This window comes from Amborella trichopoda, chromosome 1, assembly GCF_054954075.1.
Source record: "Amborella trichopoda isolate Santa Cruz 75 chromosome 1, AtrichopodaSantaCruz75HAP2 v2.0, whole genome shotgun sequence".
NCBI classification, from domain to species: domain Eukaryota; kingdom Viridiplantae; phylum Streptophyta; class Magnoliopsida; order Amborellales; family Amborellaceae; genus Amborella; species Amborella trichopoda.
Window position 1 is genome coordinate 46,296,066 of NC_142336.1, and position 72,089 is coordinate 46,368,154.

General features: G+C 35.6%; 3 protein-coding genes across 8 annotated transcripts; 1 reads left to right on the forward strand and 2 right to left on the reverse strand.

Annotated features, from left to right (window-relative positions):
* Positions 1 to 2,013: 2,013 nt before the first annotated feature.
* LOC18442267 (uncharacterized) lies at positions 2,014 to 25,599 on the forward strand. The gene is made up of 14 exons (XM_020672277.2): positions 2,014 to 2,053; positions 2,549 to 2,579; positions 2,670 to 2,702; positions 3,075 to 3,157; positions 3,579 to 3,737; positions 4,342 to 4,400; positions 13,093 to 13,199; positions 13,299 to 13,377; positions 18,416 to 18,500; positions 20,663 to 20,771; positions 20,935 to 21,023; positions 21,106 to 21,170; positions 21,286 to 21,364; positions 24,960 to 25,599. Exons 2-14 carry the CDS (start codon positions 2,552 to 2,554, stop codon positions 25,203 to 25,205), a joined length of 1,221 nt encoding a protein of 406 aa, XP_020527936.2. The 5' UTR covers positions 2,014 to 2,053; positions 2,549 to 2,551; the 3' UTR covers positions 25,206 to 25,599.
* On the reverse strand, positions 24,685 to 35,387 carry LOC18442268 (deneddylase). 5 transcript variants are annotated; one of them, XM_088868323.1, is made up of 11 exons: positions 34,986 to 35,387; positions 34,774 to 34,905; positions 32,492 to 32,689; positions 32,116 to 32,343; positions 31,282 to 31,773; positions 30,693 to 30,803; positions 30,286 to 30,456; positions 28,937 to 29,263; positions 25,812 to 25,932; positions 25,401 to 25,530; positions 24,685 to 24,975 (listed from the first exon to the last, which is right to left on the reverse strand). In XM_088868323.1, exons 4-10 carry the CDS (start codon positions 32,218 to 32,220, stop codon positions 25,403 to 25,405), a joined length of 1,455 nt encoding a protein of 484 aa, XP_088724449.1. In that variant the 5' UTR covers positions 32,221 to 32,343; positions 32,492 to 32,689; positions 34,774 to 34,905; positions 34,986 to 35,387; the 3' UTR covers positions 24,685 to 24,975; positions 25,401 to 25,402. The 5 variants fall into 5 exon arrangements, with proteins under 5 accessions (XP_088724449.1, XP_020527935.2, XP_088724453.1 ...); XM_020672276.2 differs by lacking the exon at positions 32,492 to 32,689 and having other exon boundaries at positions 32,116 to 32,319; XM_088868327.1 differs by lacking the exon at positions 32,492 to 32,689.
* A 12,703-nt stretch (positions 35,388 to 48,090) lies between these two features.
* Positions 48,091 to 53,527, reverse strand: VOZ1 (vascular plant one zinc finger protein). 2 transcript variants are annotated; one of them, XM_011627987.3, is made up of 5 exons: positions 52,805 to 53,527; positions 52,363 to 52,644; positions 50,852 to 51,013; positions 50,166 to 50,694; positions 48,091 to 49,509 (listed from the first exon to the last, which is right to left on the reverse strand). In XM_011627987.3, exons 2-5 carry the CDS (start codon positions 52,588 to 52,590, stop codon positions 48,956 to 48,958), a joined length of 1,473 nt encoding a protein of 490 aa, XP_011626289.2. In that variant the 5' UTR covers positions 52,591 to 52,644; positions 52,805 to 53,527; the 3' UTR covers positions 48,091 to 48,955. The 2 variants fall into 2 exon arrangements, with proteins under 2 accessions (XP_011626289.2, XP_011626288.2); XM_011627986.3 differs by having other exon boundaries at positions 52,363 to 52,664.
* Positions 53,528 to 72,089: the final 18,562 nt, after the last annotated feature.

Sequence of the window (72,089 nt, forward strand, 5' to 3'; positions counted from 1 at the left end):
AACTTCGTAACGGTTAATCCTCAAGGGGCTTTCTATCCGGTCAATGTCGTCCATATGCCGCTCGATTTTTTATTCATGCTCATCTTGTACGCCTATGACAGCAGCACATTCATTGTGACCTACTTGCTCTAGTCGGGATGTGTTGTAGAAAAAAAATCAAGACAAGTTAGAATTATCCTAACCCATAATAAGAAATTGACAAATAAGAAAATTAATGATTTCTATTGCAAACTTCTTACATGACCAATCTTGATGGATCATTATCGGGCATTGTTGGTGGTCGATATTCAGTGCAGTCAGACAGACCAATATCGGGTGTTGTTGATGGTTGATATTCAGTGCACTCAGACTCAATAGGTCTGTTTGATACGTATATAGCAATGAGAGAATCCCCTTACATCATATTAGTCATGTCATCATCATCATCAATACGTATCATATTACTTAATAACCCTAGGTCAATATACCTAATAGTCATGACACTTGGGGCATAATTTGATACTTTTGACAAGTGATCCTTGACTTGTTCAAATGATGGGATCCCCTTAAAAAATAAAACCTTTACGTCTCCACCGTCATAAAAAATATTGTCTTCATTTGTTTTCCTACTAAAAAATCCACCAAAGTGTAAAACGATTTTCACTCTGTTCTCACCCATTATTGATGCGTACAAGCTGAATCACTGCATAAGAATTTCAAATGGAAACATGAAAAATACTTAGAAGAAGTTCAAAATGCTTCCAAATAGTGAGGAGGTTGCATGAGAGACATTAGATTGCAATACAATTGTCATAATATAAAAACAAATTTACAATGGTCATCCAAACTACATAAGCTATTATTTGATGGCCAACCATTAAATAAATTGTCATAATAATAAAATAATTGTCATCCAAACTACAATTGTCATAATATAAAAAAAATTGGAAAACATATTTTGATGGCCAACCATTAAATAAATCTAAGCTTATTTATGCAACAATATAAATAAATCTAAAACTTATTTATGCAACATAATATTTTTTGAGTAATGATCATATGAGACCCTCCTACACCCATGTGTGATCATTTGGGGTCCTACACATATAGGTGTGGGAGGGTATCACAAGGTCATTTCCCATATTTATTTTAGATGTTAAAAACAACAAAATATTTTGATGACATACCTAAAAATCAGTTGGTGTGTAAATTTGATCCTCTGATAGACCTCCTTCAAAGATCGATAAATAATATATGATATGATCGAAAATAGATGAGAGAGATAAAAAAAGGATGAAAGTGCTAAACAATCTGTCAAAATAGGGTTTTATGAAAAATTGGTAAAAAAAAAAAGCGAGAAATAATTACAGTAACTCTATTACCGTAACAAATTCTTGAAAAATTACGGTACTACGAGTATCATAATTGTTTATTAAAACAATACGGTAACCATATTACCGTAAAACTGTTTTATATTAATACGGTACTCTTATTACCGTATAAGGGCGACTAAACATTACGGTATTAAAAACTACCGTAATTCTTTTTATGGTACAAAGACTACGGTAAATGATAGTTTCGTCAAAAAAATCACGAAAATGGGAAAAAAAATGTGTGGGCGAGGTTTTGGGAAGTTGGAGGTTTTTTTAAAATTTCTTAAAAATATGGGTATATTAGTGATAATTTTCCAAAATGTTCTTAGGATTATCTTAAAATCTATTTTTATATTGAATTATAAAATTTTAAATTTCAAAAATGGTTAAAATCAAGTAGGTCTATAAACATATGAAAATTTTGAAATGGACGGTGTAGATAATATATTATAAAATGTACTATTTTTTATATTTAAAATCTTTTTATTTATCATAATCCTGTATATGAATGTGGAGATGATCAATCAAAAGGTTTTTCAACATTAAAAACTACCTTTTACGATGGATTTTTTTAGGGGCATCCGTAGTTCTACATTATAAGGCAGCATTCTTGTATAAACTTTTTCCTCGTAATAATAATTGACCAACTTGAGTGGAAATTTTGGGGGACGTGTTTGCGTGAGGTCGCTCTGTTGCTTTCGGTAAGCAGCTCTCTCTCTCTCTTGCGTTCAGTAAGCACCCTTCTCTCTCTGGTATGCTTCTCACATTTACTTGCAAATAGCTTGTCAGAGGCCACTTGACACGATTAGGAGGTTATTATGCATTGTATCATCTACTCATAGAAAACCACTTCATTCTGTAAAATAATTTATCCATCATAGATAACCATTCATTTTGGTGTTTGTCACAAAACCAGAAAGAAAGAAAGAAAGAGCGCAAACAAAATAAGTATTGTGGTTCTGGCTTTCTCTACAATGTTACTTTCTTTATATCTTCTCGAAATCCTTGTTGTTCTTATGTTTTATTAAATTAGGATCTGTTTTTACCTCACTTCTTCTACGTATAACTTGTCAAGAAGGTTGACTTCCCATTTTAATGTCATTCTTTTTCATAGCTTATATACATGTCTGTTATTTCTCAAATTGCTTAAATGTTTTTTTGTGTTTTATCTCATTTGCAACTGTGCTTTGATGCAGGAAATGATGCTTATAAGGATGATAAGGAGAGGTTGGAATCTTAGACCACTCCTCTTGATAACTTTGCTATTCTATCATATCTAGTCATAAATTAATATACCTTACTTTTTACCTCAAATAGGTAATTGTTGTCAACAAGAAACTGCTAATCAGGGTATTTATTTACTGGGCCATCATTTTTTTCATTTTTCAGAATAATTTATTCAAGCAATTACCCTTACTGCTAGTAGATCTATGAAGGTGCACTTAATTTTTTAACACACTAATGGAATATTTCAATTCACTACTCTATTCAAGCAATTATCCGATATGATGTCTGGATATTTCTATGAAATCTTGGTCTCCTCATCTATAATTGTGACTATAACTGGTGATTCTTCGTATACTTGTGGATGTGTTTTGACATTGAACCTTTTTATGACCTTTGGAATCACTTTCTGTATGAGTTTATTAGTTGTGGACCTTGTGGTGGATGATGGTCACATGTCACATTCTTTCACATATACACGAGTTCTGCATTTTGCAGGTCATCTTTTGTCTTTTTCAAGATCATGGGATTTGCTCTCAGAAAGCATTCAAGGATCTCTCAATTTCCATTTGCGTCCTCTGGTGAGCATCTGTTATCAGGTCATGCATTTATAAAAACTGTCTGAACGGACTTTTGTATTTAGTCATTGTGGCCATTCCTCTTTTATGAATATCTGCTCAATGCTATTGTCCTCTCTATTTGTGAAAGATCCAACTAGCTTAGTGTTGTTATCTATAATTCTATATTCCAATGACTCTCCTAAGCTAATAGATATGGACTGCTAACTGTGGACAATTTTATTGACCACCAGTAATAAATGCCTCTAGTCTTTGTGGTGTTCTTTAGGTAATAAATTTGCCACTTCTGTTTAATAATTCACATGTTGATTTTTAGTCTTTAAATGGCATCCTTTGGTAAAACATATAGTAGTATTTTGGCAGTATTTTCTACGAGATATCTGGGATGCTATCTTATTCAATTTGTTTGAATATGTCATTATAGGGAATTTCCGGAAGAGGTGTATATTTTTCCAAAGCCTACTTTTGTAATAACCAAGGATGGAACCCTTATCTCTTGACACAGGGTCCAGCCTTCAAGAGTGGCAAAGCAGAGCTCCAATATTCAGCTCAAAGATTTTCTATGCTGTTGGGGGTTTTAAAGGTTGTGAAAACAAAATGTGCTTTAGCTAGCCACTTACTCCTTATTTTTTGTGGTTCGTGTGCTAGATCATATTTGGTTGTTAACACCAAATATCATTTCAATTCATCCTACAGTTGTGTTTTTACTTAGTTTACTTGCTTTCTGCTCATTGACAATGCATGATGTTCTAGGAATACTTATACCATAGGCTCTAAAGGAAATAAAGCTTATATTATCAAGTTCCCATCACAAATGGTGTTGTCCTGTTTTTCTTTCGTCGCTTAATTTATCATATGATCAGGAAGTTAAATTGCGAAAAGATAGGTCACTTTGTGATTTCTTTAAAATTTTATGAATCATTTAGATTTTTCCATGCTAGTTGCTGTTCTTTTTTGGTTTAAACAAAAGAGCATTTCATTAATACCACCGTGGTGTTATATTATAGATACTATTTTTATCATTTGACATTACATGGACATTTGTGTCTATATGAACAACAACTACACACAGAGACATGTATATTTGGAATGCATAGGGAGTGGATCTTTTCTGAAAATGTTTTTTCTTTTGGCAAAGTTTTCTTAAAACTTTTTAGCTGAAATGATCTTATGTAGTTTTTCTGCAGAGACATCATTTTTCAACATCTGCAGCTGGCGCTGGTGATGAAATGAATGAAAAGGAAAAGTGAGTCTCTGACTTAATCTTTCCAATGTTGTGAATGGCTATAAATGAATTGAGATCATCTTTTTCTTACATGAAGAAACCATGGTTATGTAATCATAAAAAGCATCTTGTGGCTTTGTTAAAGGCCAGGTATTTGTGGACAAATTGGTACCCATTTATTATAACTATTATTTGAAGTGGTTGGAAAAAGATGGTCTTATCTCCCTGGATATTGACTGTTATACTTTTGCGATCTATTCTTCTTGATTTTGTCTTTAAAACCTTTACATACCCTATTAGCCAGTGATTCTGATTTACCATGCATTAGGAAACTCTACTCCTTTTCTTCTTTGTGATGGACATCTTAGGTTCTTTTCCATTTTGATGTGTTCATAGTTCATTCACATGTGTGCTGAACAAATTGCGTATTATATAGAACGAAATGATATGTAACCAATAACAATCACATTTATTTGAGAGGATAACAACATTGTGGACAGTCTTTCCAAGGAGGGGACCAGTCTAGAGGCCTGATGTTACTCTTAAATATGATATCCCCATTGTCTACTGATGTCTGTGCGTCCGTTTCTTTTGTTTAACTAGATTTTAGTCTTCTTATAGTTATTTAAATCATCACCTCTCTCAAAAAAAAAAATCACTTGAGGGTGCATGGTTGAAGTCAACCACCCCATTATGTTGAGAGGATTGAATCCCCAAGCCACCAGATTGAGCCTATTGGTACCCTTCTTAGCAAGGAGTCAATTAAGTTATTGGCTTCTCAACCAATAGGTAAGAAAGATATGCATATGCTGAACTTTTAAATTTTGGGATCTCTATCTGCATTGTTAGGGATCTTGGTCCCCATCTTAAAGATCAAGATAACAATCAAGTTGATGATTTCTTTATTTACACCTCACTGTTAATGCAGCTATACTTTTAATATAATTGAATTGCTTGTTGGCTATAAATAAAGAGGTCCCTGCTTTATATAGTATACGTAGTTTTAGACTATATAATTCTTTAAGGTTGGGAGCGAGATATCCAAAATGTTGGGATTGAGATCCCCAAAAGGTTAGGATCAAGATCCCTGTCATTTGTAGATTTCAATCCCCAAGTGTAAGGATCAAGATCGTCACAGGTTGGGATTGACATCCTTAACTTTGGGGATCTCGATCCCTGCTCCCAACTGTAGGAATTTTCTAGCCTTTCGTGAACCCCTGCTCCTGATTCTGATCCCGCCCTTGATCCTGTTCTTGATGCCAATGATTGTAGAATTGTGGGACTGAGTACATGTAAATGCCAGGAATAGAGGATGAATTATTCAGTCCTACAATTCTCAAGTGGGCTGAACTAGGCTCTAAAAGTTCTCTCAATGCATCCCTGCAAAAGAACACCTCAATCAGTGGGCATGGGGTTGTGATCAAGTTTCACTAAAGTGGAACTTGATAGAGCCCTCAGGTAGGAAGCACATTTTACTAAGTCATAGGGTTCAGAAAAATGTTGGGATGTAGCTTAGATTGGAGAATATATGTTCCTAGAGGTTATGTACATACTTTGAGGATGCCTTTTATCATTAGTTAGGGTCCTAGAATAGTTGGGTGGGACTGGGCATTTAGATGCAGTAACAAATCAGCTAGTAGGAAACCTGGTTTACATGGATGATGTTATGAGTTAAATCTTAAAAGATCTATTGTTGAAGTTTTTAAAGATTCTAGTGAATATTTTCAGATGGTAATGCATTACTTCTTTATAGGATCATTTAATTTTTTAAGAAAAAAAATGTTGTTGACATTTGCAAGAAAAGGGCCAGCCAACACTACGAAACTAATAGATGAGTAGTGAGAAAGGTTTTCAGATAAAAAGATCTTGTATATGATTTGATTCTTCAAACGAAAAGCCTAGTGTGATATTGATTAGAGCCAAAGCTACACGGGATACCTCGTGTTGTGACCGACAAAAGGAGGTTGGAGAAGTCGTGGAGAGGGGGAGGAGTTGTACCGGTGAATCTTACCAAGAAAAGGTTGGTTTTTCCATTTCTTCTACTTCAATTTCCAAAAGGAGGGAGAGTTTTTGTGTGAACATTGAGGGACCATTGAAGTTGGGCCTACATATTGGTATTTTTGGAGTTCTTTTAGCCATTGGGATGTCTGTGAATGGTGGCTCACCCTTGAAAACCTCCCCTTAGATTGAAAAGGTCATTTTTGGGTTTCACAATGTGGACTTTTAAACTCTGGGAAGTCGCAAGGAGAATGTCTGCTACTAGTATGTCAATAAAATGAATTGATGGTTTCTCATACGTTGTTCTGAGTTATGTTGCATATATGATATTGCTACAAATTGAACAATTCATAGGTTTTAAGTATTGTTTGGCATTATATTTAGTATTGTTGCATCACTATGTTTAAGCATAGTGTGAACAATTGTGTTTGCATATAACAGAGTTGTTGAGAAAGGAAACAAAGATGGGTAGATGACGTGAACTGTCCAAGTTGGAAGAATCATTACCAAATTTGAGAAAGACAAAGGCATTTTTTTTTTTTTTTTAATAATTAACCTTCTATAAAACTAAAAATTTACGTATGTGGTATTTTTTCTGAGGGTTGTCGAAAATCGGATGTGTGAAAAATGAAATTTGGAGAGAGAGAGAGAGCAACCCATTCTACAACTTTTAAAATTGGAGGGATTCTATTTATCTCACTTTATACAATCCTTTACAATTCAAAAATTATAACGCTGCTCCTGCACTTCAAAATTACAACCCTGCCCCTACAATGCTCCTGCAATTCGCTTTCTATTAGCCCCTCTCAAGTTGTATGCTTGTTTGAAACATGGACAGCTTGGCCTTAAGAAACCAATGTCTGATCTTCATCAATGCCTTAGTCAAGATATAAACAATCTAATTTTCGGTCCCAAGAAACTCAGCTTCAATTTCTTGGTCTTTTCTCTCAAACAAAATGTTGATCTATTTCTATAAGTTTTGTCATCCCATGATGCACTGGATTCAATGACATGTGTATTGCGCTTTGGTTGTCACAACATGATATTGACGTTGAGAAGTTTTGGTCAAGTGAAGTAAGATGGCAAATCGATACAATTTTCAATGTAACAACAGCCATTGATCTATATTTTGCTTTAGTACTTGAGCATACAGCAGTCCTTTCTTTCTAGTGCTTGAAGAGCTAAGATTCCTACCATGAAATACATAGTATCCAGTTATGGGCCTCCTTTTATCATGATCTCCTTCCGAATCTGCATTCGAATAAGCTAGTACAACTAGAGTATCTGTCTTTGATAACATACCTAAGGTGTATACCAGTCCCTCACTGGCCGTAACTTTTATTTAGCTAACTATTCATTTGGCTACCCCTCTTAGTTCATGCATAATGCAATACATGATTTACGGCAAATACAATATCTGGCCATGAGGTATTGCAAAAATCCAACAATGCTGCGATTTCGTCTTGAATTGCCATAAAGTTCACCCTCTTCTTCCTTTAGTTTCTGAGTTATAGGAATTAGGAGCAAAAATTGGAGCTTTACATTCTTTCATCCCAGTTCTATTAATACCAGGTCCAGTGCAAACTTTGGTATGTCACATCAATCAGTCTGCTCTTCTGTCCACTTCTACGCCCTGGAAATACTTTAATTCTCCAAAATCTTTCACCTGAAATTTCTGCTGGAGTAGACCTTTAACTTCTCTTTTGTGTTTCTCTGAATTTCTCATTATCACAATGTCATCAACACATATAAGTACTATTCTTGTTCCATATTTCCTAATGTTAATGAAAACTGACTATTCAATATGACTTCTTTGAAAACCACATAACGCGATCTCCTTTAACAATCCTTACAGCCATGTTGTGATGCTTGTTTCATTCCATATATTGCTTATTTCAACTTACACACCTTCAACTGTGGTTCTCCCTCACTATAACCAGGCAGCTGCTCCATGTATACTTCTTCCTTCAGGCCACAATGGAGAATACCATTCTGCACATCTACTTGATGTAATCGCCAACTATGTGTTAGGACAAGGGAAAGAAGGAGTCTAGTCTGACTGCAGGTCTAAAGGTCTTGTCATTGTCTAATCCATGCTTCTTCACATATCCTTCCGCTAAAAGACAAGCTTTGAACTTTTAATACTTCCATATGCTTTTTGCTTCATTTTAAATGCTCATTTGAAACCATCCACATTTTCAAGGATTGGTCTGTTCACTCTCTCCATGTATGGACACACATGAAGAGCCCATGTCTCCTAATTCATAGCTTTTATGCACCTATAATGTTTTCTTGCCTCTAAATAACTGGTAGGGTTGTATCTTTATCATAATCACGTAATGTTGAAGGGTGAATGCTTCATAACTAACCCATTTTTCAACTGGGTGTCTAATTCAATTATATCTTCTGACTGGGCTATCTTGCACTAGAGTTTGACATCTGCTTACCTGTTACACATTCTCTTGTTAACATGGGTTGTCTACCTTCATCACTGGACTTTACAATAGAATAGTATGGGCTGAGCGGCCAATGGAAAAGATTCGATCTGGATGACCAAGATTGGTGGACAAATTTTACACCACTTCTATTGTGCATATCCCTTTTTTTTCGAGTGTCAAGGTTGTTGGTGGTATAAGACCAATGGGTCAGAAAGGCAATCTTTTAAAAATTTTCTATTTTACACCACGAAAGGGCTTTTTGAGGACTTAATTTTGTCCCATTTTCTAAGACACGGGTGATAATAATAACTCAAGGAGATCAATCTAATGGGAAGCAAATGAACACTTTTATTTCACTTAATGGGGATCAAATCATGAGAGAGACATGTATCAAAATAGCCCTTCAAAGTTAGAGAGAGATACTACATAAAATAAGAAAGTTATGGTGAAACTACACCATGTGGTCCATAAGGGACCACACAAACTTTTCAACATTAAAAAAGGTGCTCAACGGACTATTTCTTATGCTCAAATATGATGAAATAAACCTCTTATCGGTTGTATATTCTCAGTAAAAATTCCAGAAAAATAAGATCAAGAAAATCAAGTTGAAACTACTCAAGATCATGGAGTAAGCAAGTTTGTCTAGACATACTATGTGTATGGACTACACTATTGCTTTGGGACTCTTCAAATATCAAGTTTTTATGACCAAAAATGAAGAAAGCCACTGTAAATTAAGAATTACAGCAAGTTTTGATAATGGAAATGAGGTAGGAATTAAAAATATTCGAAGAAAAATCAATACCTTAATGAAGCAATAGTATGGGCTTGATCACATAAATGAGGGACTACTACATGGAAGGGTTTCAAACGAAAGCTCAAGGAAGAAGATAGTCTCATGGGTGGCCACATTTTTGTTAAGGGGGCTCTCTCTCTCTTTGAAGTGAATACTCAAGTTAAGGTTAGAATTGATCTCATAAGTTACTTTTATACTTAGATCATCATTAAGATGGATTTGATCGTGATCCTTGATGCCTTAGATCAATGGCACATGAAAGGCTTTTATCCAAGCCACTCATCCATATCTTATCACCAAGATCAATGGATGAGCTTTTGACACCCTTCACTCCTTAAAACCTAGGTTTATAGTCATTTTACTTTGAAGCCATTAGCTCCATGTTTTATTTCTCATTAAGTCCAAATTCATGTTTACACTTATGCCCATGGTTTTTGAATAATTTGTGAGAGTCAATAAAATACAAGGACATGGACATAAAGATAATATGGGATATCCACACATATGAAAAAAATATCTTATGACACCACCAATAGGATTTTAACAACACTAAAGTTTCACATGGGTCAAGCCTATAAGGTGGTGCCACATAAGATATACCCACATGCTACAAAATCATGTGGATAATAATATGAATTAAATTAATTCTCAAAATCCCATGACTTCACACATGCCAAAAATGGCACATATGAGCAAAAACAAATGTGACTTGAATCAAATTTAAGTCAACAATATATAACACTTTAAATAACAAGATAACATGTGATAACATAATACCAACAAAAGAATTAATGACAAATAGGTCCCCACATGGATATGATGTCAACATGATGTCATCCACGAGAAGGGAGGTGGGGGTGCCTCGTGGCATCCATATGGCCACTTGTGATCCATGTGGCATCCTCATAGAATCTCCTTTTTTGGTATTTATTTCAAACAAATTTGAAAATCATATTTTTATTGTTTAAAAAAATCTGAAAAATTCTTCAAAAATCTAAAAAATTCTCTAAATGATTTCTAAACATTATTACACAATTTCTCATCAATATAAAAACTTTTTCTCATCAATTTTAGATTAATTTGGGTCAAAGGTAAATGAGATCTCTAGACTTATAACACTAGTCAGAGTCTTCCATTGGGCTAACCCGAATGACGTTCCACCAGTGTTTCAAGCCGACCCAATGGACCTATGCTCCACAGTCTATGGTAGGGACACATAATTGGTCACATCAAAGTCGCTGAGCCAGAGCTTCCCGTCACCTAGGGTTCAATGGATTACTGGTGTACCCCAGTAGGACATGTTCCTACTCAAATATAGGGAGCTCTTCTAACTCGGATAATACTATAGAGGAGTGGCTTCCCCATACGATTGTGGGTGCATATGCCATGGAACGGTCTCGTGTCAGGATACGAGCTCATGTCATATGAGCCGACCATTCCATACAGGGCGAATACTCTTTTAAGTACTCGGGTTCTATTATTCTCGATTGGATTCTCCAAGCCCTGGCTTATCGCATCAACTATGAGGCATTCTAATCAATATAGTCCTGACTGGGAGGTGACACTCACACCGTCTCGAGAGTTCACACTCTCAAAACGTATACTCTCAATGCCTCAAATACTCGGGGTATATGAATCTGGGACCCAACGCGCCAAGCACCCAGATTCAGTCTCTCTCTAACTCCCACTGAGCATAAGACTATTGGCTCTAAGGCCTTGAAGGGCCACATAGCCAATAAAGGTGAGTCCGAACTCTTAGCTGTTTGAACTCTTGTATATTGAGAAGAGAAGATTCATCTTGAAGCAATCTTTCACCACTCCTATACCTGCCCTAATTCTGCAAACTTCATTATCAGAAACATATCTCTGTAACAATGATTCCGTGTTCATGCTCTAATCAAACTTCAAAGTACCCAGAAGATTGTCAATAAGGTCCACGTTTAGATGCCACAATCTTTCTCCTTCTACTCCAAAATTGGACCCCAGATCATAAAGGAATGGAACCTTTGAGGGACTGGAGGACAGCAATACTAAAAATCTTGAAGCAATCCCATCCTCCTTCAAAAACTGCCAATATATTATTAGACACTTTACTATTTATGTCCTTGTCCTTCCAAGAATTCATACGAGTTGGGGAACTGGAAGCTTGTTTTCCATTGATGATGGTTTCTAATTGATGGTAGTCTTTAACAGTTAGCAACCCAAGCACCATTGCTTGTGTTTGTTGATGGACTTGCTACATAAGTCTCCCTAGATGGTCACCTCAAACAGCCAAACAAAGGAAACCCTGATCTAATTTGGTTCACTCCCTTGAGTTTTATTGGAAAAAAAAATACATATATATATATATATATATATATATATATAATTTGATAAAATATTGTATGAGCTAGCCTAATATAGCATTCATTTTTCTATAGTTTACTTTGTAGTTAATGTTTCAAAAGTAGCTACTGAGACTTGGAAATTTACTCCCACACCAGCAAAGAAGCCTAAGACATAATAACTTTTGACCAATGAAGCTCCATCCTTCATCGTATTGGTGGAGGTTTCTATGACTTTTGGCCTCTTAATGGAGTACTGCAATATGACAATACTTAAGCTTCCCAAAATATTATGTTCATTTAATTTTTCAAATAACCAAAAAAAAACTGTTCATTTTTTGTCATATTTTAACCAAAATAAGTATCATATCAAATCTCCCATGTGTTACGTTGTTTCATTCAGTGCATTGCAGTGGCAACCAGACTTAAATAGATTTTTGTGTTTGGTTTCAGAGAGATAAGATATATTATGCAAATACTTTTCTTATTTTATTGAGGATGAGATGTCACATTTAGAAAGTGGGTTGAGAGAAAATTGGGAAGAGAGTAGGATAATGGAATTTAAGGGCAGTCCGTTAGGCTGTTAAAGATGATTAACACTTTTAGGTACCTTTGGGCATGAAACTCCGCATCCAATCATGCCATTCACTAAAATATCTGAAAATAGAAATTTTCAGAAGTCCAAAAATGTTTTGCAATTGATTGTTGCTTTGGGATATGTAATGAGAGTCCCAAATCTATTTAAGTTTTCCGTAATGGAATAAAAATAAGATGAATTAAGCTAACAATATATAGTTGTTAGGGGGGTGGTCTTGCTGTATGTATAGGCTGTTACAAGCGAAGTGCCCTTTAGTTAAAATTGCACACTTGCACACCAGTGTTGTCATGCATTGAAAAAGTAAATAAGTGAACTATTTTGGTTCAAAAAATATGCATAATCATACTCTCTTGTAGATGGATCTCGATAAATCCAATGTTTAGTTCTATTTCTCATTTGTCTTTTCATTTTGTAGATCAAATACTGCATTTTTCTATTTCATTATATTATTCTATGTTATAATGACACTTCCTGTCAACTTAAGATTTGCTGTTTGTGTGTCGTTTTGTTCATGCACTAAAGGCATGCAATTGTTTGGCGGTTTTGTACATAAAAGAATCGTCGCGACTTTTGTGGAGAAAGAGGGTGAGGAGAAGCAAATGAAGGGCCCTATTGAAATCTCAATGTTGGAAGCTGCCCACGAAAATGATATAGAACTTAAAGGTAAATATGATTGATAAATTCGCGCCATTCATTCCTCTGAAAAATGGCATCCAAGACTCTGATTTTTTTCCTGGTGAATGTTGGTTTGATTGATGGTAGGAAGGAGTACGCAGAGATCAGAGGATGAGGATTCTCATGCTCCATCAGCTACTTTTGCTCCCATGAATTCTGATTGCAGGCACTCTTCTTGTTATGAATTTTTGTGCTTGCTTTCCATTGCAGGACTGGTTCTATTTAATGTAGAATACATCTCATTCGTGCTTAACACTAATTTATTTCAGATATTTTTGCAATTCGGTTCACTTACAAAATGCCTAAACAACATTTAATGTATGCAAATCAGCATTCGGTAAATACGTTGTGTAGGTGAATTTCTGTAGCAATTTTCGGAAAAAATTGCCAGGCTTCAGAGGTGGTTTTTGGCCAACTTCGCTGAGCAAAACTTGCTGAAGTGGTTTTGGCATTATAGGACTTATGCTGCCATTTAATTGCAATTTCAATACCAGATCCAGAAGTTATACCCTTTGGAAGTTGCAGTATTTTGTTTTAAGGGTAGAATAATCACCTACTTGCAAGGTTGTTTGTTCATGATTAGGAATTCCATTTTAGTCTCGATTCCTCTTTAATTTAGGGCAAAGGTATCATTTTGAGTCCAATTACAATAAAAAGTTCTATTTTGATTCAAAGTAGAATTAAGGGCATCTCTATAAAAGGGGCATGGCATAGGGTTTTGAATATAGAGTATGAAGGTGATTTTCTTCAGTTTCTGATTTTATCATAGAGCCAATGAAGCTTGACATGTAAGCTTCCCCTTCTATTTTGAACCAAATTGCAAGTTCTTTTTTTTTTTGGTTAATCTTCTCGATTTTTCATTCATACATACATTCGAATGATGTTCATAAGCTTAGTTTCCTTACACGCTCAATGTTACAAAGTCTCTGTTGCATTTCAAGGACCAAGAATTGAACAGCATTACATATGGCTAAATCTTTTTAATTCACAGTTTCATTTCTAAATGATTCCTACCAATCAATTGGATGAAAGAAATTTACAGTGAAATAATCATAAGCTTAACTTTGGCCCTCATAATCTGGACCCTAAGCCCCTTTGGTAGTTTCTCAGTCTCCTCGTTCTACCACAAACTTCTCTAGCCACCCACCTTCCCTCTTTCACCCTCATCCCCTGCAGCCCAAGTTTGGTCTTCCTTCGCCCCTCCCAAAATTCAGATCTTCATGTGGCTGGCCCTCTTCCAGAGGGTGCCCACTGTGGACCATCTTCAGAGAAGAGGCATCCTCCTCCCCAATAGATGCATGCTTTGCATTGCGGATGAGGAAAGCAATGCCCATCTTTTCCTCCACTGCCCTTTCGTCCACAAGGTCTGGGGAAAGATCCTTCTCCTCTTTAAATGCCAATGGGTCATACTGGCTACTGTAACTCAGCTCCTAAACTCTCTCCACCCATTCCCTGGCCTAAATCTGGCACTTTACTATGGAAAGGCCTTGGTGCAGCCACTATTTGGGCCTTGTGGATCGAGCGCAATGATAGGATCTTCCAGGGAGAACGCACCTCGGTGTTTGCTCTTTTCGCCAAGATCAAATCTTGGGTTGTTTTCTGGGCTACGAACCACAAGAACTTCAAAAGGTGTACTCCATTCTGCTTTCTTTCAAGATTGGGAAGCCATTCTTCTCTTTAGACACTATCCCTTATCTCGGGGTTCCCTTTGGAGACCTCCTGGGCCGGACAAATAGCGTTCAACTTCGATGGCTGCTTCCTGGGCAACCCTGGACCCTGGGGAATTGGGGCCTTTCTCAGGGACCACAGCAGGTCCACCCTCGTTTCCATATCTAAAAACATGGCCCACTCTGACTCAATGACAGCTGAAGCTTGGGCGTCACTTGAGGGGGTCAAGCTTCTCAACCCTCACAGGAATGCCTTGATCATCATTGAGGGAGACTCAAAGAATGTTATTGGTTGGGCGTCAAACTCTTCTCCCTATCCTTGGTCTCTGGCTTATAAATTTGATGAAATCGTGCACCTATGCAGGGATATACTCGTCTCATGGAGGCATATTTGGTGGGAATCAAATTAGGAAGCCATTACCCTCGATAAGGAGGCCACGTCATCACCACTGGACAACCCACCAAACCCTATTTTGGATGGCACATTTTTTATGGCCTCTTTTTAGACAGTGTTATGTAATAAACCAGGTAAGAATGGCCTATAGTTTGCTTGTAGAGCACACCCCTATTGGGAAGGTGCCTTTTTTGTATATAGAGCTTCTGCCCTGTGGATAGCCTATTTTTTGATACCTTGTACCTTTTTCTATTCGTACAATGTTAACATGCTCAAAAAAAACTTTGGCCAAGTTCAAAGAATATTTAATAACTTTTTGAGAAGAGCAATACTATGTGATGAGAAAAGCAATTTAACTACATCCCAAGTTCAAATCCTACTGTAAAACTACCAGAAAAAGAAACCTATTTGGATACTAAACATGACTTACATACTAAAAAGGAAAGACCATGATCACATATGCAATTTGCAAACACTGTCATAATGAGAGGAACAACCTTAGCTGTGTTTGGTCTCTTTCATTACGAGGAGCTGGGTGATATAACAGAGCATTCAAATGGGACTAATGGCCACATATTGGAATTGGCTTAATGCTTAACATTGCAAACATCTACATATGCATGCATTAGGAACATTGTCGTAGTTCACCCTACAGGCCAAATTGGCTAGCTCTCTTTTACCTTTTCAAGGGGAGCTCTTGCTCCTGGTACTTGCAGTAATTGTTAGAGCAAATTTTTGTGAATTTCAGCAATCTACATGTCTCATTCAGACAATCATGGCGCGAGGCGTATTCATTTGCTCTGCCTTAGCAAAGTAGGGGGCTTCTAGCAACAACTTTTTAAATAACATGCCTTCTCTAACCAGGACATTTTTTCTACCTTTTAGCATATAAATTTTGGCTTTTTGCCCTGTCAAAGTATTCATAGTGCAAGGTGAATTCGGCTGGTGATGCCTTAGCGAAGGAAGGAGCTGCCAGCAACAACCTCGTAACTAGGGTCGGTTCTGGCAAAATGTTTGGGCTCAGCCCACGCCCATAATATTTCTCCCTGGCTATGCCGAAGCCCAGCCGAGAAAAACCAGAGAAAACCTTGGCCCAACTTGCCCAATGAAAGAGGTTTGACTTCCTTTTTTAAGTCGAAACTTCATAGAGGTTAATTAATTGCGATATTTGTCTCTTGCTTGAAGAAACAACATTGTTTCTTTTAAGATAGCATTTCCTTTTTATTTGTTTTTGGGTATACCACTGTTGAGAGTGGATCACCTAAGAAGCTAGTTTGAAAATATTAATTTTCTTGTATGGGACTTGTTGTGGGGAACAACTTCTTCAGTTTCTTATTTTGGAAGCTGTTCTGGGTGCTAGGTTGATTCAAATTAGGTGTATTATCTAAGGTGCTAGTTCAATGGATATTTCTAGATCTAACATCCGGTCACCCCACTCTCCCGGCAGTCATCAAACTTGCTTGTGATGGTTGTTCTTTAGGCAATCCAGATTGGGGTCATCTTTAGAGGCTCTGTGCCGGATTATAAACTCTCTTACTTAGGCTTCCTTGGGATCACAGATTCCGTAAAGGTAGAGGTAATGGCTCTGTTTGAGGCTCTTAAACTGTTTGATTACAGTTGGGGCCACTCCCTTTAGGTGGAAGGGAGGCCCTTGTTCCTGGTACTTGAAACAATTGTTAGACCAAATTTTTGTGAATTTCAGCAACTTACAAGTCTCAAACAACATTCATGGTACAAGGTATCTTTGTTTGCGTACTCATCACGTCTTAGTAATTAACAGGCCTTCTCTAACCAGGACAATTTTTCTACCTTCTATTATCCAAAATTTATTTTTGGCCTTGTCAAGACATCCATAGTGTGAGGGAAATTCTGTTGCTGATGCCTTAGCAAGGTAAGGGGCTGCCAGCATTAATTTGGTAATTAGGGTTGTTAATAGGCTAGGCCTGACCCAACCTAAGCCCATCCCCAAATTTTCAGGCTTGGCCCGGGCCTGTACTTTTCTGGGGCAAGGCCAGAGACCAGCCCAAAAAACCCTACGAAGTTTGGGGCTTCCAACAACAATTTGATAATTAGGGCTGGGCCTGTCCCAACCTGAGCCAAGCCCAAAATGTTCAGACTTGGCCCAGGCCTGTTGTACTTTTCTAGGGCTAGAACCGAGCACGGCCCAAAAAATCCTATTTAGTTTGGGCTTGGCTTGGCCTGACAGAAGGGTGGGATTAGGTATTTGGGTTTGAGTTTTTTTTTTTTTTTTTGTTGAACTTTAAAATTCATATGGGTTAATTAATTTGGTTTTTTTAGGTGTAAATTCAGTTTTTTTAATTTCAATTCAAATTGGCTATGCTAATTGTACTTCTTTGAATTGTTTTGTTAACCTTACATTTAGTTTATTAATTTTAAATTTTAAAGTAATGAAATTTAATAAGAAAGAAAATGGGGCTATATATATATATATATATATATATATATATATATATCATCATCATCATCATCAGTGCCTTTTCCCAACTATTTGGGTTGGCTATACTAATCTCAGTGCGCCATTATGCTCTATCAAGGACCATACCCTCAGTGAGGCCATAAGTCCCCATATCTTTTCTCACTACTTCCAACCATGTCCTTTTGGACCTACTCCATACCCTTTTTGAGCTTTCCACTTGAATTAACTCGCAACTTGTAATGTACTAGGTCTCCGCTGCTCAAGGGCAGCCCACCTAAGTCTACTTTCTCTCATCTTATCGCCTATTGGAGCTATATATATATATATATATAATCTAGCCGAACAGCCAGGCCTGCCCGGCCTGTTAAGAGCCCTATTTGACATGCCTTTGCCAACCAAGACATTTGTACTTTCTTCTATTGTACAAATTTTGGTTTTTGGCCCTGTCATGTGTGGCCATAGATTCTACTATGCAATTTTGTGAATCTAATTTTTCTTAAAACAAAAGTCAATTATTCTGTAAATTTTGATTTTCTTTTGTGCCTTACCATTTAATGTTGCTATGAAGCTTCCAAACTTGATTTACTAATCACATGCACTTTTCCTTTGATAAAATAATTTCAATGCTTGTATATTGGGACTTTAACTCTGATTATATATTTTATATTGAAATCCAAGGGCCTTGATATTGTACATTCCATGCCAGTGTGACGGATACAATAGCCATAGAGTGCAAGATGGTTGGTGTCAGCTCCCATGGAACAAGAAGTGCACTTGCAAGGGTGACACTGGTGCTCACCTTTGCTCATTACTGCTACATGGCATTAGTTTTGTTCAATCAAATTTGTTTATTTTTTCATTTATTATCAAAACTGCGTGATGATTTTGCTTGTCGAATATGGACAATGGTATCTTAATCTTTCGTCTGGATCTTGCATTAGACAGTGATGTTCTTTCGAGTATTTTTTGTCTGGATATTCCTCATCAAGTTGTATGAACCTTCTTTGCCGATCTCATGTAAAAGTTAGGACACAAATGCACATGCATAATTTACACATTTTGCATCCCATAAATTGGAACATGTCTAGTTTGTCATAATTTTTGTTTCATAAAAGCCATGTCTATATCTATGGTAGAACTGTTGTAGAGACAAAGCATGAAGGTTCTGTTGATCATCAATGGCGTTGCACCTCAGCATATAATTTTGTAACTTCAAGTTTTAATTAGTGATTTTTTCTAATATTGTGCATTGTAGATTCGTTTCAGATTTGGGGGCAGGTAAAACAGGCAGTAATTTACAAACTACTTTATACGTAACTGGAGCTCTTGGGGATCTCGTTTTTGCTATAATAAATCATAGTTGTGACTCCGCCCTCAAAATCTGGTTCAGTTTACACTTTCTGAGATAAAGAACAGGGCTTGTATGGAGAGTAGTGGTGCTGATTGGCACTGTGGAAGAGGAGTGTGGATCGGGTAATTGGTGCCCTCGCTTCAAATGAGGAATGTAAGGAATTCATAGTAATAGCTTGCTGATAAGTGATTTCATCCCGAACTTGTTTGAGGTTTCTTTGCTTATGCTTGGTTTGGTGGAAGGTCTCACCAGCAATTGGTTCTGTGCAACATTGCATGAAGGAGATCACATTACTCTAGAAGATAGATCCCCTGACTATCTTTAGGATCCAAGAAACAATGGGATTGCACAAGTTCCTTCAGGCGTCATCACAGAGAATCAGTGACCTGTCTGACCTTTCACCAAATTTGAGACCTAGTGCTTTGGAGATGTGATGTGGGCACTTAGCCCAAAAATTTGTCTGGTTTTTGGAGTAGAGGACTCAATTCATGAATGGAAGCTGTTAGATTGTAGTCCCAGTTCTAGCTAGAGATTGAATGCCTTATGCGACAAACTGGTACGGGTTTTGTAAAGCTCTTAATTAGAGAATAGATCAAACATTTGCAGAAACCTCAAGGGGAGAGTTTGTGGGCATTTGTAATTCCATCCAGGCAAAAGCAAGAAGCATGTTGGTGGCCTAAAAGTCACTCTGTTTTTTCTCCGGCTCTGAATTGTTGAAATGATGCTCGAGTTCATTAGAGTGGGCCCTTTTAGAGAAATGGATCATTGGCATGTGCATGCCTGCTCACCTATGTGTCTGTGTGCATGTGTGTCAAGACTTTAGAGTTATAAGTCATATTACACTAGTAGGTAAACATGTCATATACTTCTGTAGCCAAGACACACATTCAGCTGCCATTAACGACGATCAGATTCTGAAGTCAATATGTACTCTAGCACTTCAAGAATCAAGAAAAATGCAGTTGCCAAACCTTACAAGGCTAAAAAGGAATTTGATTTTTTCCCCCCTATTATTATTGCTGAAAGGGATTTTCTTGATTGAGTGGATAGCTTGTTGACTGTGGGAATAATGCCAAAAAAGTGGGAAAACACATTGATCACTCCCTTCTTTACTGTTTAATTTATTTGGAAAATCTAGTAGTTTTGACAAAGAGTTCCTTATCACGGTCATATGTTGTTGGAACTGAATATTAAGACTTGTTCTTTTTGTCCTTCTTTCAAATGGTTCTTCTATGTGCCTGATTGCTGCCCATGCCCCTGCCTATACTTACCCCTTCTGGAGCTTTGAACAGTTACAGGAAAGGGAACTGAAAGCTACCTGCCCTATCTATGGGAGAACATATTAAGTGCTCCACACTTTTGATAGTCGAAGATCCCTGTAGAGCACAAGTGTCTAGTTTTGTTGCAAACTTCTTCCATTCAGTCTGGAAATTTGAACTGGTGTTTTGCATTGCCTATTTTTCTGATTTGACAAGCTAGCTGGGGTGTGATTAAACTTTCTTTCACGAAAGGGTCCTTTTTGGTTGGTGTGCAATTTTTTACAAGAAGTATGCTATAGGGGCATTTTATTTGTTTCTATTAACATTTTTTTTTCAATAATAGGTAAACACTTGGGGGAACGTCATATATGATGAATTTGTCAGGCCAGTAGAGCCTGTTGTTGACTTCCGATCTGAAATGAGTGGAATTCGACCCCATAACTTGATGGAAGGTTAGTAGTTGATTTCTAATATAGTTCTTGATGGTTTGGTGCCTCTCTCATCGAAGTTTTAAGTTGTCTAGTCTTGACTAAAGCAATATCACTATTGATGGTGTTGAACTAGAAGGTTTCCTTTTGAATTAATGGTTATCTTTGTCAATGGCTATATCTGCAGCGCAGGACTTCTCGACGGTTCAAAACCATGTCTCAGATTTAATGAAGGGAAGGATTATTGTTGGTCATTCTTTGTGGCTCGATCTTAAGGTACAAAAAGTTTTTTCTTATTCATTGTTATTGAGCAGATATACTTCAGCATTTCACCAGGTTATTATTCTATATATTACAGACACTGCTGCTGAATCATCCTAGAAAGGACAGAAGGGATACATCTGAATACATGCCTTTCAAAAGGTATCTTAGTCTACTACCCTCTTGATGCAAAAAGGTGTTAAAAGCTGTACATTCTCATTCTTCTGTTGTAACAACTGATGCTACTTTCTTCGTTATTCAAAATTACTTTAATCAGGGATGGAAAGCCAACTGCTTTACGCAATCTTGCATACCTCTATCTCGGTGTTAAAATCCAAGAAGGCACGCATTGCCCAGTAAGCCTTTTCTCAAGATTGCATTTAGTTCTGTAGGGCCAAGATGTTGCTGTAAATCAGTTACTATCTCTCTCTCTCTCTCTCTCTCTCTCTCTCTCTCATGTAAATTTGTCTTGCCTTTTTTGCATCTAGGTTGCAACTTATGAATGAGACCCTTATTGAAAGTTTCACAATGACCAAAATCCACCAAATTATTTTGGAAGCAAATGCTATCATCTAGAACTGACGCTTTGAATACCTCACTCTTTCAAATTTCCCCATAAAAATATTCAAATGAATTCGACATCTTGCTTACCGAAAAAAAGAATTCGAATGAAACTTTAAGATGTATGTGTGGTAGAAACTGTAGTGTGTAATTCTAATGAATGCATCATGGCCTTAGATTTGTTCAATAGCTGATAATTTTGTCTTCCGTACACGTTTGTAAGTCGCTCAATTTTGGTCAACTTATATTCCTAAGGAAAGGGTACAACAAAAAATTTCCCCCTTTCCAAGCGCTATGATTTACCACCAAACAACACGGTGGGCCGACATTCTGATCCTGTTGCCATCTCATGCGCAGTCACCAATTGATGTTCGCTCCCCCCTGCAACTCTGAGATAAACTAGTGCTAAGGGGAAAAAAGAAAGATTAGATAGAATGATGGTAAACATGACATGCATTTTCTGTGACATAGCTTGTGCAAAAAAAAAGGTGCATTCTCCTGTTTTGGGAGGGCTGCCAGACGGGCTAGTTTGGCCTGTGGATCTGGGCTTCATGCCCGGGGGCAGGCACGCTTGGGAAAGTAGGCCTGATTTAGTTTTGGGTTGAGCTGGACCACCTTTGGCTTGGGCCGAGCCGAGGCCAAAATTGTGGTCCTTACTCCTAATATATGGTATAGTTTATAGTCCATAATTAGATTACAATTGCTTAAAGAAACTTTCATATTAAACATAGACATCTACAATTCCTATAATATATGCCTTGTATAGCCTTTAAAGGTTATAGTTTATGGATTTTGATGCATTGTTTAGTCCTGAGTTATTTTTGGGAATTCAATGGGGAAGACGGGCCTTACCGTTTTTTTAATAGATTAGGGAGTTATATTTCAAGGTGCTAATTGGCGGTGTCAACAGTAGGAATGGATACCACGATGTGGTAATTGGTTGTGGGGATGCTACCACCTCGACTCCAGCCCCTTCCTAAAAGTGGTAAGTCAATGGAGAATGGATATCACGATGTGGTAATTGGGTGTGGGGATGCTACACCGCGACCCCAACCCCTTTCCTAAAAGTAGCAAGTGAATGGGGATTTGGGCCCCTACCCAAAGCTCTCTCTCAAATGCCAAAACACTAATTGGTTGGAATTAACTATTATTTTGGACACTTAGAAGTTTCGAGAGTTATGGCGAGATAACAAAAATGAGGTGGGAGTTTCAGCCTTTACCCATCAAGGATCATATCCTCAGTGACCCATATTTTTTCACTATTTTCAACCATTTCTTTTTCGGCATATCTCTTATTTTTTTTTTAACCTTCCATTGAAACCAACTTGCATCTCTTAATATGTGCTATATTGGGTTTGTGGTACACATCGTCAACCCACCTAAGTCTAAATTTTTTCATCTCATCGCTTATTGGAGCTACACTTAAGTTTTTTTACATGTATGTATTCATGATAAATTTTATGCCTTTTTGTCTTGCCATTCATCCTCAACTACACATCTTATGGGTATATTGTTTCTTAACCGTCTAACATTTTGCCTTATAAAACAAAACGAGTCTTACATTTGTCCTATAAAACTCATCTTTTAGCTTCATTGATATGCAACGATCACACAAAACTCTTGTTGCACATCTCCACTTCGCCCACCCAGCTCCAATTCTATGTGTGGCAACTTCCTCACTCTCTTCATTTTTTTAGATTATTGACCCAAGATATTAAAAATGCATTAAAAAATATTTTATTAAAACATATTATTGAAGTAAAATGTACATCAAAAAAATACATAAATATACCATTAGTAAAGTGCACCCCAAAAATCTAGAATAGGGTGTTCTAACGATCAATATGATTAATTGAAAAAAAAAAAAATTTCAGTTTTGAAATTAATGCATCTTGTAACAAGTTATCTAAACTGTCTGTTTCAAGATTTTCAAGTGCTTAGTCTATATCATTTTTAAAATTTTATAACTAAGGATGAAAATAGACTAAGCAATCATAAGCTTTCCGACACCAGAATTTCATCCACAAGTAAAATTTAGAGGTGCCTTGTACTTCTATAGCAAAAGGAGGATGCCTTATATAAACCTTGCCCACACATACACACAATGTTTGGGTTTATTTCTTGTTTTTTTTGCTTAAGAGTTAACCTAGGTTTACTTTTTGTTAACGGTGGATGTTGCTTATGTAGGTTTTGGAAATCTAATGCCACTTGAATTAAATTGAAAGGGAAATATCTTCGTATCTTTTATTTTTTATTTTCATATTTCAATACACCAAAAGATTCAAAATATATCTCCTAACCCTTTTACTAACTTTACTTACTTTTAACTATTTTTTTAACCCTAACAAATATAAAAAAAAAACATGCTCATTCTAAATCATTCATCTCTTTATGTGATATATTTTCCTCAAATTTCTCTAACAGGGAGAGATAAAGTGAAGTATATGAGAGAGAGTGGAAAAATAAATAGATAGTCGGGGAAAATTCACATGAAGAGAGAACATAGTGTTTAAAAATGATATCTTTTTCATATTTGTTTGAGGTAAAAAAATAAGTTCAAAAAAAAATAAAATTAGCTTAGAGGGTTAAAAGATATAAAACTTAAAATTTTTATCACCAATATATGTTTTGAAATATTTAATCTATTGAGATATAAAACTTCAAAATGAGAAGTATAGAGATATTTTTCCTAAATTGAATTGAGTGGTCTTTGTCTCTTTTCTCTTTATTTGGGTCACTAGCAAATTTGATGCTTGGTTGAATCATACTGCACTATTTTCTCTATATTTTTCTCTACAACCCAATACCCCCTAAATAAAGGCATGTGGATCCCCATTATCCCTTCCCTATGCAATTGAACAATGTTCACTTGCTCTAGGTCAATATTTTTGTCTGTAAACCCAATACCCCCTAAATAAAGGCATGTGTCCAGCTTTCAAACTCAAACGTTTTACACTTGCTCTAGATTCCGAATGTCATTGAATCAAAAGCCAGTAAAATCCTATGAATTGCGCTAGGCTTTTTACTCATGGGGCAATGTCTTGGTTTGGATGCATATCATCTTATTGACTGAGATTAAGTAAACCTAAAAAAATATGTGACTAAGCATAGCTTCTTTGCTGGGGTAATGTCTTGCTTTGATTTTGAGTGCCTGTAGCTCGAGATTACATGAAATTAAGAATGATTTGATTAAGAATACATGATATCTGTGCCAGGCAGGGCACCAACCTCAACAAAAGCATTCGAGCCAGGCCTGGAACTAGCCTGAAAATTATACAGCAGTGCCAAGCCCAAAAAAGTTTCGGGCTGGGCCTGGTCCAACCTGTTGGTAGCTCTAATTCTCCATGACCAGCAAAGGGGAGAGAAACCTGATGATGATTGTGGTTGCAGGTTGAAGATGCCCGAGCTGCCATGGCAATTTACCAGAAACATAAGAAGGAATGGGAAATAAGTATCAAACAACAGATTGGATCAACAAAGAAGATCAAGGAAAAGAAACAAAGTAAACCAGCGGACAACAAAGCCTTGAAGCCTGATCATGCTGCCACTCTATCTGAACTCATGAGATCAAAGAAGAAGAACAAGATGAAGAAGAAGCAGCAGCAAACCAATGGACAACAAAGCCTTGAAGCCTGATCATATCACCACCGTATCTGAAGCTCAGATGAGATCAAAGGACTAAAAAGACAACGAAGCAAACCAATGGACAACAAAGCCTTGGACCCTTGACCATGTTACAACTATATCTGAAACTTGAAAAAAATAGATTGGCATATTTATGCAATATTTAATCATCAAGATCTCAAAATAGTTGGGTCTTGGTTATATCACCATTATGATAATGTGTGGGTCTGAACAGGCCTTGCTAGTGCAAACTGAAAATCAGGATCCACTGATATCAACAGCTCCAGTAGGATGAACCTCTCTGGGCGCTGAATCTTGAGACGGGGTTCCCAGAAGCCTGGTACATGCAAAGAGATGTTTATGTGGACTGTCATCAATTAGCAATGCAAAGCTTATCATAATCCAATGACGTGTGTTTATATAGTAGTAAAAGGGGAATCCAAATATTAGTTATTAACCATGGTGGGACTGCCCACGATGTTCACCCAGGTACAGTTAATCTCCACCATTTGTCATTGGGAGTGAACAGTGGGTGCCCCTTTGGATTATCCGGTACCAATGGAGTATGGTGTATGTTCCCATTAAAGAATGATCAGGTATAATGACATCTGCGAATACCTGGTGAGAGTTTACGCTCCCCATAGAGAGACTTGGCCAAAGGATTGCTAGCCCAGTGATTGACGGCGAGGCGATTTGTTGGCTGGAAACCTACCACTTTGCCTTCTCTTGATAGCATTACCTGCAGTTTAAACGCAGTTCTGTTTCATGTCAAGATAAGTAATCTTCATAACCTGGAAATGATGAATATTTTGATAAATCCACGACCAATGAGATCCAATGAACAACATTAATTGAGGAAAAAAATGAAGCATTGAGCACTAGATTAAGACAATCCAGAAAGTGGAGAAGACTAGTATTTAAGGCATGTAGAGAGCAAAAACGTAAATTTTTAATGGACCCTGAAGAACCAAAGAAATTAACATTATGGAATTTTATTATTATTATTATTTTTGGGTAAACGGAGGTCCACATGCTTCAATTTGACAGCGTTCTTTAAACAATTTTTATGTGATATAAGATTGTAGCAAGCACTGCATTACGGTTAATACCAAAGAAGGCCCATAATTTTCTTGAAGTTATTGAAGTAGTGTTTTAGACCAAAAAGTATGTACAAGACTGTAGATGGATTAGATGCAAAAAATGATTTGCGGCTGCCAGTGAAAGATGAATTCTTTACAAAAATGGGAGCTTTTGGGGGGTAAGAGAGAGAGAGTAACTGGTTCATAAGGTGGGGAGTTGGGATTCTGGATTATGGAAAGGGCCCCAGCCTGTACACCATTCTTGGTGAGGGAGTTAGCAACTGCATTAGCCTCTCTTTTGGGGTATGGGTGAAGGAGACCTGAATGAATGACCCTCGACAAAAGAATCACAAAACAAAATAGATGCCCCAATAATGTTCTACTCACTCGCACAATAACATTTGAGTGTCCCTCAACTAGAACTAGCAAGCCTTTCAACCTGCAAGGAGAGCCTGAATCTTAGCCACATTGAGTCAACTCCAACGGGTCCCAAGTAAGTAAGAATGGAATTGCCAAGGTAGATGTTCCAGGGTTGCTTAATGAGCATCCATCAAAGTTTATGGTCCGACCATTAAGCTCGGGTGGAGTCCAGATCTCCATTGGCTAGCAAGGTCTGAAGATGAGTGCCCAAAAACCTCAACGAGGGACAAGCCTATGAGAAGATCACAGCCGTGGTTCGATCGTTACGATTTGTTTGTAATGTTTCAACAAGATGGAGCATAGAATAGCAACTATCGTGAGTCTGCCATAGGTTGAAGCCTAAGAAAGGATTTGTACACGGTATTCGTAGTAGGTGGGATGACACAGGACAGGCTGAAGTGGTCCAAGAAGAAGTGCCATATATGTACAACAACCTTACAGTGGCTGAAGAGTTGGCTGAGTGATACCTCCTCTTCTTTGCACATGGATCGGCGATACGGAAGTGGGGTTCCCTCCTTGCATGTGGTCTATAGTTAAAGTGCTTTACCTAGAATCTCAAGCCAACTGAAAGCCTGCACCATGGGCGGGCAAGGATGATCCACACCTTTATAGCAGTAGCTGAGGCTCTGTTTGAGGGGGATAGGACTTTATTGAAGAGGAAACTAAAAACTTACCAGCAGGAGTGAGACCGAACTACTGTCTCTACCACAAGGTATAAACCAAGAAGATCCCCATCACAATGAGGAGATCTCCCTGCCCCTTTCATAAGTTTTCTCGAGAAACTAGGGACTGCCTGGTATTTCATAGGTGTAGGAGATTGTGGCTTCTTCGTTAATCGAGATAGAGAAAAGGCTTGGGAAAGGGGGATTCAAAGGTAATTTTACTGGTCTCTCCAAAATCTAATACAATCTCCTACTTTGGCAAAGAAACGAATGCATGGGGAGAAATGCATTACCTTGTTGAATGTTTTCCAAGCTCCTGATGTCTTCACAGCATGGGTGCACTTGAACAGACACCCAGATGGATGACTGGCAAGATAAGGGATAGAATTCAAAATGAATACATTCAAGAGAATTTAGGTGTGGCACCAATAAGCAAGAAAGATGAGATAAAGGAGACTTTGGTGGGCTGGCTAATGCATGGCGCAAACCCAGTACAACACCTATTAGGAGGTACGAGTTAGTTCACGTGGAAGGCTCAAGGGCAAAGCTTAGGCCAAAAAAGACATAATTGAAAGTTGCGAGAAAATATATTAGGACTTATGGTCTCACTGAGGGTATGGCCCTTAATAGAGCAGAATGGCTAACCAGGATTCATGTGCCCGACCCCAATTAGTTAGGAAAAGGCTTTGAAGGTGATGATTTTGGTGATATCTACCCGAAATTCTGAATAGTTCGATCAGAGAAGGTTCATAACATAGTTATTGAGATCTCCCAACATAGATGCCGATCCTACTCTAGGATCTAGCTTTGGTGCTCTAGGATAAGGATCTGCATGAGATCTCAATTCTTAAATTTTGGGACCTCGATCCCCACATTTTATGCATCGCTCCTAGTTGCTCAAAGGGGTAACAAGAGGCTAAGAAGATGATTTATTTGGATAGTAATTGTAGTCATACTCTCTTTCTCTAATGCTTTCCTAGGTTGTAAAGTATAGAAACTGTAAATGAAGCTGCTTGATATGCTTTTGGAAGTTGTAAAGTGTTAAAATTGTAAATAAAGCAGATTTTATCAATAAAAAAATCAGCTCCCTTATATTGTTATTAGTTGTCAGGATGTTCCTCATCATAATAAATGTTACTGTATTTTGTACATTAGACTACACATAAAATGAATTAAAAATATTATTTATTAATTAAATAGAATTTATATAATAATTAAGAAATTTTTATTGCCCATTTTTGTGCCCATTTGTTACTGTATTTGTGGGATTATTGGAAGTTCTAATTGTTATCAAAATTTCTATAATTAAAATTATTATTATAAATTGAATAGTTGTATGGAATGCACTTCCAACTTGGGGAGCTTCTAGCATGTGATGATTCACCACTCCTGCTTTCAACAACTATTTTCCACAGCTTAAGCAATCTGTTAGCAACTGCGACAAAAATCAACTTGTTTACAAAAAAGGAAAACTAAAAACTTCATCACAAGCACCAAATCTGACGTTGTTTTACTTTGTACATAACCAAGTATTATATATGAAAAGGGAAACAAATCTAATGAGTTAAGAAATAAAAATTACCTCATAAGCTGCTATATCAAGCGCATTTGATGCTTGGATGTCTAGGTTTGGCTTGGCTTGTGAGGAATTTTCAGATAAGTCCATACGGGTTGATGCATTCTCCAGATCAGCATCTGTTGTTATGATTCCTTCATTGTCTGCTTCACTTTCCAGGACATATTCTGGAGCGATGGAACTCAGGTGGCTCGGCATTTCTCCAGTCCAAGCGCCAATATCGCCATCCGTATTTATATCCCCAGGCCATTCAAGGGAATCCTTAATCTTTTGAATTACCATTATACTCAGAGGTTCCAGCTCATTAGTAGAATTTTCACTAATAATACTTGGCTGCAAAAGACAGAATTTGCATGTACCCATCAATATAGATAACAAATATATACTATCATTTTAAAAAACAAATACTATGCCATTAGGCAGTTTTTCTTAGTAGTTGAAACATTATTAAACTAAATCAAAACCATTTACTTAGGACAAGAAATAGAAACGGACAAATTCTCGTAATGGTACCCACATAGTTCTTTAAGGTTCTAATAAATTACGCATGAGTTCCCCTGATAATGACAACTCTCGTGAATATTCCTATTCCATTTCATCCGAACTATGAAAGCATTCTCAACTTATAATTGTCACATGTGAACGAAACAAGAAAATCTTTTGTATTTGCATTCCATGATTTTTAAACCCTCATTTTCATGAGATGATTCTTCCAAAGGAGACCTATTTCTAACAACTCAGAAATACTGGAGTAATGTTTCATGTCTTGCACATGCGTCATTGGAAGTTTCAAATATGTAGAATGTATTTATCCATATGGATAGATCATATCGCCATAGGGTAACACAAAAATTCTGATGATATAACCATTCTTCTATTGTTAGTTATTCGTAGTCTAAAGTGTAATCATGAGTTCTATATGCTTGCAAACTTTCGTCTGAACTATACGCTTGTGACTTTTTACGTTGATTTTGCCAAAAGGAATTATATTAAATGTCTTCGATTCATTCCACAGAAGTATCTGGGAATGTGTCCAGAAGACCATATCATTGCAGTTATGTAAGGAAAACAATAGCTTATCAGTCCTACTACTATTCAATTTGGAGTTCTACATTTCTAGCTCTCATACTTCCAATTAATACATATTTACCTCCTGATTGATCAGATATTTGAAACACTAGTTATCTTTAAACTGCCGAGCGTCAATCTCATCAACTGTTTTCCATTTATATCTCCATGTTTCTAATTCCTCCTTACTCCCCCATATGCATTGAGAATCCAAACAATTGACGTACTAAAAAAGGCACTTTTAACACCGAAGGATACCTAGAGCTCCAATCCTACAAGTTGCATACCTTGGTTTCATTGGAAGCACTACTGTCTGATAGAATTGAATAAGATTCAGTTCTAGGACTCCCAATCCTCCAAAAGAATGGATGACAAAGTTGAGCAAGAATTCTGATGGAAACTAGAATTAATCCACCCGCCAAGGTAATGGATAGAGCTTTCCATAACTGCAAACTCCTCTGCATGAAACAAATAAAACAGGCATACCAATGAAAAAAGAAACAATCCTTCACTAGAAAGAAGAGACGCAGCTACAACCTGTTTGAAATACATGCAGTAATGTTGTTCTTCTGTACTTGGAACTAAAACCATATCAAGCTATATGCTACAAAATAAATTGGCAATCTATAGTATTGAAAACACTGAAGTTTGAAAGACAACTTACCATGAGACGCATAACACAAGAAATACGTACCTTACTCTTTGGGGTGTATGAAACGTTTGTCGCTAGCCTGAAGGGGAAATGCTTCCCAGGCAAGGTGTATCGATCTTCATAGTACATATCCAGAATATAGGCCAAGTCAACCTGAAAACATAAGAATTAGTAGATAATCCCAAAACACCAGTTAAAGAAACAAACTGTTCATGAGAAAAAGGTCCCAAGGAATAGTCATTACTTTCATAGTAAACAATTCCTACTCATTATTAGTAAGAGGTACAATCAGGCAACCCCGTTCCTGCAAGCTGCAAGAGAGCTTGGAATCCCAGCAGAAAAAATATGAAAAAAAAATAAAACATACATATAATAAAATATTAAAGTGTATGCAAGTATACCGTATGTAACACATAAAATAACTATAAATTAAGACAATAAATCAATATTACATCATATGTGTTATCATCATCATCATAGACATTCAAAATCATCTGTGTCAATATTGAATCCATTCCTATTTCAAATTTGTGAACCTAAAATGCTCCGAGAACAATGTGTCATTCAAGACAATCACGAATATGTCCTCAGCCCATTCTTTGCTAAAGTAGCCAGAGGAGAATGAAATTACCATCTGGGAATGGCTTAAATGAACTTCCCATCTATTGTCTTCACGATTTTTCCAACCTTGATACTTTAAGTTGGTAAATTTATCAGCATCAATTAGCAATCTATGAGTAGGAATGTACTCTCCAATCCAAGATTCCAGTTCAGAACCATCAATGGTCTTTAATCTTGGAGGTCTAGATGACAGCCACCAGCTATTATTTGAACTATTCTCCATCATTTCTTGCCCTCCGTTACTTGACCGGATATTTTCAACAAGGTTCTTGGCATTACTAACCACCAATTTTTGAGGAAGTTCCTCTATGAAAATAGCGGAGTCTGAGGATGCTATCACTCTGGGCTTCTGAAACCTGTGCAAAAAATTCTTTGGAGATGCCCCCATTGAGTTTCCAAGGAAATCATCTTTTATGCTCTCTAAAGCGCGTGAGCAAACAACTTCAGCAAGCACTGGAAGAACTTTTATGTCTGAGGAACTCAGTGTGCAGAAAGCCGGGATCTGCCAACGGGTAAAGATGAAACTAGTTGAACTATCACGACAACATCCAGTTCAGTACTATGGTACTCTGAAACATAGTAATCTATGTGGAAAGTGTACCATGCACAGCATGTGTATGATATAAAGCACATATGTTGGGCATGCATGCTCCATTCTCAAGATGAATGATGGAGATGAAATGTAGTTCTGGTTGGTGGACATTCAACCAGAATTACCGTTCATCTCCATCATCCACCTTCAATAATGGATGGTGGATGCCCCGCCAGTGTATGATGCACAATACATAGGATGCGTATGGTAAACTTATCCTAATAAATATGCAATTTGCAACCATAATATAACCTCTCTAGGATTAGCAAGCTCCTCCATGTTACGCTCAGATCCAGGTTCGAATAAGAGAAGTTCAAAGCTCCATATCTGTTGCAGGACAACCTGTCTGAAGGTCATGGCAAGTACATTACGAGAAGAAGTAGTGGATAAGATATCTGCAGTGAGAGAATTCCGTAACTTCCTGGCCTTCTCTTCGACCTTTCTTGCAGGAAGAAACTGTTAAAAGTACATTTTTAGTACCTGTGAGAAGCAATCAGTTCATAACATAAGCAATGAAGAGGAAACATTTATACCAATCCAAAGATTAATTAAACTTTACCCGAACATAAAAATAACAAACAAAAATGTTTACTGAAGAATTAACGATGTAAAAAAATAGCACTCTTACCTATTTAACATCAACATGATGTCGAAAAGAGAAAACAGAGAAATTTGCTCCTATCCATACATACTACAATTAGTTTGCCGATTTGCTCTCCTTCCCTATGATATACAAACGTTCAAGCCGTTATTACAGAGATCAAGGATAGTTCCCACTACTTATGTTGGTTGCTCTTGTACATAGGGATGGCACTCCATTTTCTTACTGCAAATCCATAAGCAAAGCAGTTTTGTTTAATTCATATAACTATCTGGTTTAGCTCATCAATCGGAATGATTGAATCAATAACGTAGAAAGTGGTGAGCAAAAACAATTGATCAAGAAGTTAAGAACGAGAGTTTGAGCTAATGTTTATCAAACTTTGAATCGTCCAGCTCGAACTGAATGGTTTTTCTTGCAAGAAGCAACGGTAGCGCGAAAGCCGTTGCGCTAACATGCATTCGTTTTCTTGGCAGAAAAACAATTAGAGCAGAGACACAAGCAAATGTTCAAATAAGTTGAACAACTTCCTCTGATCCTACTTTTTTATATACCTCTAACATAGTAATAGATCCTAATACCAAAAAAAAGGAAAGATGTAAAGAGTAAATGCTTAATTATTCCATTGTGTTCCATAGCTTCTGCAATTAATTAGAACGAACACTTCAAATTTACATTGTAGCCAACAATATTTCACTATCATCCAAGTACTACCATGCAATGGTCATGTGTACCATGTTTATCAAGATGATTATGACCACTACTTTGTAGTATCCAACAAGTTTATTTTGGAAAACAAAAAGGCTAGGTTAGCTTGTTTGGGCTTCCTTGGAGAAACTTCAAGGATTCAACCTCACCTCCCTCCCTCGGACCAATATGTCTACCACTAAGCTGAAGCCTAATAGACTTCCAAGAAGTCAAATACTAAATAATTCCTATCATTTTCAATAGTCTCCATTTCCATGAACAATAAATTCAGTTCTAAAACGCAGCATAGTAGAACTTATTGAGAAATAAAGGAATGGAAGGAGACTGTTCTTCCAAAGATGAAAACAAGAATGACTATGAATTAGAGTTCTAGATCCAACATATGCAGAGACATATCCAATACAAAGATGTTAGACGCCTCTGTTTCTTGTGCTCAATACCCAATTTGCAGTTCAAGGGTTTGAGCATCCATCCAAACCAGGAAAAAATACTATCTACTATCTGGCAAGAAACAGAAATCCCACCAAAAGACCACCAAGCAGTTCTGTTGAATAGAGCCTTCCTGTTGCAAAAAAAATAATGAACGTACAGGATACTACACAAAGTCTTCATCATGCTATTCCTCAAGGTTACCTTTTCTTCTTTTAGGATTGTTATGCTAGCCTATATGACAGACACTTCATAAACTAGACAACATCATTCCCACTCTGTTTAACCAAGAAACAAACAAACTTGCTAAGACAATAAAATTGACCAACAATTAATAGCTTACAAATAAAAATTAACATCAGAATATAACTTATCTAGAATGCCAACAAGCCCACTAAATGCAAGGATTGCAGGTTACTCTTATTTTTCACCACTATATTTTTCACCACTAAGTTTACTCCTTTAACAAAGACTAGTAAACTTACTAATCAAACCATCTTTGAGTAGTTGCCCAATATAGCAAAAACACAAATTCCCATGGATTATAGTAAAGGTATGGTTTCTGTGCACTTACAGTGAGTCCACCTATCCAAAATACATCTTGGAGATGAATTTTGGATCCAAAATTTCATAGGCCTATCATCTAAACCACCATAATCATGAATTTGGAACAAAAATAAAAAAACAATGAGGCCGAGTTTCACTTTTGTACTTCTTTTTTTTTTTTGACGATTCATTTTACCTAGCTCCAAATTCATGGAACTGAGGCAGAAACAGAGTTGCAGTGATTTCGGATGTGTTTCATGTCCTAAATCTCTTGAAAAGGGAGAATGCATGAGTCAGCGGACTCACCAAACGCTTCTCCTTATGTTAATTGACCCTAAACGAGAAAATGAACTTTGCAATTCAATCACCGATAACACGCCACAAAATAAACAATATTCCAAACGAATTATCCTCCAGAAAAACAAATTTAATTGAGAATCAAGCATTTCTTGATAGATTGGTCCAACTCTATACATTGACCACAATAGAGGACAAAACCACCCATCATGGGGTGTTTTTACCATTATAATGCAATCATCCTGAATTCAAAAGCGGATGAGAGAGTAGCTTTATTCCCGAAAATTACAACAACGAAAAACTGGAAAGAGAAAATTGATTCAACATACCAGTCTAGTTGAGATGGTGCCATGTTCACCAGAAGATTCAGGGTAAACAGTCTCAATCACCATTGTCGCGATGCCCGAGTCCATATGCTCCTTCGCAGCCTCCCCACCATCAGCAGCAGCTGCCGTTAGGGCCTGCTCTAAATCCACCTCCCCAGTCACTATCATTCGCCCCAAATCATTCTCATAAGTCCTAACACAAGGGAGACTCTCACCATTAAAATTGCTCAACTTTTCCAACTCATCCTGTATGAAAAGCGCGTTGCTATCTGATAGAGCGAGAGCCCATTTGCTAAGCTTGCTGGGTTTTATGAAATAGGGTTTGTAAAAGGTAGAGAGAGAAATCCTGGTCTGGCATGAGTTGGTGGAGAGTGAGGAGGAGGGGCAGACAAGATAAGCGGGTCTCGAAAGATATGTTGGGGTTAGAGAGAGATGAGATAGAGCCATGGCAGTGTTTCAGGCAGCTAATGTGAAATCTTTAAGCATCCATCAATCACTACATGGAGAAGTTGGAGTTCTAGAGAGAGAGAGTACACGGAGAAGTTGGAGTTCTAGAGAGAGACGGCGTATTGTAGCCCGAGTTGCTGCTGCTCTGCTTCAGGAGCCACAACTTTGGCGCTTCTTTCCTTTCTTCTCTGAAAGCTTTAGTTACAAAGGCGGGGCAGTGCTGACGGTCCATTACAACGATGGGCTGGCCGGCCCAAATAATTAAAAGTCGTATAATTTTAAAAAGAAAAATGATCCTACAAGACCCTCTCCCAACTTTATGTGTAAGATCCCGAAAGATCATCATTAAAGTTGGTGTAGATTTTTAAAAAAATCAAGTTTCACACTCATATGATAATTTTTTTAGATATATGTGTCAATTTTATCTAGATATATGTGTCAACTGTAATAGTGATCTTTTGGGATCTTACGCACATAAGTGGAGGAGATAGGATCATTACTTTTATAAAAAATGAGAAATCACACTATGAGACCCTCCTACACCTATGTGAGTAGGATCCCAAATGACCCCTATTAAATTTTGACGCACATTGTTAAAAAAGTTATAACATGGGTGTGGAACTTGGGTAAATGGGTTTTCTAGATATCTATGTCAAAATTTAATCGTGATCCTTTGGGGTCTTACTCACATGGGTGTGCAGAGTAATGATCCTATGAGATCCTCCCACACCCATGTGAGTAGAACCCCAAAGGATCACTATTAAATTTTGACAGATCTCTAAAAACGTTATCACATGAGTGTGGGACTTGACTTTTTTAGATATCTGTATCAAATTTAATGGTGATCTTTGGATGTCCTACACATATACGTGTGGGAGGGTCTCACATGGTCATTTCCCTTAATAAAATGCGATTACATCGGAGAGATTATATCTTCGTAGATCAACAAGGAATGAAGGCCAGCAACCCATTTTACGAGAGCATCATCAATATCAGTAGAATCCCAATACATTGATGAAAGGAAACCGTTAAGGAAGCCACCAGATCTAAGACCTATAGCCAAACCTATTCCAGTTGCCATGGAACTTTTTGTTCCTTATTACATTATCTAATAATGCTCATCGAATCACTTTCAACAATGCAAAATTCTCCTATATTCCTTTGTTTAAAAACTTTCAAGCCTTGGAGCAGGCTACGAATTCCAACATGATTAGCAATATTGCTACCGCATAGACCAACATAAGTTAAAAATGACATTTTCATTCTAATCTCTAACAATCCCCCCAAAGCCTGCCCGCCCTGGGTTACTAAATGAGCACCCATTAAAATTGAGCTTAAAACGACCTTGCAAGGATGGCAACCATCTACCTTTAGGTCGACTTTTCACCACATCCAACTTTAACAAATTTGAGAGGTTTAGCATTATGTCCGCTTTTGAGATATCCCAACCCTCCTAGGTAACCAACAATCATAACCATAAAAAATGTTTAATGTTATTGAGAACTCTATCAAAAGGCAATGCATTCCCATTAAATGTTCGACAATTTCGTTCTTTCTATACTTCTCAAAGTCTCTCACCCCCTAAGAATTTTCCCAATCACATTTCCAACCTTGGGAAGACTCTGAAAAGCAAATTGAGTAACAATATCTTACACATTTTGTGGCATAGCCAACCTCACCCCAAATTGCTGAAAACACCAATAACTAATTCTTAGGACAAACAGGTGGGCATCTGATTCTCCTTCTTTCTTGCACATTAAGCACACAATTGGGATAATCTTACCCCTCTTGATTAAATTATCAACAGTAAAGATTTTTTCTTGAACTGCTAGCCAAATGGAAGCCTGGGCTTTGTGAGGGATAGGCCACTTCTAAATTTGAGCAGCTTGTAATAAAGATCATCGCCAACGAACATGGAAGAGCAACCTATATAAAGATTTCATAGAAAATTGCCCATTGCTTTCCACATCCCTTACTAGTTCATCTTCTATATTCGAGAAATACAAAACATACAAATCCTGCATAAGGCTAGCATACCAAGCATATAATCCATCATGTAATCTATTATAAGGGAAATTTAGATTCCAAACCACCCTGTTTCCCTAAAATTCAAGCACACTAACAACCTTAGCATTTGGTTGAGAAACCTTATCAAAGATCTCCAGGTAAGAGATTCTAAGTGGCCTATTCCACAACACCTGATTAACCATACCCACACTCCATCGAACATTTCGTTCTATCGAAGGTTTGCAAGCGAAGATTGATTTCCATAAGAAAGAGATGTTAGAGCTTCCCCTTCCTTTCGCAATCGACATACCTTTTCTATCTAGTCCATACTTAGCCAATAGGACTCAAGACCATGACTGATCCTTCAAATGGAGGCTTCTCCAAGTAGTGTCCTATTGACGAGCAAAACCTTCTTAATTCCCAACCCACCCTCACTCTTAGGGGGTACAAACCTTCTCTCATCTAAGCAAGTGAAATTTAATTTCTTTTTCGTAAGATCCCCACAAAAAATTTAACATCATATATTCAATTTTCCTAGCAATCACACTTGGCATCTGTAAAAGTGACATCTGAAAGGTGGGGAGATTTGCCAAGCAGGATTTTAGGAGTTCACTCTACCTCCCAATAGTTGAAATTTTGGCTTCTACATATCAAGTTTGAATTGAACTCATTGTAGCACCTTGTCTCACACTTAAACAGTGTATCTCCCATTGGAAATTGGTAGCCCGAAATAGGTAATAGTGAAAACATTCACCCTATAATCCAAATACTCTGCTAACTCTCTTATCAAAAAAATTCATTATACCCTACTCCTATCACGGTTGTTTTATCAAAATTAACCTTCAATTCCAATGCCATTTCACAACACCTAAAAAATTTCCCAATATTATTCACTTGAGTCTGCTCAGCCTTGTAGAAATTAATCATCTATATGTTGAAGATGAGACACCTTTGGTCCCACCCGGGCTACCTTGAAACCTGAAAATTTACCTCAACTCTCCACATTTCAAACCATAAGGCTAGAGCATCCTGCAGAAAGGATAAACAGAAAACACGACAAAGGATTACCTTGTTGTAAACTCCTAGAGACTCTGAAAAGACCTTTTGGGCTACCATTCATCAAAATAGAGAAGTGCGCTGTAAAGAGACATTTTAAAATCCAACTTCTCCACTTCACTCCAAAATTCATCCTACTCATCACTTCAAGGAGGACACTCCATTCTGCTATGTCATAGGCCTTTTCCATATCTAGCTATCACACCTGGCTCTTGACTTGAAAGCATCGAATGAATGCATTATTGAGCCACCAACACATCGGTAATCATTCGATCTTGGATAAAGGTTGATTGGGGGCCTGAAATAATACATGGCAAAACCACCTTAAAGTGTTTTGCTAGAATTTTAGCCACAATTTTGTAGAGACTTGTGAGCAGTCTAATTGGTCAAATATCAGAAAGATCTGTTATAACATATTTCTTCGAAATCACATAAATGTATATGGACTTAACTCCTTTGAAATGCTCACCTCTTAACATAAATCCTTTAACCATCTCTAACAAATAGCAGGGGCCACAATCATATCTGATAGTTGAAATGCCTTAGTGAATTAGGAGCGATGTTGTCAAATTCGTTTTGCTTCGGCGGAAGACGCCAAAGCGAAGCGAAGATTGGTATAGTCGCTTTGGTTAGATTTGAGGTCAAATTCGAGTCTGCTTCGGCCTCTTCAACCTAAGCAAAAAACTACCTATATAAATTTTTTAAAATTTTTCATTATTTTTATATATTGGTGTTGTCTCTTCGATTAGATTTGGACCGCTTTGGTCATAATCGGATTTGCTTTGGGCAGATTTGGCCTTTGCTTCGACCTCTTCGACCCAAGCAAAGAAATACTATATAAAAATATTGTTTTGAATTTTTTATTTTTAATTTTTTCGTTATTTTTATAAGTTTTTATATATAAATATCTAATTTATTTATATTAAATTAAATAAACCTGCAATCTTCCCCCAAATTGGCCAAAGTATCGAATCGCTTCATTTTCCTCACCAAACCAAACCAATCTTCACCAAACTAAACCATTATTTTCCTCACCAAACCAAACCAAAAAACCACACCAATCTTCACCAAACTAAACCATCATTTTCCTCACCAAACCAAACCAAAAAAAGACCGCGAAGCGAATTTGACAACATTGATTAGAATGATTAATCGCCCACAAGGGAATATCTACCACACTAGTGCAAGAGGCCTCTTGGTTCAAACCTATGTTTCAAAAGTCAACGATCCGCCGATTCTGGGCCTGCTGACGGATAGTGCAAGAGGCCTCTTGGTTCAAACCGTTGTTTCAAAAGTCAACGATCCGCCGATTCTAGGCCTGCTGACGGATACTGATGTCATGGATTGATGGGTCTACTCGTCCCTATCAGTTTTCTCGACATTTTTCTATTAAAAACACCAAAAGTTATCTAGACATCATCTACCACGTTGGCCCTGCACCACATTAATCGACGTCAGTAGATGTTGAGGCAATTTCTTTTATAGCCCATTTTCTTCCCAATCTCTTCGATGTGGAACAATTAATCGACGTCAGTAGATGTTGAGGCAATTTCTTTTATAGCCCATTTTCTTCCCAATCTCTTCGATGTGGAACAACTATTATGGTCCATCTTCCACGTCATTTTGTATTGGAATACCTATTTACAACTTGTAATACAATGGTTGCATTGACTAATATTATAACGATATTAGGCATTATTTAATTATATGATTAATATTAAGATATTAGTTAATAGGGATTAAAAAAATAGGACTAGATCATAGAATATTACTAATACTAGTTTATTGGAATACCTATTAAAAAAGAAAAAAATATTACTAATACTAGTTTATTGAATAGTAAAAAAAAATATTAGTTGCCCACATTTTCTTTCAATAAGTGGGCAACATGAGCCCTCAATTTTGAAAAAAAATTCCAGAGCTATCGATTTGCTACAGTAAACCGTTTGATTTGCTACTAGCATAATTATATGAAATTGTTGTACTAGTTCATAAGATATTAAAAAAATGTAAAAAATACTACTAACACTGGTTTGTTGAACATTAAAAAAAAAAAAACTAGTTTACGAGATATTTTAAGAGTGAAAAATAACATTAGCTCATACAACTTTAGAATTTATTTCAACTTTCTTTATCAATTATCTCACATTGCAAATATGAATTTCTTTATTTATTTTTTTAATTTTATTAAAATATGATTGCAAATTTATGTTACTAAATTCTATAATGAGCACTAATTATTATACATTAGATTTATTTATTTATGAGTGCCATACTCGTGTTTTGTTAATCATGTTTATTATAATATCATAATTAATAATTATACTAATTACAATGATAATCAAATATTATATTTATTTATTAATTTATTTACATTATAAATTATGCAATGTATTATTTTTTGTTATAGTTGTAAATTAGATTTTTAAATTAGATGATATTATACGATCAATTTCAAATTTATTCTTATTTGTATAGTAAAATGATGATAAAATAATAAAATACAACCAATAATTCTAATTTCACTAAACAAAATTTAAGACCGAATTTGACCGATTTAGCCCATTTCCTATCCGAAATGTCGATTCACCGATCTTGATGAGTTTTTGGGACGCCTGATCCAGGGCCCGAATCTATTTTTTAAACCAGTGGTTCAAACTATCGCGAATAATGCCAAAAGTATGTGCATATGCGGTGGAAAGGCTGATGGAAAAGAAAAAGCATCTAGTGTAGCTCATGCGTTGATTTAATGCTAGAAGAAATTAGCAGAAGAAATTAGCAAGCAAAAATATGAAAGAATACAATGGAAGCGAGGAGTTCATATACAGCCACTTTTAGTGTCCTTCACATTAGGTTGTAGCACACACGTAACAAGCAGCTGGTTAAGCCCAAGATTGCACTCTTTACGACCAGTAACTTATCATAGTTGGACCACCCAGTTCACCATGCAAGTAATTGAAAATTTGAATATTCTTTGATTTACTGAATATGGTATATGCAATTAACTTACATGTTGTATTCTCTGATTATCCATGGTGTTCAAGTAATTTATTCAACATCGCATGTTACTATTTGAACTCTGTTACTTACCTCGAGGGGAGATAAGAATGACTTTTCTTGAGATGAAATTTTCTTAATTCAATTCGTTTGTAGAATTTAAATTGTTGAATTGAACCTTGGTCTTTCTCTCAACTGGTTATGTAGAGGAAATGTAGGAGGGTTGAGAGATGGATCCAGGTTAGTGGCTGAACAAGGCCAAAAAGAAGACCAGATGGATCCAGGTTAGTAGCTGAACTAGGCCAAGAAGAAGACCAATTCATTGAGTTGGCTCGGACTCGGTTAATGGCTGATTTGGCCGCCCGACTAACGTTTCAAACTCCTTACAATGCTCATCGCTAGTTACATATAAAACTCAATCTGGTAAGAGAAAGGAGTCAACTCGCTGAATTGATCAGTCGACTCGAAAATAATCATCCAAGTTTTTCAGTTTATGTAAAAAGTTCATGTTTTGGGATTCAGACTTGATTTATCAAGAAACGAAAACCCCACACTCCCAAAACTCCGACAAATGCAGCTTATACGCTAAAAATTTTCAAACACAAGTCCGAGTTTTTTTATTTGAGGAACATTGTAAATGGGCAAGCTGAATCGACTCATGTAGTTTGACCAAGTTAGATCAACTTTTTAACCTCCATTTATGCTATTTTTGGCTGTGAATGACAATAAATCCACATTTTTCTTTAAAAACCTTTCGTTTGCCTGAAATTGTTTTCTAAAAAATATTTTCACATAAAAAATTTCTCTCGTACCAAGGTTGGAAATATTTTCACCAATTGGTCTTAGTATATCTTTTCACGCCAATTGACAACTAATTGATGTAAAAATATTCTTGCACTTAAACCGCATGATAGAATTTTTTTATGTGAAAATATTTTTCGAAAAACAATTTCACGTAAACCAAACATGCCATAAATATAGATCACTACCTGCTAGTGCTAGAACTACATTGAGATCAATATGTGGTTAAGGATGATTTGGCTCTTATTTCAACCCTGAATTGAAAAAAATCACTGAAATTTTGGAAATTAACAGATTTACTGAGCCCCCTTCTCTCTCACATCCCCTTTCTATCTAGACCTCCTCTCTCTCTCTCTCACAAAAAAGTCCCTTTTCTCTAAGCTTGCCCTGGATCGTCGACATCCTGTGTTTCTTCACTGCATCACCATTATTAATGAAGTAATAATCTACCATCGCCAGCCTAGTTTTCTCATTCTCACCGAGAAGGGTCACTGGTTTGTTGAAATCTCGCCAAAAAGTGTTATCCTATTTACTAAAGAAAGTTACAGATTGTTTAAGTATTACCATCTTCAGTAGAAATCTCTGGTTTGGGGAATTTAAGCTCATCGATCTTTTGTTCATCAGAGAGGCCATTGTTAAGCGGTTCTCAAGAGGGGGTTAAAAATGTAGACCCGGTGTTAGAAAAACGAGACCCATGAACCGGCCAAGGGCTGGGTCCGCGTAACTTGGAAAACGGTCAGTTCACCCGGGTTAACGGAGCAGGTCCCAGGCGGGCCAAAACGCGTTAAATTTAAAAATAAAAATAGAAAAAAAATTTAAAAAATATATTTAAAACATAATTAAACAAAACACATTCAAATGAAGTTAAAAGGTATTGGAAAAAATAGATTTTAAAAAATCGATTTGTGACCAAGGATAAGAAATAATCCAAAAAAAAAAGAAAATAATATAAAAATAATTATTCACAACCAAAAAACATTCTAATCTTTGCCAAAATGATAAAAAAACATTCAAAAACACATTACAAACAAATCCCTTATATTTTCAGATTATATATATATATATATATAATTGGTTTTTTTTTTTTAAATACCCTATTGAACCACCTAAAGCCCATGGTTGGTTCCAGTTTACTTGACCGGCTCCGAGTTGGACATGCCAATTTTTCGAACACTGGGACCTCGGATTTTTAGCCTGCACTTGTTATTTTTGGTACAGTTTTTGGGGGTCTGTATGCGGAAGTGTTGTTGGAGCTTTCGGATATTTTTGCAACATTTCAGACACCAAAGCGACCATAGTCCGGGTTAACCTTTGCCTTTTGCCGCTCCAACTCTTTTCTTCAACGGACCCTCTCTCTTATGGGTGGCAATGGATCCGGACCCGACGACCTTACCTTATTAGGACTTGGGTATGGATCCAAAAATTGGATTTGGGAAGTCGGGTCTGGTTCTATGTAGACCCAACCCGGACGTGGACCTGGACCAAACCTCCCCAAATAGTGCTAATACTTAACATATAATATTTAAATAAATATACGTAATATTTAAAAGGTACGGTTTCTATAAGGCTGCAACTTTAAACAATCCAATTAAGGTGCACCTTAAAATTTTATTATAACATGCAATTTTGTTATAAAAAATACTTAGTATTATCTGAAAATCTATTTTCATATCTAATTAAAAAATTTTAAATTCCAAAAATGGTTAAAATCAAATAGATCTATAAATATATGAAAATCTTGAAAAAGGACGGTCTAGATAATGTATTACAATATACACTATTTTCGAGACTCGGACTTTTTTTTTCATATTCATGCATCTCTATGCCAAGATGATTGATTAGAGGGTTTTTTCAACATTACAACAACATTTCTGATAGATTTTTGAGATGCATCTGTGATTCTACATTTTAAAGTTGTAACCTTATATAAAATTTCTATATCTATATATATATGGGATATTCTAAACTTCACAACCTTTCAAATTACAAAAGTTCAAACAAAGGTTCAAGATAGAGAAAGTTGTGAAGGGTGGATTTATTAATTTCGTTGTCCATTTTTTTTAAAAAAAGTTATTTTTGTGGGATAAATCTGTAAATATTCCTAAGACAAATGGTATTTTTGTCATCTCCATAAAAGGTAAAATTGAAATTTTAATTAAAAGACAAAAACACTCTACAAAAAAAATCCACGACACTAACTTCTAAAATGTCATTGTACTTTTGTGAAAATTTCAAATTTATTCTTGCTTAATGATAAAGTTATCTATTTAAATAATTTTTTAATAAAAAAGTAATAGTTGTTTTAATAAATACACCCATCACAACCTTCTTGAACCTTTGTATTTTGAGGGGTTGTTAACTCTAGATAAACCCTTTATATATATATAAATAAAATGAGCAATGATCCAATGCAACGGTTGTATCATAGTATAATGCAACGGTTGTATCACAATATAATGCAACGACACTTCTAGAAAACCATGGTTGTGGTATTTATATGACCTCAAATTTTGCACACACACTCTCTTCATCTCAATAATCAATCCCAAAAAACAAAAAAAATCAATTTGAACCCTAGATATGGTCAAAATGAGTCATCTCCAAAAACGAATCTAGACCGTTCATTTTGTGAATTTCAAGATCTTAGCCTTTATAAACTCAAAATCATTTTTTTCTTTTTTAACATTGTTCATCTAATGATAATAAAGTCATCCAAGAAAATTGGAAATGAAAAAAATCCTTCTAAAGCCTAGATCTAAGCATCTCATCAAAATGAACGACCTATGTTAATTGGGCTAAAAAAATACTTTTTAGGATGTGTTTTCAATTTTTTCTTTTTCTTGTGATTGTTCGTTAGAATAAAAAGAGTATATATTTCAAAACTTGGATCAAACAAATGGCATAAGATGATTTTTTAACATTGTTGCATCATATTGCTATATAACGGTTGCTTGATATCATTGCTCGTATATAATACATAATATTTGAATATATTTAGATACATAATTTTTTGTTTTTTGGGTCAGATTCAATTGGGTCCGGGTCCGGGTCCGACCATCCCAACCCGTTCCCACTCTTCCCTCTCTCACGAGAGATCATTATATCTTCTCTCAGCATCTGGTGGAAAACCACTCCCTTATCCCACAAGCTTTCCACCGGGGTTTGCTTTTAGGGACTGAATCTGTTTTTGGGACTGCATCCTCTTCTTACTTGGTCTCTTTGGAGAGCTTCCCCATGTTGCCTGTGTTAGAGAGAGAGATTCAGAGAAAGTTTGGGAAGGAGCACAAGAAGAGGGAATCACCGCAAGCCTACATGCCTTTTGTGGATGAAACCAAATAATTCATCCATGATTTAACCCTATAACCATAGATGATCCCTATGGTTAAATCATGGATGAATTATTTGGTTTAACCCTCTAACCGTAGACTGGTAGGCTAGTGGGTTGATAACTAGAGGTTAGTTGGTTCAAGATATGTATCTCTTACATGAGTATAACACTTGGGATATGGCTCCATCTTTTAGCAAATAAACCAACCATATTTCAGTACATAAACCAAAAACATGCTGACATGTTGAGTCTCGCCATGGATCACGCGTACACGTTTACATAACCAGTTTATGCTGGCCTATGAGAATTCACTGAATCATGCACTATCTCTGGTCTTCTCTTAAGTACGGACTGTTCACCACTAGATCTCATGGCCACTCAGGCATAGACACGGATACAGACACAGACGTGGAACATATATCTCTTACATGAGTATAACACTTGGGATATGGCTCCATCTTTCAGCAAATAAACCGACCATATTTCAGCACATAAACCAAAAACATGCTGACATGTCTCGCCATGGATCAGGCGTACACGTTTACATAACCAGTTTATGCCGGCCTATGAGAATTCACTGAATCATGCACTATCTCTGGTCCTCTTAAGTACGGACTGTTCACCACTAGATCTCATGGCCACTCAGGCATAGGCATAGACACAGACACAGACACAGACACAGACGCGGAACATATCCCTAACCAATGAGAGGTAAAAATACATAAGACAGAAATCAAAGATGAGTAACAAATATCTAAGGACTCCCCAATAGACAGATGAGGCAACCCCACATTCTCAGCGGATTTGAGCATCTGTAAGAACATGGCAACAAATGATACTGCCCAAGTAACTGAGGTCTATGATCACCACATCTCAGGCCGGCTAAGTTCCAGCTTGCATCTGACACCATCAAGTGAATTTCCTACTAAAACTGCCCTAATATAATGCGTGAGAATAGTTTCAAGCTATTAAGCAGGTGATTGCTTCTGCTTTATTCAAATCATAAATCTAACTGACCAAAGAGTCTACTTCACAGTCCCCAATTGTCTATGAAGATGTCACCTATCCAAACTCTACTGGGGTTCACAATGGAGCTCTAACCAAAATTGAGCTTTGAAACACTTGATGGGCGGGATTTCCCATCAGTCTAGAGCACCTCAGTGCACTCAACATCACTATTTTCAAGGTCATATATTCAATTATGAAGCTCACATACTCTAAGAATAGGGCCCAATGAACATCCTTAGTCAACTCACAATGTTTAACTTGAGTTTGGATCCAAAGAATGTTGCTATTTCACTCTTTTGAGATCCCTCTTTGGTAAACAAAAGCCAGTACCAAAGCTTCCACATGAGGCAGCCACGATCCAGGATACAAGAAGGACCTCGATGCAAGAAGCCATAGTCTAACTATCCTCAAAATGGCCCCAAGAAAAACCCTACAGCCTCCTCAAGGAAAGCTGATAGAGAAGCGAATGGTCCACAGATTCTTAGGGACCATAATATAAATAGCAACAATGGACCTGTTTAACTTAATATTTACTTTATTTCATAGATCCGTATAGAAATACTTGATTCCAACTTATTACATGGTATTCAAGCTAGGACTCTCCAATCTTAAGATCAAGTTAATTTAACTGGTTTTAGTTGATGTTGTTCCTTAAAGAAACTCCAAATCCATATGCAGTATGCTATATACTCTGTTAAGGATCTGATATGGCAAAATATGCAAGGTGAAATTGTTTTTCTAGTTAAGCTATATATTCATGAATTGTGATTTGTCATTTGTTCTTATAAATTTAAGAACTGCTCCAATATGGAAATATATCATAGAAATAAAAAACCAAATACAGCCCCTAAAAAGAAACGAGACAATATTTTCTATATCATTTTTGAGTTGAGGCTAGTCACAGGACACAGTATAACAGTTTTGGATGGTTCTTCACAATCTTTTGGCAGAGACCAATTTCACACCCTCCATTAGTAGCAAATAGGTTCCAGGAATTTTCATCAGTTTTGGTGAGTTTTATTTGGTGCAAGGTTTCTTTGCTAATGATTTCTTCACCCACCCAGTAGCCCCCTAACAACCTCCTTATTCTGAAGACGTTTTTTTCATTTTTCTTACGTAACATTGTATTGATGAGATTAATATCTTAAGCTGTCCTCAACAGTGCATACAAATGGAAAATCAAAATTAGGAGACATTCTGATTTCCAAATATTTATCAATAAAGTGTGTACGAAAATTTTGAAATAGAAGCCTCTTCAATTTGATGCTCATTATGTTATACCATGTACATGAAGCCCTAGAACCTTCATGGACAGACCCATTAAAAGATAATACTAGAAACATTATGGATATATTGACAAAAAATGCATGATTAATCCACAACAGTATCAACTTTTTTTTTTTTTAAAAGAGACAACAGTATCGACTATCAACTCAATGAGGTGTACAGAGAAAAGATATTGAAGCAATGAATTAAAAAAATTTGTCAAACAAACTAAAATAACGTCTGAAATAAAAAATTTGGGACAAACTGAAGTCGACATGAAAATTTTAGTAATCATATTTCAGCATTACAAACAAAACCATACCAACATGCCCTACATTGTCTTCTTATTTCAGAAATCGAAAGCTATCCATCCCTCACAAAAGAAAATTACAGAACATGAAGATATACTCTTAATAGAACACTTATTAGCCATCAAGGCCTGATATATTTTGGTCATTCATTAAATAAATACATAAATGCAAGTTCAATTCTGCTCCTAACAAAAAATATAGAAAACAGCAGTCTCATTAATGATAAGAGAGGACAATAAGATAAGCAGGCAAGAGGTTGAAAAAAGAAGGCAGAAGAAAATATGAATAAACCAGTTTGCTGAATTTTGAAGCAACAAAACAAAAAACTTCATGGTGGCATCCAAACATAACATATGCGCTAGAGGCATGTATATACAGCACCATAACGTACTCCAACCACCAGGTTTGTAAACGAGTATCAGTGCATGAGCTATTATGCATAACTCCTATTATGCTTGCTGAAAGATCATACAACCAAATCAGATGCAAATTCATCCTGCAAACCACTTCCCAGTTGTGGCATCCATAAAAGGGATATGCAATGCAAGCCCATGCTGATGGCAACAGTTACATCTTCAATGTTTATAACGTGGATATGTTTATTTTGTGCACCAGATTTCATGCATGTCCTTTAGGGACGTAGAATCAACCTTCAGTTGATGTATATGATACAGAGTGAGAATATGTTCACTACCACCAGTCCAGTGATCTGCACCACAGAGCAGCACCCAGGAAGCATAAAAAAAAATTGAAACTGAAACTTCCACATGACATAGAGGTGACAGAGAACCACAGCCATGAATATAAACCCAAATAACATAAAAATCCAATCCTTGACTAGGTTCTGTAGAAGCCCAAAAACTGGACACAACAAAAAATTGCCAACCAGTTAGGAAATGTTATTAATCTCGACATGGACTACTTAGTAATGATTCCTGGTGCTCGTCCCCATCATAACCATGCACTAAATTCCATAATAGTCATTCAGATCATCAACAAAATATCCATACTGTGGACCGGTTCCATAATCAAAGTTGTCATTTATGGGATTTGTTTGATTTGGAGTGGAATAGCCATTTTTGGCCTTAACCTTCTGAACAAGCTTTGCCCTGCCCTTCACGTTCCTTTTGCTATCAGCAGGATATTCTGATGTTAACCTACCCATCTGCTGTTGAAGATCAACAAGTGAATCACCCATATTTTTCCCTTTTGCGTTCTTCTTCCCATCGACCTGCTTGAGTTCCAATCGGTACAAGGCATAAGTATCACAATTATTTATCTCATACTCATAAAGATGCCATTCAAACTGAGTTAATGGCTGAGGATCCATGTAATAGGACCTCTTAAGCCCACCAAAGTCCTTCATCACTTGCTTCCGTGACTCATGCCAACCACGTCCGCAATAATCAGGGAGAGACCGCTGCTTTCTGTTTCCACTCTCAAAGGCTCTCCGAGGCTTATCAAAGAAAAGCCACTCCCTGATGGATTCGCCTTCAAGGACAGAAAGATCAAAGAGCTCTGAACCATTCAAAAAAATAACAAACACTAGTCAATTGATGGCCATCAAGAGGCCAACCAAAAACCACCAAAAAAAGAAGTATTTATGTTTGCTGCAAGACTATAAAGATAAGGGGAAAAAACTTTGTGGACGGATGAATGCAAATAATTCATTTTGGCCCAAGAGTAAATCTCATACTTAGGAGTGCTCAGGGGATCCCAAACACACATATCATGTTTGTTAGTCAAACATCAAATAACACACATATCACGTTTGTTAGTCTAACATCAAATAATTAAAATTAAAATAAATACATAAACTAATTTGGAGCACCAAAAAGCTCCACGACAAATCTCCCAAAGATTGAATCTGAAGGACACGTCCATTTGATTGAATCTGAAGGACACGTCCATTTGAGTAGTGCCAAATATGGAGAATATTGAACATTCAAAAAACATAAAATATGGAGAATTTTTAGCTCAAAATCATTATAAAAAGAGAAGATCTTAAGGTAAATCACAGATGATTAAAGAAAAGTTCAGGTCACACAAACACCCCTAACAATGTGTCCAAATTGTGGTCCATACGAACAATTTGGACCCTTTGTTCCACCACATACATGCCGAAAGGTAAAGAGCCTTCAAGGGACAAGTACAGAACAGGATAGATGGATTACCAGGAGCATTCCATGGGGATTTTGTAGTCGCAGCCCCTTCACACTCTGGAATTCCAACTGCTTTACCTTGTGTTCTCGCGCAGAGAGCAGAAAAGAGTGGGCCATCTTTCAGATCAATACCTCCAGGTCGAAGGACGGGGGTCATGCCAGGGGGGCCCTCATTCAGTGCCATTGTTGCATGAAGGTCACTACAATAATCTCGACACCATTCTGACCCTTGAGCAGGCCTAGGGCAATCCCAAAGGGCACATTTAGGCCCTAAGAAGGCAGAAGGTGGAGGAGGGCACATACCCAATGGTGGGTTAGGTATACTACACAATAAATTGTCACCCTCTCGACTAGTCATGCCGAAACCAAGGCAAAGGTTATTGGTGAAATCCTGATACAAACTGAACTGATAATCTTCTAGTAGAATACTACCTTCCAGCCCATCGTTGAGATTGTTGGTCAAATCCTCAGAGTGAATGCCTTCACGGCCATTGATCTCATGAAAAGCCTGCTGTTGAGAGGCTTGATTCGTGTAAAAATCCTGCAACCAAGACATATTCTCACCCATTCAATGCATGCTTTGCCCAATCTATAGAATTACTATCGCAAGGGTAAAAAAGAAAAGAAAAGACGAGGGCTCTATAAAAATTAAAAATTGATAATTCTTGATTGAATATGAAAAGTTTTGAAAAGCTCACATCATGAAACTCAGCATCCTGAGCTTGAATGTTATGAGCATCACAATGGAGCTTTGGACTAGCTGGAGGGGCTAATGCACTAGTTGCATCATCATCTTCTTCATGCAGCTGCAACAGCCGACGCATATCTGACGACAGTTCTGAGGAACCCAAGCTGCCCGCCTACATATTCAAACACATAGCAAAACCCATGGTATAATCAATGAGACTTACCTCCAAGTATTAAAAAATATATATTTTAAATTCATACATAATTTTCTTCTTTTCTTGTTTATTTTAAATTCATATATCATTTTCTTCTTTTTTCTTTGTTTTGTTTCCAAACGAATTCAAGTCAAGTGGTACTATACTTCACCTTTGACTCCTCGTACTAATAAAAGCTCGTGATGTGAACAACAGAAAATTTCCTAGTAGGACATACATGTAGAGAAAATGAGAGGGTGCTGTAGGCTGCAACTCAACTAATAGAGTGGAGATAAAGAGGTTCAAAACCACAATTAACTCAAGAAACTCGATCTCTTGGAATCTTAATGGCTCGAGTATTGGATCTGCCTAGGAGTTTGTTTTTTCAACTTTTTATTTTGGTGTGTTTGGTAAATTTGTCTCCCACTGCTTATGCCCCAATCGGAGTCAAGATACCAAATGCCAGCCATCCCAGAGGAGATAACCGCCGTAAAAAGCTTATGGGTTAAATAAACCATCGAAAGAAAGGAACCAAAAAAAACAACCTGACTATTTGGGTTTCTGAGTATCAAAGCTAATAAAAAAACCACAGTAGTTTAGAGTCAAGATACCAAATGCCAGCCATCCCAAAGGAGATAACTGCCGTAAAAAGCTTATGGGCTAAATAAACCATCAAAAGAAAGGAACCAAAAAAAAAAGCCAGACTATTTGGGTTTCTGAGTATCAAAGCTAATAAAAAAACCATAGTAGTATCGACTTAACATGCCGCTTTTGACACAATTAAGTCATCAAAATTTTACTAGTATTACAGCAAAGAACCACCTAACATTCCAGCAAGCTTAGCTAGAGAGAAAATACATAAAACGATTGCTGAATAGTTAAACTGTAAACAACTGGGACAGCGCTAAAGCGCCAATACTAGCATGAAGTAACTGCTGGTGCTCGGGATACTTTCTACATACGAAGTTTCTGGGTTGAGCAAATAATCAAGACCAAAAAAAATAAAAATAATCAATGGGCCTCCAAGAAGCCAAATAATAACAAATATCATGGTAATGTGGGCTAACGCATGTTGAAAACAAAATCCTACTGTTATAGTCTATTAACACATTGACAAGGATAAGCCAAAATCATGGCAAGCATAACTAGAAAAAAAAAAATCTACGATTTCCTTTTTTTTTTACTCTATGTTTTAATGGTTAACAAAATAAAAAAACCTGCTAATTAATTAAAATTAAATATAACAAACATTTTAAGTAAAAAAATAATTATAACACTGAGGAGTAAAAAAATAATTATAACACTGAGGACACCTCAAGTGATCATACCAGCAATGATGAAGTGGGCGAGGCCTCGTTCAGTTCAGCCTTCCATTCACGAAGCATCTGATGAACTTGCTCCTCCAATACAGCAACATCATTTGGACGACTCTCCTTTCTCGCACACTGGAGATCATTGAACATGCCCTGAAGGTCATCCACTTTAGTTTTTGCCTTGTCCTTGAAAACCCTCTGAGAAGATGACTTGGAAACACCATTCTTCAACCCCTTACCCATCTAAAGAACACGACCACTCTCTCTCTCTACCCAAATTTTGTGACCAAATGCTCCCTGATCAAATGCCAATAAAACTGTAAAAACAAAAAACCTTCAGATACGTGCTCAACGTTCAAATAACAGATTCACTTGCAGTTGCCTGGGCAAAAGCAACAGTACTATAGCAAACAAATCAAAGGAAATTTTGATTCCTTCGAGCCCAGGTAGAAGAGACCTAGTTTGCTTCTTTTAGCGGACTCAGGACAAAAGTTTCAGTAGATCATGGGTTCTGCGCCGAAAAACCTCTCTAACCAGAGTCCAGAGTTGCAGTAGAACACCAAAGCCTTTGAATATGTACTCCGCTCTCGAATGAAAGAAATACTGACGCTAAATTGAGCAGAACCAATTTTATGCCGAGATGATACTTAGATTCTGAAACCAATTATTGGAATATTCAGATATTGAAGCCCTAAAAACTGGTTTACTTGCATCAATATTTCAAGGCCACCTTGAGTACTCTACTCTTGAAGCAAAAGTTTGACTAAGAAACCCTAATTATAGCAGATTCTATCACAATAAACCAGAAGAATACCTAAATACAAAAGGATTCTACAATTGTGAAGAAGAAACTGATTGTAAGTAAAAGACGCCCTAACAACACCAATTTTCTCTCATCAACCTTTGAATCCTATAAACAAAAAGTTCCCTTCTACTTCTCTGAACCAAAAACTCATAAACCCTAATTGCACTGGAGAAAACGAGACACCAAATAAGAAGAAGAAAAACCAGAGGGAAAGAGCAAAAGAGAGTCAGGAACTTGGTTGATTGGTTGAAGAGGAGATTAGGGCTTATTGTGAAATTAGAGCAAAAAGCAAAAGCAGTGTGCTTCTGGAATTGAAATGCGCGAACAAAGGAGCATCTCTCTGTCTCCCTTCCCTTCTCCCGTTCCCTCCAGAATGGGTGAGACTTACCGTATTTTGTGGTAAATATAGATCCGTTGGCCTTTATAAAAATGACCGCATGGCCATCGTATTTTTAATAATTACGAAATTGTCCCTCGCCTAAAGAACGGAAAAGAACTCCTTAGGCTAAGTTTTCACATATTCCTTATTGGGAAAGCTTTCAATGTTCCCCTTACATTCTATACCTTTTTTACTTTTATTTATTTTTTATCAAGAGAGCTGCTCACCGTTTAATTTTAGATCCAACGTCTCAAATTATTTTATTTTTAGCTTTTTTAATACAAATTTTCTAAATATAAAATTTAGTACGTGTTATCTTCTCGTTGGGGCACACCTATAAAAAATATCAACAATAATTTTTCGATAAAAAATAATAACCAAAATACCATTAAAAATTTTCAAGAGTATTTTGGTCATTTATTTTATTGAAAATATTTTTTTTATATTTTTCGTTAGTACAAGTCTAATAGAGGAATGGACGTCCAAATTTTAGTATAAAACAGTTTATAGAAAAAAATTAAAAATAAAACAATGTAGAGACATGACATTGTGATTGGGGCAATCTTAGCCCTCCACTAAAAAATTGATGGTTGGATAAGAGGGAGGATAAAACTTCTATGTTGTAGGGAGAACATAGAAAGCTTTCTCATTGTTTTAGGTCTTGAAATTATGAAATAGTCTCCTCCATTTCGTATTTATTTTAACACCTAGGTCTTACTTTATTAGAGCGTTTAATATATCTCAGTTTTGTTTCTTTTTATATACATATTAATAAACTTAAAGAGCAATGATCCAATGCAACGGCTGTATTATATTATAATGCAACAACACTTCTAGAAAACCATATTTATGGTATTTGTATGACCCCAACTTTTGCACACACACTCTTTTCATCTCAATAATCAATCCCAAAAAAAAAAAGTTCAATTTGAACCCTAGATATAGTCAAAATCAGTCCCCTCCAAAAATGAATCTAGACACCATTCATTTTGTGAATTTCAAAATCTTAGCTTTTATAAACTCAAAATCATTTTTTTTTTCTTTTTTAACATTGTTCATCTAAAGATAATAAAGCCATAAAAAAAAATTGGAAATGAAAAAATCCTTCTAAGGCCTAGATCTAAACATCTCTCCAAAATGAACAGCCTATGTTAATTGGGCTAAAAAAATACTTTCTAGGTTGTATTTTCAATTTTTTCTTTATTTGAGATTGTTCATTAGAATGAAAAGAGTGTATATTTCAAAATTTGGATGAAACAAATGGCCATAATATGGTTTTGTAAGGTTATTGCATCATATTACTATGCAACGGTTGCATGAAATCATTGCCCAAACTTAAATTTGGAATATGTATATTAGGGGTGGCAATTGATTGGGTCTGGCTAGACCCAGACCCATACCCCAATAGTATTCGGGTCCAGGTTTTGGACCCAAACCTAACCCATCTAGTCGGGTCCAAAAGTTGGACCCATACCCATACTTGTAGGGTCTCTGGTCTATCCGGTCATATTCCGAGTCTGGTCGAGTCCATGCCACCCACCTTATGAGCTTCTTTCTTTCTTTTTTTTATCTTTTTTTACAATCATATGCGCATATTTTTTGCACCAATTTCACAAATCACTTGCCATTAGATTTCAAGCTGCCTGATTTGTTATTTAATAGCTATAGCTGATTATGAGTTCGTATTGTATATAACCATTAATACACCAAAACAAATAGAGCTTGAACTATTTTATCACTAGTAATTTATAGGTACGGGTAAGGATACAGGTTCGGGTCCAACCAGACCCATACCCAGACCCACACCCGAATGGTATTTGGGTCCAGGTTTTGGACCCAAACCCGACCCGCGCAAGTCCAAATGTTTGACTCCATACCTAGACCTTTATCAAGTATACTCGGCGAGTCCTGAGTCAGATTTGGGTCCATTGCAACCCCTAATACATACGTCTCACCATTACACACCTATACAAAATTAAAAATAAATTATTTCAAAATAAATAAAATTATCAAAATACACCTGATTGCTGGGGTGTTTTGATTATTTATTATTTTTAATATTTGTTATTGGTATATGAAAGTGGAAAATATAAACATATTAAATCTAAGCACGATAAAGCTATTTATTATAGAAAAGATTTGTATATTGTGTCAATAAAGTAAGACACTTGAAATATCCATTAAAAAAGGTGGTGGCTCCTAAAACACCCTCAAATTGATTATCTCCCCTTCAAAATGTATGAATAAGAGAGAGAAAAAAAATGCCATGAAAATAGTGCAGTTTGTCTGTACTTTTAAAAAAAATTTAAAATTTATTATTTGGCCATCTACACTATTTTTTAAAACTTTAAATTTTATGCCATCGTAAGGTTTTTCAACAAATTGAACTTCATATTTCAGCATAGTTTAGAGGTGCGCTTCACTTTAATTGTTTAATGTTGATGCCTTGTACAAACCTCGGCCTTTATCGTTGGACTATAGGCAAAGAAAAGCAACATACTACTACTAATATGTAGCATAGAAACATTGTGTTAAATGTCTATTACACCCATTGCGACATACTTTTGAGATAGTATGTTTTGTACCCAACTTCTGATGGAATATTTGTGATTGACATCCGAGTCAAAGACATACAAGAAGTTCGTATCAACCATCCGCGTTGATAAGCAAAGGTAGATCGTATGTGTATCATACTGTCATACGGTTAATTTTTTTGCACGAAATGCATCCCCCGCTTATATAATTTCCCAATAAATTATTGGGTGTTTAGGGCACATGCCCACTCCTGTTGAAGTTGCGGGTGGAATATGGTTTTGACTTTGTGCTGCGCAATCGCAGAAGTAGTTCTAGTTTTACCTGGATGCTCTGAGCTTATTTCCACTTTGGCCCCACGACATGAAAGATGACCGACCGCACACAATGGAATGGAAGATTGGGATTTCCAACCACACTTTCAATTCCCTCTTCATTTCATGAATGCCAACCACAAATTCAATCCATTTTGACACACATTCGACAAAGGCAGGGTGGTAATGGGTAGAGTGGTCTGGTCCACAGACCGATCAGTGTGGCCCCAATAAACAAGGGGCTAGGCCACAAAATGTGGCCCCGAGGGCTGGGCAACCATGCCCTGACAGTAGGGTTGGGCTAGGCCTAGTCCAGGGCTAGTCTGACCATCTAGGGTTAGGCTTGGGCAAACGCCTCTATGGGCCGGCCCTAGGGCAATCCTATGGGGGATAGGGCAGGGCTAGGACCATAGCTAGCCCTTGTCTTGGCATGGCCGTTGCCAGCCCTTTACTAAGGTGAACGGATGTGAGTCACTTCCGAATTGTTGATATATGTTCTTTCATTATTGCATGTTATTAGACCATTTATCTATGCTACAAGAAGGTCACATCTATCCCAGATGGTTGGGCGTGAAATTTGATAGTTCGGGGTTGTTTCATAAAGCTCGAGAACTTTTACTTTTGGATATCAAGTCTGGTAAATTACACATAAATGCCGATTTCAGATCTAACTACCAATCATAAATGTCGTTTCCTTGTACCAAAAACAAATGATCTTATTATACACTTTATTAAATCATAATCATCTTGAAACCTAAAATTAATGAGGGTTCAACGAGATCATCGGTACTTTCGTAATGTCCGACAAGATCAAATCCCATACGTCCATCATTTAACTTTGATTAAAAATCTAATCAGTAATGAAGACAATAAGCTACAATTAGTAATAAAAACAAGAGTCGTCTATACTTTTCCCACTCTCTTTTGTAAAGTTGGCCGACCTTTTGTATCGAGTGGGCGAAAAAGCAAAGGGCACATGCGAAATTATTGTAAAGTGTCAATTTAGAGGGGCACTTAGCGGGGGTGCTTTGGCATATATATGAGCCTTTTGGGATGTGAAAAAACGAAGAAAGGCATAAAGTGCGGCTCCACTAAGAGAGCACCCGTGACCTTACCTATCCCCCCCAGATTCCTTCCCCCATTCAAGATAAGCATGCTTTTGCCATTTACTGTGAACACACGTGCGGTCGGCAAAATCTATTTGTGAGAACCGCTTTTTTTTTTTTTAGGGTGGTGTCTATAAGGTTGCAACCTTAAACCATCCTATTAAGGTGTGCTTCCAAAATTTATCATAACATGTAACTTTGGTGAAAAAGAAAATTTAGAATTTTCTCAAAATCTATTTTTGTATTTAACTATAAAATTTTAAACTTCAAAAATAGTTAAAATCAAGTAGATTTGTAAACATATGAAATGTTAATCCCAATAAAAAAAATGGCAAATAAATAAATGAATAACTTACTCGGATTTGTCTTTACATCACACAATGGACTTTAAGGTTTCATACCAAAACCTATAGATCAATCATTTCGGTGACAGGCAACTTTGAGAGTCCACTTGGTGAATCTCCTTCACCTCTTTTCTATCCTTCTTTCTCTTTCTATTTGAAGGGTTAACCTCTTTTTATAGAGAACCATATTTTGTAACTATCACATTCATGGTCTATAGGAATTGAGATCCAAATATAACTCCTGCTTTAATTTCCTTAAGTGCAGTCAATTAGGATTAACAAGTTGTCACCAAACTGTTAATCTTGTGCAATGAGCTAAACCTTTCATTAGTGCACTAATGACTCTTATAATATGATGATAACCAAGCATTCATACAACTTGATAAAAGATATTTAAAAATTAAATAATTTTATACATCTATAATATAAAAATAATAATTAATACAAAGAATCGGGTTTTCCCTCCAGTGCAACATCTTATAAAAGCTCCAAAATGGATCCTAGTATATGGTATTGCCTCATGTCGACCATTTGAGATTTCACATATACTATACAATATAGCTTTTGTACCATTATTGAAAAATAAATTCTCGAGATAAAAGGACATGATAGGCCACATTTCCAACATGAAAATCTAGAAAATAGACGGTTTAAGATGATATATTGCAAGATGCACTATTTCTCATACTCAAAATCATTTTTTTTTTTTTATATTCATGCATCTTGATGTCAAGATGATTAATTAGAGGGTTTTTCATCATTAAAACTTCCTTTTCTGATGGATTTTTCAAGTGCATCTATAATCATACGTTTTAAGGTTGCAACATTATATAAACTTTTTCTTTTTTTTAAAACGTTCCACAAGTTTCATTCAACCTATGAAGAGATTACATCTGAATTAAAAAAAAAAGGCAATGAGGAGGAGACTAGAAAGTAGAGAAAGGGAAAGGGAAAGGAAGGGGTAAGGCTCTAGGGCAAAGTCGTTTGTATTGAAGTCTTTGATAACATGAGCGAAATTCACTGGTCTCCCTCGAAGGCACGAGTGGATGTCGTCCATAATGGGGCTTAAGGTCCAGGATCCATGACAGGGCTTACGGTCCAAGGTCTAAGGTCTAAGGTCTTGTTCTCTACACCATTTGATCACATTAACTGAATCCCCCTTAATGATGAAACTTTAATGATTGCAAAGAAGTTTGGAGAACTCATCTTCAAAGCTCAAAGCTCCGAAGGATATGTAATTTAGAGCGTATATACTGCATTACCTAGGAATACACATGACCCTCTAGCAAAAGGCCTAGTTCAGAAGAAGTTTTGTACTGAATCTTTTAAATTACAAGACATGATAATTTCACAAAAAACTGAACTCTGAGCTATTAAAGTCTATCTAAAACTTGAACTGTTCTAAAACTTGGATGGTCTACTTTCAATCTTGACATATGAAATCTATAAGCACTCTAAAGTGCTTATACAAATTTTCTGCTTTTTAAGGTAATTCTCTAAGTTGGTTGACTCGTATGCTAAAATTTAGGGTACCCTTGTTCAATTTCGCTGTTTGAGCAAACTTACAGTTTGTTCCCGCAGGAGCATAGAATCTAAAACCTCCTCTAGTTGTACGTAATTCTTCAAGGGCGCTGAATTCTTTCTACAATAACTCATGATATTATTATGTAATCAACGTGAGGCACGCTAGACGTACAAGAGTCTTCATTATTCCTACGAACTTTTCCACTAGAAATGTCACACTTCGTTATATTCGATTATGCTGTAAAGGATTCGAAATTGGGCGTAATCAAAATTTTTAAAATTATCTTTTTTTTTGTGTGATAGAAATAATTTTTAAAAATTATCTTTTGGCTTAGAATCGAAATAACCGGGGTGTCGGTCTCGGATCCATGGGTTTATGGCTTTTGCCTAGATTCTTTGATTCTTAGTAACTTTTTATTTTTCTACATATATAAAAGCCTTAGAAATGCAAGTTGGGTGGTTCTACTGGGCTCTAGAGTTGGCGCATGACTGTGTCAACTCACCGGCTCAAATTCTAAAACATTCGATTTGGACATGGGGTAAGCTTTCTATACTTTTCGTAGTATAAAATTTATATATGTCCTTTTATCCAAATGTCCATTCTGAATGGATAGTTGTGATGACCCCAATCACAATTTACGCCTCTACATTATTTTATTTTTAAATTTTTTTACAAAATTTTTTGACACCAATATTTGGGTATCTACTCCTCTCTTAAACTCGCACATGTAAAAAAAATTATTCTCAATAAAATAAAATAACTAAAATGTCTCTTTAAAAGTTTTAGAGGTATTTTGAGTATTTTATTTTATCGAAAATATTTTTTAATATTTTTTTAGGTGCATTTTATTGCGATGATCACATGCCCAATATTATATTCATTTAATTTGTAGATAAAAATAAAAATAAAATACTTTGAAACATCAACAAGTTGGACAGGAAAAAAAGTATTTTATCTTCCGTATAGTATAAGTATGGAAACCTTAGAAGCACCTTGTAAATGGGAGTGTGTACAGTGATGACCTCAATAATGGCGCGCATGAGGTAAACTGTTCATTTAATTTCAAGAGTCAAAGTCCTAGTTATGGGCTACGTTACCTACAAACCTAGGCGTGGCCCGAGTCTGTATTAACCAAAAAACCTATAAGTGGCCTGACTTCGTGTTTTGAAATGTTTCAAAATAGAAACTAACACAACGCAGGCCCAAACTAATTGGAAAAAGTTTATAAAGTGTAAACCTTATATTCAACGAGTAAAGTGCATCTAAAAAACCCATTACAGAAAGTTGTTTTTAAGAAAACCCTCAAATCAACCATCTGGATCTCGAGATTTATAGACATAAAAAAAAGGGATTTCGATCTTAAAAATAGTTCATCTTCTAATACATTATCCAAACCATTCATTTTCAAAATTAGCAAGTGTTTTTAGATCTATTTGATCTTCAACATTTATGGAACTTTAAAATTCACAATTGGAGGCAACAATAGATTATCATATCATCGTAAGGCTTTGTGGTGCCAAAACTGTATTTTAGCATAGTTTTAAAGTATAGTTTTGAAGTGCACCTTATTCAATAGTATAAGATTGACATCTTATATATATATATATATGGAAAAAATTGGAGTTAGCCCACTAGCTCATATTAACATATGAGTTTAACGACTCAGATTGAATCTGGGCCGATCTGACGATCACGGATGTCCGGTAGTGCTTGAATTTTATTTCTTTCTACAAGTCCAAATCACTTGAAATTTTAGGTGTGTGTTCTTCTTATCAAGGCGTATCTAATAAAAATATAAAAAAAGTTATTTACAAAAAAGACCAAAATACCTTTGAACCTGTTCACCTATTTCTGATGAACACTCGCTGAAATTTTCAAGTGATTTGAAATTGTAGAAAAGTAAATAAAATTCAAACACTACCAGACATCCGTGATCGTCAAATCGGCTTAGAATGAATCTGGGCCGTTGGGCTCATATGTTCATATGAGCTAGTGGGCTAACCCCAGCTTTTTCATATATATATATATATATATATATATATATATATATATATATATATATATATATATATATATATATATATATATATATATGTATATAGTCGACGCTCTAAATAATCAAATTTGAACCTACCTCAAAAATTTCACTAGAAGATGTTGTTTTGATGCCCAAATATCTTCAAATTGATCATCTCGGCATTAAGATATATGGACATGAGAAAAAAATGGATTTTAAGGTTTGAAAATAGTGTATTTTGTAATTCATTTTTGGACCGTAATGTTCAAGATTTACAAGTTTTCACAGATCTGTCGATCTACACTATTTTTAAAGCTTTAAATTTTATAAATAAATATAAAAATATATTTTAAGTCTATCACAACGATTTCTAATATTAAAATCACATTTCTCGATACTATTTGAAGGTAGGCTCTAATTTTATTGTTTAGAACCTAGTCTCTATACATAGAACCTAGGCTCTAATTTTATTGTTTAGAACCTAGTCTCTAAACAACCCTTCAATTACAAAAGTTCAAGATAGAGAGAGTTGTGAAGGGTGGAATTATTAATTTTATATTCTATTTTAAAAAGAAAGTTATTTTTGTGGAGCAATTTTGTAAATATTACTACAAGACAAAGGTTATTTTTGTCATTTCCATTCAGGGTAAAATTGAAATTTTAACTAAATGACAAAAACACTCTACAAATAAAGTTCATAGACATTAACTTTCAAAATACTATTGTATTTTTGTGAAAATTTCAAATTTGCTCTTGCTCAATAGTAACGTTACCTATTTAAATAATTTTTTAATAAAAAAATAATCATTGTTTTGATAAATACGCCCATCACAACCCCTTCTAACTTGAACCTTTGTATTTTGAGGGGTTTTTAACTTTAGACAAACCATATATATATATATATATATATATATATATATATATATATATATATATATATATATATATATATATATATATATATATATATATGAAAAAGTCTTCCTAATACTTATAGGCGAAAATGAATAGTGATTTCACCTACCCTCATTACCTTCCAAATTTCATCGCGCGGTCACGATTGTATGGTAGTGTTTTATTTTTCATTTATTTTTTACAAATTGGAATGACCTGAAATTTAGATGATATGTACATCTTACTAATGCGCATCTAATAAAAATATAAAAAAATTATCCTTAAAAAATATTGACCAAAATACCCCCAAAACTTTTTGGGGGTATTTTGGTCAATTTATTTTATGTAAAATATTGTTTTTATATTTTTCAAAGATTCCCCTATTTTTTAATGAATACAAGCTCCAAATTTCAAGTCATTACGATTTGTAGGAAAAACATGAAAAATAAAAAACTATAGGACAATCGTGACCGTAAATTTTGGATGGTGATGGGGGTAGGTGAAATCACTATTCATTTCGGCTATAGGAATTGCGTAGTGTTTTCCTATATATATATATATATATATATATATATATGAAAAAAAATTGGGTGAGCCCATTAGCTCAAGGAAAAAATGAGCCCAACGGGCCAGATTGAATATGGGCCGATCTGATGATCATGGATGTCCGGTAGTGTTTAAATTTTAATTTTTTTTTCTACAAATCTAAATCAATTGAAATTTTACGTGTGTGTTATTCTTGTCAAGCTTGACCTAATAAAAATATAAAAAATATAATTTATGAAAAATAAATTGACCAAAATATCCCCGAAATGTTTCAGGGATATTTTGGTCAATTTATTTCATATAAAATATTTTATTGATATTTTTTAAGGATTCACCTATTTTTGATGTACAAACGCTCCAAATTTCAAGTGATTTGGATTTGTCGATAAAAATTAAAATTCAAATACTACCGAACATTCGTGATCGTCAGATCGGCCCATATTCAATTTGGGCCATTGGGCTCATTTTTTCCTGTGAGCTAGTGGGCTCACCTTAGCATGTTCATATATATATATATATATATATATATATATATATATATATATATATATATATATATATATATATGAAAATACTACGCAACGCCTATAGGCGAAAATGAACAGTGATTTTGCCTACCCCCATCACGGTCCAAAGTTCATCGAGCGGTCCCGATTGTCTGGTAGTATTTTATTTTTTATTTTATTTACAAATTGGAATGACCTGAAATTTGGAGCGTGTATTCATCAAAAATAGGGGAGTCTTTGAAAAATATAAAAAAAATATTTTACATGAAAAATATTAATCATACTACCCTCGAAATCAATTTTTTTTTTACAGATAAATGTTTTTTTATATTTTTATTACGTGCGCCTTAGTAAGATGTACATACCCTCCAACACCTATAGGTGTTGGGATGACTTTTCCACACACACACACACACACACACACACATATATATATATATATATATATATATATATATATATATATATATATATATATATATATATATATATATATATATATATATATATATATATGAAGATGCTACAAAACTCCTATAAGCTAAAATGAATAGTAATTTCTCCTACCTTCATTACTGTCCAAAGAATAGTGATTTCGCCTACCCTCATCACCGTCCAAAATTCATTGCATGGTCAAAATTGTCTGGTAGTGTTTCATTTTTCATTATTTTTTTACAGATCAAAATGACTTGAAATTTGGAGCGTGTATTCATAAAAAATAGGGGAATCTAAAAAAATATCAAAAACATATTTTCCATGAAAAATTACCAAAATACCCCCAAAAACTTTGGGGGTATTTTGAACAATTTATTTTTGTGGATTATTTTTTTAATATTTTTATTAGGTGCACCTCACTAAGATGTACACACGCTCCAAATTTCAAGTCATTCCGATTTATATATATATAAAAAAAGAAATAAAATACTATTGGACAATCGTGACCGCGCGATGAACTTTGGACGGTGATGAGTATGACAAAATCACTATTTATTTTTGTCTATAGGCATTGGGAAGACTTTTCCACACACACACACACACACACACACACACACACACATATATATATATATATATATATATATATATATATATATATATATATATATATATATATATAAGAAATGATCCTATAGGACCCTCCCCCACCAATGTGTGTAGGATCCCAAAGGATCACCATTAAATTTGGCATAGATCTATAGAAAAGTCCAAGTCTTACACCTATGTGATAACTTTTCTAGAGATCCATGCCAACTTTAATGTGATCTTTTGGGGTCCTACACACATGGGTGGGGGAGGATCCTATAGGATCATTAACATACATATGAAAAATCTAAAAACCGCCTATAGGCGAAGTGCTATAGTGTTTCACCGCCACCACAGACTTGCTATGTCTGTGGCGGTCTATTAAACGGGACCCGCAATGGATGACGCACCGTTCATTGCGATTTCATGTGATTTTTTGACGATCCACGGGCGGTCGAAAAATGGATGCCGCCCAAATTTTTCAAACGGTGATGAACCTATGGGTGAAAACAATGTTCATTTTCGCCCATAGGCTATATATATATATATATATATATATATATATATATATATATAGGGAAAAGATCATAGCCTAAACTCAATCTTGGCCAAATCCAATGGTCATGACTTCATTTTGTATTCATTTTTTATTTTTTATTTTATACAAATCTAAATCACTTGAAATTTTAAGTGTCTATTCTTAAAAAATAGGAGAATAAAATAAAAAATAGAAAAAAAATTATAAAATATAAATTGACCAAAAGACCCCTGAAACGTTTTGGGGGTATTTTATTCTATTTATATTTTACAAATTAATTTTTTATATTTTTATTAACTGCACCTTGATGAGAAAAATTAACACCAAAAATTTCAAGTGATTGTAATTTGTATAAAAAAATGAAAATGCAAATACGAAAGAAGGTCGTAGGTGTTAGATCTGCCTAGGTTCAATCTAAGTTGTTGGCTAACACTGTAGCTGTCAGCTTGTGGGTGATAAAGTCCATTCCCATATATATATATATATATATATATATATATATATAAAACTTGGGAATAGCCCACGAGCTCATACATATGAGCAGATTGAATTTGGGCTGATTTGACGATCACGGATGTCCGATAGTATTTAAATTTTATTTAATTTTCTACAAGTCCAAATCACTTGAAATTTTAGGAGTATGTTTATAAAAAATAAGTGAATCTTTGAAAAATATCAAAAAAATATTTTACATGAAATAAATTGATCAAAATTCCCTGAAAAGTTTGTGGCGGTATTTTGGTCATTTGTTTTTCACGAATAAATTTTTTTTATATTTTTATTAGGTGCCCTTGATGAGAAGAATACACACTTAAAATTTCAAGTGATGCAGATGTTTTCTTACAAAAAAATAAAATAAAATTCAAGCATCGGATATCTAGGATCATCAGATCGCCTCAGATTCAATCTGGGCCGTTGGGCTCATAAGTTCATATGAATCCTAGTTTTTCCCATATATATATATATATATATATATATATATATATATATATATATATATATATATATATATATATATAAACTCTTTCCTATGCCTATAGGCCAAAATGAATAGTGATTTCACCTATCCTCATTACCATCAAAACTTCATCGCACGGTCACAATTGTCCAGTACTGTTTCAATTTTTTTTTCTTCTAAAAATTCAAATTACTTGAAATTTGGAGTGTGTGTACATCTTAGTGAGACGTATCTAATAAAAATATAAAAATAATTTGTAAAATATAAATTGACTAAAATACCTCAAAAAATTTACAGGGGTATTTTGATCAATTTATATTTTAAAAATTATTTTTTTCATATTTTTATTAGGTGCGTCTCACCAAGATGTACACATGCTCCTAATTTCAGATAATTCTTTTTAGTAAAAACAAAATGAAAATTAAAATACTATCTGACAACTGTGACCGTGCGATAAAATTTGGATGGTGATAAGGGTAGGCGAAATCACTGTTCATTTTCACCAATAGGCGTTTTGAAGTATCTTCCATATATATTCAAGTGATTTGGATTCAAACATTAAAATTCAAACATTACTGAACATCCGTGATCGTCAGATCGACCCAGATTCAATTTGGGTCGTTGGGCTCATTTTTTCCTGTGAGCTAGTGGCTCACCCAAGCTTTTTCATATATATATATATATATATATATATATATATATATATATATATATATATATATATATATATATATATATATATATATATATACACACACACACATACACTAGCGGTCGCTAGTGGCCCAACGACCCAAATTCGATCTGGACCGATCCAATGATCATTATTGCATCTCTCATTTGAATTTTAATTTTTTTTTATAAATCTAAATCACTTGAAATTTCGAGTGTGTGTTCTTTAGAAATAATAAAATTCAATAAAAATATCAAAAAAATATTTTATGAGAAATAAATTGACTAAAATAACCATGAAATATTTCAGGGCATATTTTGCTCAATTTCTATATTGTGAATTATTTATTTAATATTTTTATTAGGTGCGCCTTGATGATAATAATACACACCTAAAATTTCACGTGATTTTGATGTCTAGAAAAATTAAAATTAAAATTCAAATACGAAATGATGTCGTGTCTATTAGATTGGCCCAGATTGAATATAGGTCGTTGGGCTCATACGTAGCTGTAGACCCACTGGCTCACGCTTGTTTATGAATGGTGAATTTATTAATCGTGTATTCTATTTTTTTAAAAAAGTTACTTTTCTGGGGCAATTTTGTAACTTGAACATTCTAACTTGAACCTTTGTATCTTGAGGGGTTGTCAGCTCTAAACAAACCCTATATATATATATATATATATATATATACTTCTACTCCCTAGCAAAGGGGAAAAGCCCTGTCACACCCCAAGAATTTACAATACTGTTATTCCAGAGATGTGACAGACAAAACATATATACATCTATTGATAGGACAAATTTACAGTATCTTCCAAGGTTGATCTTGACTATCACTCAAAATGAATCCGCAGTTATCCTGAAAAAATGTTTACCATAGTTTGATGAGTTTGGCTACTCAGTAAGTGATCATCATAATCCTAAAAATAATCATGATTGAAAGATATCAATATTTTAAAAAATGGATGTCTTATTAAAAACAATAAGAGAAAGAACATTTATGGAGAACAATTTTACTTTCAGGAATACACAATTAAACATAATCCAAAAGATTAAATGCGTAAATACCATTTAACAGAAATGCATCATTAAAAGGATTTCACAAAATACCCTACTGGCGTCCCAAGTAGGTCACCTATATACCCCATCAGCGTCCTGATGGGTCCACTTAATCCCTATCGGTGTCCCAGATAAGTCCACTTAATCCCTGCAGGTCCACTTATACCTCACCGGCGTACCGGATGAGTCCACTTAAACCCTACCGGCGTCCCAGATAGGTCCACTTATACCTCACCGGCGAACCGGATGAGTCCACTTGCATACTTAAATTATTTCTAAATCTCTTTAAACATTCGAAAGCAGCAATATCATGTACTCAACATATCACTGAAACCATTAATATGAATTTCACTTCAACCATTAATAACAGTCACTCTCTATAACATTTCACAACAATACTATAATCAATTGCAAAAATGTCAATTTTTAAATAATAAGGCAGTCATTTGCACATGAATTTTACACTGTCTAAATATTCAAAACAGTAGAAAGAAATATCACAATTTTACTAAAAGCAGAAATATCACATTTATTTCTAACAATAGACAAGAAAAATAAATAAATTTATTTTTCTAATTTACAGCATTCAAAATTTCTAACATAGATAAAATATCACAATTTTTATTAAAAAGATTATTTTTCAAGATAATGAGGTCACGTTCGCATAAAATTTATTGCGCCTAAAATTCATGATAATAAGCAGAAATAATTATTTCATTTTATTTTTAAAAAGAATGGATTATTATTCGAGACAATGAGGTCACTTACACACAAAACTGATAAAATAAAGATCCTAGACGGAAATATCACTATTTATTAAAAATAGACTATTTTTCAGAAAGACGATGTCACTTATCCACAATTATTTGAGAGGGAGCTTCCGATAAAAATTTTCGGTTCGAGAGAGAAGTTCACTGTGTTTCGACCATAGAGAGATCTCAAAGTTTTGTTTTAGGGTGGGAGTGCTCACATCCCCTATTTAAATTCTTATAGCGTATTATTATATTATTTTCTTACGCTCTACCTCATACCTGAGGTGTCGCGTTAAAAGCAGACGTTTATCGTACGAAAACCACGTCCGCTAAAGGACGTTGCCAGCTGCAAGCAGCAGGAGGCAAAAGCAGGCAAAAGGAAAAAGTAAAGGAGGCAAAAGGAAAAAGTAAAGGCAAAGGCAAATCTTTTTGAAAATAGTGATGGTCCTCAAGGACCATCATATTCAAACAGAACATCACCTATTTAAAAGCGTATTTTCTCCCTTTTTTTTTTTCTTTTTTTTTTTTTTTTGAAATTTTAGGATTATTACAAGCCCCTATGGAAACCTCACTAGATATCATTCCAGTAAATATTACCCAGTCACCAATAAGAATAGAACCTGCTTTATCACCCAATAATAGTCCTATTTCCTATTCCCCAAATATCAATTATCCAACTTATTCAAGCCAACCTTCAGCTTCTCCTCCAACTCCAGTTTTTCAAACCTCTACACCAAAAAAACCAACTTTATCCAGCAAAACTCCATATCTTGAAACCTATTTTGTTGTTGATGCAATCATAGAATCCAGACATGTGAATGACAACCCAAATAGTGTTGCTAAGTATTACTTATGCAATAATCTTTGTCCATCTGTAGGTACCAAAACAAGAGAATGGTACGAAATGATTCTGCTAGAAACAGAGTCTATTTCCTTGGTACATTATAATCAAAAGAATTAAAAAATAGTAGCATATTCAAAATTACAAATAAGAAAAGTATTATCTTTTGAAGATTGGGGATCAGACCCTTCCAAAGCCAAGAGAATATATTCCCCAGATTTCCCAAATAAATACTACAGACATGCTGATTACATAGATGCTTGGCATAAGATACTGACACTTCAAAACCCATATAATTCTCACACTTGGTTCTTACAGTTTAAAATGCCTATAAACACTCCATTTCCAAATTGGTTTCGTAACTGGTTTGCAACATGGGGATCTTTAACCCAAATACTTCCTGAACCTCTGCAACTCTCTCAAAACCGTTTTATTGACTTCAATGGGAGTGATCTCAATATAGATTACCACTTATATTTTATTGCTATGTATCAAGTACCATGGATCGTTAAATGAAATTTTGTAATATCCTCAAATAACACAAATAATTTTGAATATATGCCATGTTTAGGCAAACAAATTGCCATAAAATGGTGGGACGTCTTTGTCTACCATAATATTGAACCAGACAATATACAGCTCAAAAGAATCCCATTAGCATATGGCTCTCATTCATACTCCAACCCAAATAGTCTAACAGAATATATTACCATAATGAAAAAGCAAAATCCCAGAGCCACCAAAGAAGAACTAGAAAAACAACTACTGAAAATATTTGAAGAAGAGGCAGAAACTGCCAGCACACCAAGCACTCCTGAAATAGAAATACCACTTGATACACCAGACCCATCAGGACATGGAATGTCCCAAAAACATACCTTGTATTAACCCAAAATGGATACCATAATATTTATGATATGACATAAAGCAAAGATGTGACCATATGATATGACATAAAGCAAGGATGTGACCATATGATATGACATAAAGCAAAGCTGATGTGACCCAAAGCAAAGAGAATATATTTCAAAGCAAAGCTGATGTGACTCAAAGCAAAGCTGTTGTGACCTAAAGCAAAGCTGATGTAACCTAAAGCAAAGCTGATGTGACCCAAAGCAAAGCTGATGCGACCCAAAGCAAAGCTGATGTGACCTAAAGCAAAACTGATGTGACCTAAAGCAAAGCTGATGTGACCTGATGTGACCTAAAGCAAAAATAAAATAGATGTGACCCAGATATGACCCAAATAAAGATGCTCGAACCACCGACGAAGCTCCACCTGTCTCCACAATTACTCAAAAGATGCTCCAACCATCTCATCAACAGGTCTTTTACAACTAAAGCAAGAATCCCGAAGATAAGGATGGATGATCCTACAACAAGGACCAACCACGTGGCACCTACTTACATCTCTTACTTCTCTATAAATAGAGAGGAAAAGAAACATTGAAACACACTCTCCTCTAGGAGAACAACCCCGCTTCTCTTTTTCATCTCTCTTCTCTTTCAAAACCATTTATGTGTGACTGTAATGTAAAAGCCTTACCAGATTATTACCTAGACGAGTGGAAACTATTATGCAGTTACTGTATCTGCACATTGTAAGTTTTTATTTTATGAGTCTGTAACAGTTTGTTATTTTCGAGTTTATTTCAGTCTGTATTAAGTTTGCTTCAGTTTGCTTCAAGTTTGTAATAGTTTACAGTTGTTGTTATGATAATACGTGTTGTATGTAGCATAAAGATATATCAAACTACTTATAATACATGGATTACTATTGATGTTACTCCTGTATCTCTCATTATTATCATAATATTAAGTCTCTATTTTGGTTATCTAAGACTGATAGTATAGAATGGTAGATCTTGGTTAGAATTGGTATCAGAGCCACACCATAATCTTCTTTAAAAAGTATCCAAAAAATATTACTACTAAGAGTAATACTTTAGGAGAAAGAAACCTAAGTAAATTCCTCCATTAAAGAAAGTTGGCCCGAGAGTTGAGGTTAGAGACGCTCAGACACCCAGTCTAAAGACCGTTAAGGCCAGGAGAGCCGCTGAGGTCGAAACAGACATAAGAGGTAGTCAAGGAGGACTGTCTAGATAACACTCATCCGCAACCTAATAATGGAGAATTTCATTAGGAATCTATCAAATAAAGCATTACCCCAAACTAGTAATATTCTAAGGATAAAAAATAAAGAAGAGATAGTAATAGATAGTATTGAAAACCAAATACAGAACTGGAATATACTTAAAGTCCCTATAAGTGATATATATAAGAAAGGATCTTTTAACTTCAAAGTAGGTTATGCTATAAAAACCGTAGAACAAACTTTATCAGTAACAAGTACCCAGGAAGACTTTCAGTTATTAAGTAATAAAATAATACAATCCCATAATGATAAAAGTTACAATTACCTTCATATAGGTTTAATACAAGTAGCTATTAAACCATTAACTAGGTTAGGACTTAATAATTCAATATTAGTATGTTTAAGAGATACTAGACATAATAAGTTTAATGACTCCTTATTAGGTATGGTAGAATCTAGTTTATGTAATGGTCCAGTTTACTTTAATTGCTTCCCAAATTATTCTATATCATTAAAGGAGAAAAATATCCTTAAGGTATTAACTCTAAAGTAAAACTCTTAGTAGTAATATTTTTTGGATACTTTTTAAAGAAGACTATGGTGTGGCTCTGATACCAATTCTAAAGACCGTTAAGGCCAGGAGAGCCGCTGAGGTCGAAACAGACATAAGAGGTAGTCAAGGAGGACTGTCCAGATAACACTCATCCGCAACCTAATAATGGAGAATTTTATTAGGAATCTATCAAATAAAGCATTACCCCAAACTAGTAATATTCTAAGGATAAAAAATAAAGAAGAGATAGTAATAGATAGTATTGAAAACCAAATAC

Bases quoted from the DNA above. Each gene is read 5' to 3' on its own strand.
- LOC18442268 (XM_006852491.4), bottom strand. From the start codon at position 35,217: ATGGCTCTATCTCATCTCTCTCTAACCCCAACATATCTTTCGAGACCC. The intron at 30,804-31,281 runs GTAATTTCATTC...TTATGTTTTCAG, and splicing joins ATTTAAGCCATTCCCAGATG to GTTGACTTGGCCTATATTCT. The intron at 25,933-28,936 runs GTAATTTTTATT...TTTAAACTGCAG, and splicing joins TTGATATAGCAGCTTATGAG to GTAATGCTATCAAGAGAAGG.
- LOC18442267 (XM_020672277.2), top strand. From the start codon at position 2,552: ATGATGCTTATAAGGATGATAAGGAGAG. The intron at 13,200-13,298 runs GTAAATATGATT...GATTGATGGTAG, and splicing joins AAATGATATAGAACTTAAAG to GAAGGAGTACGCAGAGATCA. The intron at 13,378-18,415 runs GCACTCTTCTTG...ATTCCATGCCAG, and splicing joins CCCATGAATTCTGATTGCAG to TGTGACGGATACAATAGCCA.
- VOZ1 (XM_011627987.3), bottom strand. From the start codon at position 52,590: ATGGGTAAGGGGTTGAAGAATGGTGTTTCCAAGTCATCTTCTCAGAGG. The intron at 51,014-52,362 runs GTATGATCACTT...TTGAATATGTAG, and splicing joins CGCCCACTTCATCATTGCTG to GCGGGCAGCTTGGGTTCCTC. The intron at 50,695-50,851 runs GTGAGCTTTTCA...TCTTGGTTGCAG, and splicing joins AGGATGCTGAGTTTCATGAT to GATTTTTACACGAATCAAGC.